The sequence below is a fragment of the Lepidochelys kempii genome, chromosome 11 (genome assembly GCF_965140285.1).
Source record: "Lepidochelys kempii isolate rLepKem1 chromosome 11, rLepKem1.hap1, whole genome shotgun sequence".
NCBI lineage: Eukaryota > Metazoa > Chordata > Testudines > Cheloniidae > Lepidochelys > Lepidochelys kempii.
Window position 1 is genome coordinate 1,214,309 of NC_136390.1, and position 70,287 is coordinate 1,284,595.

Genomic DNA, 70,287 nt, shown 5'->3' on the forward strand with positions numbered 1-70,287 from the left:
TTAAAAAAAAAGATCTGACAAGGGAAGGAAACTGTTTTTGTGCTTTTTTCATTTAAAATAAGATGGTTCAAAGCAGCATTTTTCTTCTGCACAGTGAAGTTTCAAAGCTGTATTAAGTCAGTGTTCTTGTGCACGTGCCCCCCATTTCCCTTCCCTGGGCACCCCTCCAAGAGAGCCAAACCAGAGCACCGAGCCACAGCAGTCAGGGGGCTGTAACCTCCTGACAGCACCTGGGAGAGCCAGGGGCTCTCTGGGCTCTTATACGCCCCCATCACCTTTGTGTGTGAGTAACGAGCAGGACCACGTCCTCCTGTCTATAGTGCCCACAACAGGTGTGTGGTATCAATATGCAGCTGAACCATGTGCCAATAGGGGCACCACCAGCAACACTGAGGTGGCCCTAAGGACCTAATGCCCAGGACACCACTGGGCCTCTGGAGGTCAGACAGCCCCTGGGAGCTCTGCTCCTGTCCCTGCCTAAGCAACTCCTCAGCATCTGACTTCTCAGTGAATGATAAAGACAGACAGAGAGCCCTGGTCCTGTCCTTTATTGAACAGCTGCTTGCCCACGGGCCAATGCCCCCTGGAAACCTCTTTCCCAGTGGGTCCCAGCCATTCACAGCATTCTCCCTTCCCTGGTGTGAAGCTGGTTTCGGGAACAGCTGGAATCAGAGGACGAAACTTCAGGACTGCTTCTGACTGGGAGCTGGCTCGTTCCACCCTGGGACTGACTGATTATATCTGGGAGCAGACTTATTTTGCAGGGCAGCTGATTCACCCCACCCTGGAGCTGACTGATTGTATCCAAGAGCTGGCTTGTTCCACAGGGCAACTTATTCATCCCGTCCCATATCCATCTCGTTCCACCCTGGAACCAGCTGCTTTTGCCCAAGAGTGGAGTTGTATGACACTGGAGCTGGCTTGCCCTGCATGGGGGTTGGCTTGGCCACCTAGGCAAATGTATGGTTCTACCCAGGAGTTGTCTCTTTCCATCTAGCAGATGATTTGTTCCTCTTGGGAGTATCCTTGTTACACTTGGCAGCTGACTCTCTCCCACCAGGAGCGTCATGCGTGTTAGACACGCTGTCCCAAAGTATTGCATCCTCTTCTCCGTCCCAGCTGGGATCTGACTTGTATCAGGCTGCCAATTCATTCCACGCAGTAGCAACCATCGTCCACTTTGTGGGAGACTCTTCCAATCACCAGGTAGTTCATTCCACCCAGGATCCAGCTCATCACACCCAGCAGCCGCTTCTAGCCACCTGACCTCTTCTCTTTGGCGTCTGTCATGCGACTGGTTCCTGCCAGCTGGAGACCGCTTGTGGCCAGCATATCTGGGATCTAATTTTTGTTTGGCGTGCAAGTCTTTCCTCCCAGCATGCAATTCTCTCCTTCCGGCATGCGACTCAGCTCCCAGATATGACTCAGACCTGCTCTCCCTGGCCTGCAGAGCGCTCTCCCCAGTCCCTGGTGTGCTCCTTTCAGCCTGTGTCTTGCTCTCCCTGGCCGGTGCTGCGGCCAGTAGTATGCTGCTTCCCTCCTGTAGTAAGCTTCGCCTGGCTTGTGGCCTGCTCTTCCCAGCCAGCAGCTTGTCGCCAGAAGCTGACTTGTATCTGGTGTGTGGCTTCTTTTGCCTCTGACGAGATGTGTGAGGCCCAGGGCGAGGGTCCGTAGGCCCAGCATGAGATTCATTCCCTACTGCTCTTTTGTATGTCTTGTCAACAGCCACCCCTGCAAGAATTGACCCTCATTAGCATTCATAGAAGAGAGAACTTGGGCGTCTCTTCTGCTGTAGAGCAGCAGCCATGATCCTGGGCTCAGCACCCCCAGCACCCCACGAGAAAAGTGTCTAGGACAGTAACCAGTAACGAGCTTGAAATGCCCCATCCCCAGTACTGCCAACCACAAGAGATCCAAATCATGAGCCAGGCCCCCAAAATAATGAGACTGGGCCCCAAAATCTTGTTTCATTTTTAAAAGACAATATTGTTTTTTGGTCTGTCCGTTGAACTCAATGTGTGGGCTGATGGTTACTATCACCCACTCTCCCAAATGTATGGCACCCATCACCCCCACAGCTGCCTGTCCCCGCCCCTGCAATTAATTCTGCCCCCAACATCCAAACAATTCTATCCCCCAGTCCCCGCATCAGTTCTGCTCCCATGTACGTTCTGTTTGTGCCCCTGCCCCCACCCTCCCCTCAGTTCACTATCCGTTCACACACATCCCCAGGTTCCTGTCAGTTCAGCCCTCCAGCCTCAACTCTGCTGCTCCTGTGGTTCTTCACCCCCGCCACCCCCAGGCCTGGAGACTGCCACAGGATAACCCAAGTTGGGGGGCAGTTCCAGGGTCTCTTCACCTCTTCCCAGGCCAGGTGTTGTAGGAAGGAGGGGAGGAGGGAGCAGAGGTGCATCCCGTCCCTGTTGCTCACAGGAGGGGAGGAGGAGTGGAGCTGCCCTGAGTTGCTGGACTCTTTCTGCGCCCCCCCTTCTCACCGCGAGAAAGCCCTTGGGTTACTGAAGGGAGAGGGCAGGAGGGAGAGAGAGCTCTGCCTGGAGCAGCTCTCATTGGCTGCTTTGCTCCAGGAGGCTGGCAAGTGGGGCAGGCAGCTAACCAGAGGGCTCAGATTTGCCAGAGGGCTGGCGTGTCTTGTGCCATCGCAAGACTGGGCTCCAGCCAAAACCCTGTCACTTGGCGGGCCGGGGGGAGGCGGTGCAAGAATTGCGAACCCTGGCACCAGTGCATCCTCCGCTGGGAAACCACCCAGCACAGTAACTGGTGAGGCCCAGACTCGCCCCACAGCTGGGCCTTCGCTCAGCAGCAGCGGGCAGAGGCTGGGTCCAAGAGACTCGGTGAACGGTGGCTGAAGGCATGTGCCCTTTGGCACTGGCAGCTGGGTTCAAGGGGTCAGCTCTAGGGATGACGGTATGCATCCGATGAAGTGAGCTGTAGCTCACGAAAGCTCATGCTCAAATAAATTGGTTAGTCTCTAAGGTGCCACAAGTACTCCTTTTCTTTTTGCAAAGGCGAGAGAGGGGCCTTAGAGAGAGAAAGGACAGCGGGGGCAGACACCAAAAGGAAAGGCGTCAGACCTGGCAGAGAGCTATTCCCCAGAGTGACCAAGAGGAGGCGCCACCTGTGGTGAGTGAGCACCCCTGAGACAGTGACAATTGAATTTTTAAAACTGCTATCACCTAGAAACAAATATTGCAAAGGAAGGCCCCCAACCTGCAGTCAGCGGGTACATAGCTTGGCTCACATGAAGAGCCACATTGCCTTCAGCGGGACTAGTCATGTACTTACAGCAGAGCACGTGCCGCAGCGTTTGCCGCATCAGGGCTAAGATTGTATTTTTACTTTTAAAAGATTCTCTTAGTGGCATAAAATCTTCAAAATAAAATTGCTTCTCTGTGAATGAAAAGCCCCCTCCCATACTACACAGTCTCATATGCCACATACAGGCATGTTCCTACGCACCCACCTCTCTCTATGTGCCATCCACTTGACCAGAGATCAGCCACTAATTGCCCTTCTTTAGCAAGGCAGCAATACCCCCATCTCCTGCCTTACACTTTGTAATACACCGGGTATTCTTGGCTTACCTCCTCAAAGTATCCAGGGTTTACTATGGTACCTGCCTGTGATAAAGAAATAGTGTGTCCTGGTTGACACATCTGCTTTACTCTGAGTAGAAGGTGGGAGGATGAGGACAGAGCCAAGGTTAATTCAGCATTTTAACTGCACTTCCACACTTTCTAATATTTGGGTTTTCTTAGTGTAACTAACTTTGAATTTCCTGCTGGAGTGTTTTTTATTTTTTGTTTTTGTTTTTTAAATATTTCCCCTACAATATGGAGCACTGCCTGTAACCTTTCCTCTTGCTTGAATCCTGTTTTACTTCTATATGATATTGATAGAGAAGATCTCAATGGTTGGGCTTTTGTGTTGTTAGGTTTTTTTCAGCGCTGTGGGGGTTGATTTTGTTTGTTTGCTTTTAACTTTAGAAGTATCAGGATTGTGAAACCAGGTCTTCTCTGTGTGTTCCTGATGACCTCCAGGAGGTCTTATTGTCATCTCTCACACTAAACAGCCCTACAAGCCTTGGCTGAGAGTTTCAAACGCGGCTAGTGATTTTTAGAAGCCTCAGTTCTTGGGTGCCCAACTTGAGACCCCTTAAAGGGTCGCTGATTTCCAGGGAATTCCAGGGGGTTCAGCACTCTTTTTGACAATCAGCTCCCTTTCAACTGTCTCAAGCTTGGCACCCAATAACTGAGGTTCCCAAATTCACCCATCACTTTTGAAAATCTTGGCCTTTGCTCCTTACCATTAACACGGACAGATTTCAGCTCCCCATCTCCTTCAACATCTGCCCGCTCCTGCCTATTCGCCACGGTCCTGGAAAACAGACAGTAGAGTTACCCAGGCAAAGGAGGGGCAGCACCCATTAGGACACACGTTTCCCCCACCCACACACCCACGATTGGCAGATGTTCTCTTCACAAAGCAAGTCAGGCCACATGGCTCCGTTCAGGAAACAGTCCTAATGCCGCACTGTGCGGAGAATTCTTGCCACTTGAGACCTGATCTTGCCCCCGCAAGTTTGTTCAAAATGCTGCTCCCGTGAACCTCCTCCTGTTCTGATGCTGCGTCCCCCCAGCTCGCTGCGCCCACTGGCCCCCCTTCTGCACCGCCCCAAACACAACCTGCTCGCAATTGCCTGGCCCATCCCACTGACCACTGCTGCCGCCGCCTCCTTTTCCAGGACTCATTTTCCTGCCACACCAATTTCAGGCTGTTTGGCCTTGCCTGAGGCCTTTCCTAGCTTCGACCTGCCCTCCCTGTCAACTCTTGCACATTACTGACACACTGACTCCCACCTCGCTCTCCCTACTAGTCCAGGGGGCTCTCAAGCTCCTCCAGGTCTTCTCCCCTTCTGCCCTTTTACGCATGCCCGCTTCCCATGAAGATCCATCAGGCCATTGCGTTGCACTTCGTCTTCAAATCCCCCCTTTAAACTCCCCTCCGCTGGGGGGCTTGCAAAAGGCTTAGGCAGTTGGTGTGCTCGACTGCTGCTCATTATATCAAACTGTTCTCTCTCCTCCTTCCTGTTTGTTCATCTTATCTGCTGTCTCTCCTCCTGCCCGTCCCTTGGGAGCTCTCTGGGGCGGGCCTGTCTTTTCCTGTCATGTGCACGCGGAGTCTAGCGCAGTGGGGCTATAATGTGTGTTGCCACAGTATAAATAATAAATAACAATAATAGCGGGAATTACGTGCTTAAGCGGTGACCATGAATGGAAGCTGATGGCCCCTCCTTACCTTTCGGTTGTGATGCATTTGCCATTGATGAACTTGGTAGAAGTGGAAGAGACGCAGAAGCCTTCTCCTGAGTTGAGGGATACAGCTGAAAAACAGGATGGTAAACTAACTGCAGGGAGCTTCCAGCCAGGGCCAGGCCCTGAATGACCCAACTGGATCCCAGGAGGTTCCCTTAGCCAGGAGCGTAAGGGGAAGGAACAGGGGATGAGCTACAAGGCAAGTGTGAAATGTGAAGAAAAATGTTCTTCCAGGATCCAGAGGGAGAATGTCCTTGTGAGACATCAGAGCTGATCCAGGCAGCGATGAGAGCAGGGCTGGGCTGGACTCGGGGTAGGAGTTGAAAGGGGACTGACTGTAGAGGAAAAGTGAGGAGAGCTGGGCCGAAGAGAGGAGAGAGGCTGGATGGACAGGAGAGGAGATCAAGTCTGGACAGAGAGCAGATTTAGCAAGGTAGGTGTGTCTGAGAGAAGATTGCAGATGCTCGGGTGAGGAGCAGGAGGGAAGGAGAGCAAACGGGCAGGAATGGTGCGCTGGAGGAGTGGAGCCGATTGACAAGGAGGGGTCAGGTGCTCGGTGGTGACTGGTATGATGAGATCAGGTAGGGCACATCCTTCGCTTTGGACAGAGAAGGAATAGTCTGCATTTGGGTGTGGCCAATCAATGGTTCAGTAATCCATCCCTCCTGCCTCATGCTCAGGCCAGCCACCAAACTAGCCACTCAACTAGACAGGCCCAGCCTACAGTGTCAGTCAGACGCTCTCTCCCCTTCCCTACTGTCCCTCACTTCGATGGCAGTGTTTCCAGCTGGCCTTATCTCTCTGCCCCTTATTGTTCCTCAGGCCTTGGCATCTCCTCCCCCACACCGATGCTAGCCATGTCATTAGCTTTTCAGTATGATTATTAGTGTGACCTGTCATACACCTAGGGCGCCAGTCCTGGGAGGGCTATCATTCCGGATGCTGCTAAAAGCCAGGGACAGTTCCTGCATTGAGCTCAGTAACTTCTTGTGGAATGTCAGCACATCGTTTCTAAAGCATCCAGTCCTGGGTTCAAGACCCGCCATGAGGGAATATTTCCCATGCCCCTTGGCAAGCTGCTCCAGTGACTAACTACCTTCACTGGCCAACATTTTGCCTCTTAAATCTGAATTTAGCTAACCGAACTCCAAGCCACTGGATTTTGTTATGCCTCTGCCTGCTTCAGGAACGAGCCCTGAAGTATCATGTATCATTCTCTTGTGGAGGTATTTCACGAGGAGTGTGGTGACGCACTGGAATGGGTTACCTAGGGAGGTGGTGGAGTCTCCATCCTTAGAGGTTTTTAAGGCTTGACAAAGCCCTGGCTGGGATGATTTAGTTGGGGATTGGTCCTGCTTTGAGCAAGGGGTGGGACTAGATACCTCCTGAGGTCCCTTCCAGCCCTGAGAGTCTGAGATTCTCTGATTCGATGCTATTTCTATACCGTGATCAGGTCATCTCTCAACCTCACGTTCAGTGAGCTGACTAGACTGAGCACCTTTAGTCTCACTGTATGGTGTGATTCCCAGACCACAGGTCACCCTTGCAGCACTCTTCTAAGCCCTTTCCTCATCCTCGTTTCAAGAAGTGGTTCTCACCCAGTGGTAGGTGTGTGCCTGGGGGTACGCAGAGGTCTTCTGGGGGTGCGTCAACTCATGTAGATGTTTGCCCTAGTTTTACAACAGACTATATACAAAGCACCAGCAAAGTCAGTACAAACTACCATTTCCTACAGACAATGACTGTTTATCCTGCTCTGCATGCCACACACGGAAATGGAAGGACAATATGTCTATTCCAATCGATTTCTTTTATAATTCTATGGTAAAAATGAGAAAGTCAGCATCTCTCAGTGCCAGTGTGCTGTGACACGTCTGTATTTTTCGGTCTGATTGTGTACGCCAGTCGTTCGTAAGCGAGGTGAAACTTGGGGGTCCACAAGGCAAGTCAGCCTCCGGGAAGGGGGAATTTTGTCATCTGGAATTTTGAGAGCCAGCATGGACACTAGCACTAGTTTTGCAGCTGGCGTTTCACACTGTTCTTCTCCAACGGCAAATACTGGACAGCCGATGGCCTCTGCCACTGGGGGCCTAAGGGGACGCTACAGTTACCTCTTGTCCTTGCCCACCAGGATTTCCTGGCCACAGGGCTACTTGTACCTTTACCGCTTTTCTGGTGTCCCCGAGTGAACCCTCACAATGGCTCAGCCTCATGCCCTTCCCTTTGCTGGGGTGAAGTCCATGATTCTCCCTCTCTTACACTGGGACCTGGGCTACAACACCCTGTGCGTCAACCATGCGAACCCCAACGGGCCTGGCTGGGCGGCGGTACCTGCAGTTCTGGCAGTGTGAATTTGTCTAGTTTCAGCTTCCAGCCACTGGATTGTTAGAGAGCTCTGTAATGTATTGTGCTAGTCAAATATACACACTAAATAATGTTAGAGAAATGAATGTTCTGGAGAGCATTATAAGAAAATATAAAGGGATCTTTGCTTTTGGTATTTGTCTCTGCTAATGCAGCATTTCAGAACTTAGCTGAAACAGCTTCAGGGTTATTGGTTATTGTGTGTTTATCTGTAAAATGCATGACCTATACAAATAGCAGGGTGAAGCAGAGTGTGGAGACGGAATTGTTAACTCCAGGGGTGTCCTTCTTCCTCTCCTCCCGCCCCCCGAAGCTAACAAGTAAAAACCCAAGGCCACAAAAATAGACCAGTAAGAAGAATTACAATTGCTATAAGATTTAAAAACAAAAAACTGGATGGAACCAGTAGGGATGAGAGAAGTAGATAGCTAAAAGTACATTTTAGCAGGATAAGCAAAAATGTCTTTGTTTGGGTTAGTTATTGTGACATACGCATGAGACTGTCTTAATGAGGAGTCTACACAAAGTTGTGGAACAGAGGATGAAAGATAGATGATTAACAACAAGAGAGTGGTGAAGACACAGGAATAAACATAGCAGAGACCAGAGATTTAAAGAATTTACCATCCTTGAGAACAGGCTTATGGAAAGCTTATGCTCAAATAAATTTGTTAGTCTCTAAGGTGCCACAAGTCCTCCTTTTCTTCTTGAGAACACGATGTGTGATCACTTACTTTTCTTACCTTATCTACTTTTGCATGTATATGTAATTCATAGGTAGGGCCCTACCAAATTCATGGCTGTGAAAAACACATCACGGACCATGCAATCTCGTCTCCCCCATGAAATCTGGTTCTTGTAGGGATGTCCTGATATGGCCACCCTTACTTCTGTGCTGCCTTCAGAGCTGGGAGGCCAGAAAGCTGTGACTTCTGGCCGAGCATCCAACTCTGAATGCAGTGCCGCTGCCAGCAGCGGCCCAGAAGTGCGGGTGGCCATACCATGAGCCCCCTACAATTACTTTGTGCCATCCCCCACGACCCCTCTCGGGTGAGGACCCCCTAGGGTCACCAGATGTCCCGATTCTATAGGGACAGTCCCGATTTTTGGGTCTTTTTCTTATGTAGGCTCCTATTACCCCCCACCCCCTGTCCTGATTTTTCACATTTGCTGTCTGGTCACCCTAGGACCCCCACAGTTACAACACTGTGAAATTTCAGATTTAAATATCTGAAACCATGAAACTTTTTAAAATCCTATGACTCTGAAATTTACCAAAATGGACCATGAATTTGGTAGGGCTCTATTCATAGATAAGTGTTGTCTTAACACATACAAATAAAAGCTAAAAGAAACTATTTAAGCCTAAGTCAAAGTGGATATTATTTTTCAGCCAACAGGATCTTGTTAGACCTTCGTCTGCTAGACTGAAGACCCCTCTATTATCTCACTCCGCATTGTAGGTACTTATAGACTGTGATGAAGTCACCCCTTAGCCTTCTCTTTGTTAATTTAAACAGATGGAGCTCCTCGAGTCTCAGGGTCAGGCATGCTTTCCAATCCCTTATCATTTCCATAACTCTTCTTTGAATCCACTCCTATTTACCAACATCCATCTTGCACTGTAGACACCAGAACGGGATGTAGTATTCCAGTAGCAGTCACTCTGTGCTAGATATAGAGGTAATATAACATCCCTACCGCTTAGATTCCCCTGTATATACATCCAAGGGTCACAGCCCATTTGCCCACCACATTGTGCTGGGAGCTCATGTTCAGCTGATTATCCACCATGGCCCTCAAGTCCTATTTAGAGTCACTGCTTCCCAGGATAGAGTCCCCCATCTGGTGAGTGCGGCCTACATTCACTTCCGAGAGGTATGACTTTATATTTGGCCAGGTTAAAACTCATATTGCTTTCACGCATCTTACTAGGCAATCCCGATTGCTCTCTGTCAGTAACCTGTCCTCTTTGTTATTTGCTGCTCCCCCAATCTTCCTTTTGCTGCAAACTTTATCAGTGAGGATTTTACCTTTTCTTCCAGGCCATTGAAAAAAATGTTAAATAGCACAGGGCCAAGAACTGATCCTTGTGGGTGGGACTCCATGAGAAACACGCACTCTTCATGAAGATTCCCCTTTTACAATTACATTTTGAAACCTATCTGTTAATCTGGTTCGACATGTGCCATGTTGATTTTGCATCATTCTGATTTCTTAATCAAAATGTCATCTGGTACCAAATCAAATGCCTTTCAGAAGTCTAAGTATATTACATCAACTGTGTTACCTCTATCAAACAAACTTGTATTCTCATAAAAAAATCAAGTTACTTTGACAGGATCTATTTTCCATAAACGCATGTCAATTGGCATTAATTATATCACCTTCCTTTAATTCTTCATTGAATCCCGTATGAGCCTTTCGATTATTTTGCTCAGGATCTATGTCAAGCTGACAGGCCTGTAATTACCCAGGCTGTCCTATTTACCTTTTTAAAAATATTGGCACATTAGCTTGCTTCCAGTCTTCTGGAACTTCCCCACAGTTCTAAGACTTATTGGAAATTAGCTTTAACAGTCCGGAGAGCTCCTCAGCCAGTTCTTGTAAAACTCTTGGGTGCAAGTTGTCCAGACGTGCTGATTTAAAAATGTTTATCTTCTGGTAGCTGCTATTTAACATCCTCCTGGGTTACTGTTGGAATGGAAAGTGTTTCATCACCATCTGATATGACTACATCACCTGGCTTTTCCGCAGCTACAGAACAGGAATATTTAATGAATACTTTTGCCTTTTCTGCACTATTAGTGACAGTTGCACCATTTCTATCTAGTGACGATCCAATACCATTTTTAGCACAAACAAGGCTTGTACCTTTGCTAGCACTTAGAAGTCGCATATTCACAGCTAATAGCTCAGGCTGCCTCTTAATGACCCCGACCTGTCTGCCGTGGCCAGTTGACTTATCTGGAGAACATTGTTCTGCCTTCCTGCTTTCCCCCTAACAGCCCTCCTAGTAAATCATTTTACAAACCAGCATGTGCGTACTGTAAACGCTGCACTACCCCGATATAGCTATGCAGTAGCTATTCTGATAAGCAGCTCAGGGACAATATTCATAAATATTCAACCCCACCCCCATCACAGCGGCTCCCTAGTCTTTCTGGGCTATTTATAAAGCTCCAGTCTCTGCAGGCTCAAGGCAATGTGGACACTCGGAAATATCCAAGTGTCAGGTCTCAGTGCTGATACTATTAATGTATCATATGCCTTCCATACTGCTGACTACCACGTGATGTTGTCTCACCTGTGAATGGTGGGAACCGTGAATGAGGCAGCTTTGGAGTGCCTTTGTTGTTTGCTGTCTGATCCCAGAGGATACTGTTGGTTTCTCTCCTCCCCTGAGGCCTCAGTAGGGCTCCATTCTCTTCTCCCTTTGGTTCACTGTGTATATGAGCTGTTGGGAAGGTTGCTAGGGGTGTGGTGCCTTTGCTCTATACCTCCATCTCCTCTGACTCCCATGGTGCAATTAAAGCCTTAGCCAGTGTCTGCAGGAAGAGGGTGAATTCAACCCCAATAAACCTATGTTGCAAGCTCTTCCCAATAGGGACCATCTTTTTGTTGTGTGTATGTCCAGCTCCTAGCACAATGGGGTCCTGATCCATGACTAGGGCTCCTAGGTGCTATCACAATACTACTAAACAATTATCCTCAAAATAGATACCACTGGGGTGGTGGTTGCAGGATGGGAGTGGCCATTCACTGTGGGATTCCTCCACCACACTCAGGTCTAGCATTGCTTGGATTGAGTCTTGATGGTGTCCCACATTGTCTTGGGTAGGGGCCGAGGGATCTCCCTCACCCTCTGTCCAGGGTTGGTCTCTATGCAATGATATGTCAGGTGGGTACACTCCGGAAGGGCAGAGAATACCTGAGGGAGTGCTTGTACCAGCTGATCCATCTGGGTCTTTTGTTCAGCCCCAAGCATCTCCCCTAATTTGACAGCATTATTAGTCTCTGTTGTTGGAAGCTCTGGTCTCAGTTTAGGCTGAGTGGTGAGTGGGGTGATAAAGAAGGCTTGCCTGTCACTCCAGGCCTTCAGTAGGTTGACATCGCAGATGTGGGTGTCTTTTCTTTTGTCTGGGCATAGCAGACCCAGTTCACTATGATGTACAAGTTGCAATACCTCTAAAGGTCCCTGCCATTGGACCTGTAGCTTGGACTCTGTGCTTGGCAACAGCAGAAAAACTTGGTCCCCCGGCTTGAACTCTCCTAACCAGCCTTCATGGTTGTATGTCATTGCCTGATGATGCTGAGCCTCCTGTAGGCTCTCATGGGCAAATGCCCCCAATCTTTCCAGCTGCTTCTGCAAGTGAACGATGTATTGGACTAGGTTTTTCCGCTCATGGTCCCTGACTTCCCCAGGACTCCGGTAATAAATTGAGGATGTCCCAGAGCTGTCTGCCATGTAACAAGCTGGAAGGGGGGAAACCCATGGATGCTTGGGAAACCTCCTGGATAACAAATAGTAACAGAGGCAACAGTGATCCCAGTGTTTGGGGTCTGTGACGACAAACTTTTTCAACATCCCCTTGAGGGTCTTGTTAAAATGTCCCACTAAGCCATCAGTCTGTGGCTGGTAGGATGATGTTTTTAACTTTTCTGTCTTCAGGAGACTACACATATCCTGCATCAGGTTGAATGTAAGGTTAGGTCCCTGGTCAGTCAAGATTTCCCATGGCAGGCCTACCCTGGCAAAGAGTTTTGTTAACTCACTTGCTATTGTGCTTGCGTTGATAGATCACAAGGGAATAGCTTCTGGATAATGTGTTGCATAAGCCACTATTACCAATGTATATTGATGGCCTACCGAGCTCTTTTCTAACCCTGTCCTCTCAAAGGGGGTTTCTACTAGGGTCAATGAGACAAGGGGTGCCAATTTGACCCCCTTAACCTCTGAGAGTTGGCAGTCTGGGCAAGGCGCTCAGTAGTCTGCAACATCCTGGACACTCCAGGCTAGTAAAAGCCAGCCACGAGGCAGTCAAAGGTTTTCTTTTTCTCTAGGTGTCCTGCACAGGGCACCTTGTGGGCCAAATGGCCCAAACTCATGGTGATCGGGGGAGGTCCCAAAAGACTGGAAAAAGGCTAATGTAGTGCCCATCTTTTAAAAAGGGAAGGAGGAGGATCCGGGGAACTACAGGCCAGTCAGCCTCACCTCAGTCCCTGGAAAAATGGAGCAGGTCATCAAGGAATCAATTCTGAAGCACTTAGAGAAGAGGAAAGTGATCAGGAACAGTCAGCATGGATTCACCAAGGGCAAGTCATGCTTGGCTAACCTAATTGCCTTTGATGACAAGATATGTCTCTGTGGATGAGGGGAAAGCAGTGGATTTGTTATTCCTTGACTTTAGAAAAGCTTTTGATACGGTCTCCCACAGTATTCTTGCCAGCAAGTTAAAGTATGGGCTGGATGAATGGACTATAAGGTGGATAGAAAGCTGGGTAGATCATCGGGCTCAACGGGTAATGATCAATGGCTCTATGTCTAGTTGGCAGCCGGTATCAAGCAGAGTGCCCCAAGGGTTGGTCCTGGGGCTGGTTTTGTTCAATATCTTCATTAATGATCTGGAGGATGGTGTGGATTGCACTCTCAGCAAATTTGCAGATGACACTAAACTGGGAGGAGAGGTAGATACGCTGGAGGGTAGGGATAGGATACAGAGGGACCTAGACAAATTAGAGGATTGGGCCAAAAGAAATCTGATGAGGTTCAATAAGGACAAGTGTAGAGTCCTGCACTTAGGACGGAAGAATCCCATGCATCGCTACAAACTAGGGACCGAATGGCTCGGCAGCAGTTCTGCAGAAAAGGATCTAGGGGTTACAGTGGATGAGAAGCTGGATATGAGTCAACAGTGTGCCCTTGTTGCCAAGAAGGCTAACGGCATTTTGAGCTGTATAAGTAGGGACATTGCCAGCAGATCGAGGGACGTGATCGTTCCCCTCTATTCGACATTGGTGAGGACTCATCTGGTGTACTTTGTCCAGTTTTGGGCCCCACACTACAAGAAGGATGTGGAAAAATTGGAAAGAGTCCAACAGAGGGCAACAAAAATTATTAGGGAGCTGGAGCACATGACTTGTGAGGAGAGGCTGAGGGAACTGGGATTGTTTAGTCTGCAGAAGAGAAGAATGAGGGGGGATTTGATAGCTGCTTTCAACTACCTGAAAGGGGGCTCCAAAGAGGATGGCTCTAGACTGTTCTCAGCGGTAGAAGATGACAGAACGAGGAGTAATGGTCTCAAGTTGCAGTGGGGGAGGTTTAGGTTGGATATTAGGAAAAAACTTTTTCACTAGGAGGATGCTGACGCACTGGAATGTGATACCTAGGGAGGTGGTGGAATCTCCTTCCTTAGAGGTTTTCAAGGTCAGGCTTGCCAAAGCCCTGGCTGGGATGATTTAGTTGGGGTTGGTCCTGCTTTGAGCAGAGGGTGGGACTAGATGACCTCCTGAGGTCCCTTCCAACCCTGATATTCTATGATTCTTTGATTCTAAGTGGAGTATCTCCTGCCTATGCACTTTTGGGGACTAGCAGTTGGACCCTAGCTTCCTAGTCTGTTTTGCTCACACTACGTGATAAAGCCATTCTCCGTATAATTGGGCATGCATGTATGCAGGGTCTCCCAGGCCAGTGCACTGCCCACAAAACAACCCTTCCTCCCAGTCCTCCCATGCCACCTTGTTATACCATGAGCCATGGCAGATGACAACTGACAAGGGTCATCTTCCACTGAGTCTGGCAGATGGCAGCTCAGAGACAAGTTTCTGCCCTGGCTCTGGTGGCCATGGAGAAGGCTTCCTTCCTTCCCCACCATCATGCCCACGAAGGCTTGAGCCACCAAGCCGTTCCTGCTGTCAGCTGAACCCCAGCTGCTTCCACTTCAACCGATTCAGAATTCCTCTACTCCACAGACAAGCCTGACTGGGCCTGGGCTGGACTGGCCACTTCCCTGGCAGCAGGGCTGGGCTAGGGCAGGACAGATGTCACCTCTCTGGGTGAGATCTGAGCAGCCTCTCTCGCTGCGGTTCTCAGACGTGCCGGGGAGCTTTAGCCCACAAGCCAGACCCATCCCTGTCCTGGCAGGGAGACCTGCTGGGGTCAGGAGGGTGTTGAGCTCACCGTTGGCTGAGGTTTATGGCCCTTCCCAGGGCAGACCACGGGGCCAGGCTCCTAGGCCGTGGGTATTAGGCCCATGCCCAGGAGACCAGCCCTTGTCTGACCCTCATGCTTTTTCCTACATCCCCTTTCCACTCTCTGCTCTGCACCAATTGCGTCAGCCACTGTCTGAGCACTGCCTAGCTCAGCGTCCGCCCTTCTCCATCCCACGGGGCTCTTCGTTGAGCTCCCCAGGAGCTCAGCCCCACGAATACAGCTCAGCCATACCTCCCTGTGTCGGAAGAGGCTGTGCTGGCTGCATCATGGTCACGCTCCACCTCTCTCTGGTTTCATGTCCCCCTGCAGAGCCCAGCCCCTGCCTGGCCGGCGCTGCCTGGAGACCAGGGGAGGCTGATTGTGATGTCAGGACTTTGCACTTGGCATTTGAGGTCTTCGGTTGGTTACAAAAATCAACCACAGGCAACAAGTGGAAAAGATGGTTTAGCCCCTTATTTGCCAGTCCTTCCTGTTACCCAGGGTGCTGCTCTCACCATTAACTCTTTCCCTGTCTGTGTTTGTTTGTTAGTAGTGGTACCTTGCCTGAGCTGTGCATAACCGTCTGCACTGCACACATGCCTTAGGGCCACCCAGGGCACTGACTGCTCTAGGAATGAATAGATTGTATAGCCATGCAGGTGGAAATCACTGTGCTGAGCTGGAATCTTTCATTCCACTAGAGGTATTTCTAGAGCATCTTTCATCATCAGGTCACAGTGCTAAAACACTGCCGGTGAGTCCTTGTGTGCTGACATGGCTCTGCTCTCCTCTGAACTCCCTCTAGCTTTACAGCATCCTGTGTGAAGTGCGGGACACGGGGTCCAGAGGAGGCTGCACCACTGAGTTATATGAAGGCCTCATAATATTTTCTGTACTATTCTGTCCCTTTTCTGTTTTTTGTATTCAAATATCCTTTTTTGACCACATCTGCACACTGAGCCGAGGTCTCCACTGAACTCTGTATTACTATGTCCCAGTTCCTTTCTTGGGTTGATACAGTTAATGTAGACTCCTGCAAGGTAGAGTAGTTTAATTTTTTTCCCTCCACTGTGTATTACTTTCCATTTGTCAACATTAAATGTCATCTGCCATCGTGTGTCCCATTCCCCTAACTTGTTCAGGTCTCTGAAGTTCCTCACAGCCCTCTCTGATCTTGACTAACCTAAATAACTTTGTCATCTGCAAATTTTGCTACCTCGCTACTCACCCCCTCTCCAGATCATTAATAAATATATGAAACAACAAGGGATGAAACCTTGCAGCCCTGCTGTTAACCTTCTGCCATGATGAAAATTGACCATTTAATCTTACTCTTTGGTTTCTGTCTCCTAGCCAGATTTTGATCCACAACAGTACTTTGCCTCTCACCCCATGGAAGACACAACTCTCCCTTGCTGTTCCATGCTGGTTAGACCCTATTAAATCATGATTTTCCAGATTTTATTCTATTATTAATTATCAGTTCAACTAATTTGGCAGATATAGATGTAAGGCTTTTACAGGTCAATAATTTCCTGGATCACCACAGAGCCTTTTAACATATGGATACGTCATTTGCTACCTTCCAGTCTTCTGTCTGTAGTTAGTGTAAGAGGGTATACTGGCCCTTTAAGGCGAGACGACTCAGCGCTTCCCCACTCCAGGAGTTCTGGAGCAGACGAGGGCCTAGGGAATAGCAGATGCAGTTGCTGGGAGGGAAGAAGTGGTCCTGGGGTAAGAGTTAGTGTCTGTGGGAGAGAACCCAGGCTACTGGCAGGACCATCTGGGCCTGGTGACTTGTTGCTTTTTAAATTAGAAATTTGCTCCACCCCCTCTTCTTCCATCATCATCCCTACCCTCTGTTTGCCAGAAGCTGGGAATGGGCGACAGGGGACGGATCACTTGATGATTTCCTGTTCTGTTCATTCCCTCTGGGGCACCTGGTACTGGCCACTGTTGAAAGACAGGAGACTGGGCTAGATGGACCTTTGATCTGACCCAGTCATAGAATCATAGAATCATAGAATATCAGGGTTGGAAGGGACCCCAGAAGGTCATCTAGTCCAACCCCCTGCTCAAAGCAGGACCAATTCCCAGTTAAATCATCCCAGCCAGGGCTTTGTCAAGCCTGACTTTAAAAACCTCTAAGGAAGGAGATTCTACCACCTCCCTAGGTAACGCATTCCAGTGTTTCACCACCCTCCCAGTGAAAAAGTTTTTCCTAATATCCAATCTAAACCTCCCCCACTGCAACTTGAGACCATTACTCCTCGTTCTGTCATCTGCTACCATTGAGAACAGTCTAGAGCCATCCTCTTTGGAACCCCCTTTCAGGTAGTTGAAAGCAGCTATCAAATCCCCCCTCATTCTTCTCTTCTGCAGGCTAAACAATCCCAGCTCCCTCAGCCTCTCCTCATAACTCATGTGTTCCAGTCCCCTAATCATTTTTGTTGCCCTTCGCTGGACTCTCTCCAATTTATCCACATCCTTCTTGAAGTGTGGGGCCCAAAACTGGACACAGTACTCCAGATGAGGCCTCACCAATGTAGAATAGAGGGGAACGATCACGTCCCTCGATCTGCTCGCTATGCCCCTACTTATACATCCCAAAATGCCATTGGCCTTCTTGGCAACAAGGGCACACTGCTGACTCATATCCAGCTTCTCGTCCACTGTCACCCCTAGGTCCTTTTCCGCAGAACTGCTGCCTAGCCATTCGGTCCCTAGTCTGTAGCTGTGCATTGGGTTCTTCCGTCCTAAGTGCAGGACCCTGCACTTATTCTTATTGAACCTCATCAGATTTCTTTTGGCCCAATCCTCCAATTTGTCTAGGTCCTTCTGTATCCTATCCCTCCCCTCCAGCGTATCTACCACTCCTCCCAGTTTAGTATCATCCGCAAATTTGCTGAGAGTGCAATCCACACCATCCTCCAGATCATTTATGAAGATATTGAACAAAACTGGCCCCAGGACCGACCCTTGGGGTACTCCACTTGATACCGGCTGCCAACTAGATATGGAGCCATTGATCACTACCCGTTGAGCCCGACAATCTAGCCAGCTTTCTACCCACCTTGTAGTGCATTCATCCAGCCCATACTTCCTTAACTTGCTGACAAGAATACTGTGGGAGACCGTGTCAAAAGCTTTGTCTGGCCGCTCTGATATTCTTATGTTCTTATCTGTCTCTAAAAGCGCCTTGCCTTTGTTACCAAGAAAGAGCAGGCCCAGGGCAGGAGTTTCCCCCCCACCCTTGGTGGTGAAGACTGCTGAGAAGCTAGAGGATTGCTTTGCATCAACGTCCTTATCTCTTTTTCGTTAGTGCCTTAGCCCTTGGTGCGCCCGTGGACCTACTGATTCATCTGCAGGATTCCTGCTTCTAATGTACTGAAAGAATCGGTTCAGTTTTTATACCTTTAGCCATTTGCTCTTAAAACCCCATTTTTGCTCTTAAAACTCCATTCTGGCCTTTCTTTTCCTCTTATTATTGCCTGCTGCAATTTATGCTTCTTGTGGTTGGCTTCACTAGGGTCAGATTTTCACATATTGAAGGATTTCTGTTTGGGTCAAATAGCATCTTGGTTGTCTTTTAGCCAAAATGGTTTATGCTTTGCCTTCCTGGTTCACTTTGTGCTCAGCGCTCTGCGTGCCTGCTGAGACTCCAGAAGTATTTTTGTAAGGAACATTCAAGCCACCTCTATGAATGTTACTTCCTTTACTTTTAGCTTTAGGGCCTTTTTGATTAACCTTCTGAATGTATTTGTCTCCCTTTCTAGAGCAGTGTCGCTGGGGGGTACTTACCTCCCTCTAGGATTTGCACCTCCTCATACCAGGGTCACTAGTACTCAATGGCTCACCTTCCTGTTGCTTCTGAATTAGCTCCTGTGTGTTACAACTGTCAAGAACAGCCTCTCCTCTTGTGTGCTCTAGAACTACCTGCTCCAAGAAGCAAATCACTTAAATGTTGAAACATTATTTCTCTAAGCTCTGTCCCATTGTGCCATTTGACCAGTGTATATGTGGTAGTTAAAGTGTCCCATTGTCGTTTTGTTGGATTTTGCTGCATCTTTGATCTCTTTCAATATTGGGCACTCAATTTTTTCCCTTGATCTGGAGACCAGTGGTATAAATCCACTAGTATATCCCTACAGCTTTGAATTTGTAACCACATAGATTCAATTGCTTGGTCTTTTCCACTCCAAATTTATCTCTTGCTAAATTGTATAGAATCCCTTATGCATGAATGTACTCTCCTTCCTGTACAGTTTATAACCAGATATTACTATATCCCACCGGTCTGGGTCATTCCCCCATGTGTCTGTAATGCCTATTATTATAGCAGGGTCCTCGTCCATTGCCAAGCATTCCCGCTCACTTATTTTTTGCTTTTCAATTTCTTGCATTTATATATAGATACATAAGTAGTTTTTATGATGGACCAGGTGCCTGTTCTGATTAAACTGTTTGATCTGACATCCTACTGATTTTGCAGAATTGGCCTCTACACTTTTATAATGTCCCTGCTCTAGTTAAGTTGTAATTTGCACCCTGTCCTTTACTGGGTCCATAGATACCACTATGTTACAGACATCTTTAACAGCTGTCGTTCCAATTTCATAGAATCATAAGACTGGAAGGGACCTCGAGAGGTCGTCTAGTCCAGTCCTCTGCACCTAAGGCAGGACTAATTTCTAGACCAGTGCTTCTCAAGCTATCTGATGTGGAGCCTGACAATTTTTTTCCCCAATGTGCGCGCAGACCGGCAGCCGATGGCTCGCGGACTGGCACCGGTCCACGGATCACCACTTTGAGTAGCACTGCCCTAGACCATCCCTGACAGGTGTTTGTCTAACCTGCTCTTAAAAACCTCCAGTGATAGAGATCCCACAACCTCCCTAGGCAATGTATTCCAGTGCTTAACCGTCCTGACAGGAATTTTTTCCTAATTTCCAACCTAAACCTCCCTTACTGCAATTTAAGCCCATTGCTGCTTATCCTGTCCTCAGAGGTTAAGGAACAATTTTTCTCCCTCCTCCTTGTAACAACCTTTTATGTACTTGAAACTGTTATCATGCCCCCCCCCCCCCAGTCTTCTCATCTCCAGACTAAACAAACTCAATGTTTTCAATCTTCCCTCATAGGTCATGTTTTCTAGACCTTTCATCATTTTTGTTGCTCTTCTCTGGACTTTCACCAATTTGTCCACATCCGTCCTGAAATGTGGTGCCCAGAACTGGACACAATACTCCACTTGAGGCCTAATCAGCACAGAGTAGAGCGGAAGAATTACTTCTTGGGTCTTGCTTACAACACTCCTTCTAAAACAGCCCAGAATGATATTTGCTTTTTTTACAACAGCATTGCACTGTTGACTCATATTTAGCTTGTGATCCACTATCACCCCCAGATTCCTTTCCGCAGTGCTCCTTTCTAGGCAGTCACTTCCCATTTTGTATGTATGCAACTGATTGTTCCTTCCTAAGTGGAGTACTTTGCATTTGTCCTTGTTGAATTTCATCCTATTTATTTCAGACCATTTCTCCAGTTTGTCCAGATCATTTTGAATTTTAATCCTATCCTCCAAAGCACTTGCAAACCCTCCCAGCTTGGTATTGTCCGCAAACTTTATCAGTGTACTCTGTATGCCATTATCTACATAATTGATGAAGATAGGGAACAGAACTGGACCCAGAACTGATCCCTGTGGGACCTCACTCGATATGCCCTTTAAGCTTGACTGTGAACCACTGATAACTACTCTGTGGGAACGGTTTTCCAACCAGTTTTGCACCCACCTTATAGTACCTCTATCTAGGTTGCATTTCCCTAGTTTGTTTATGAGAAGGTCATAGGAGACAGTGTCAAAAACCTTACTAAAGTCAAGATAGACCATGTCTACCATTTCCGCCCATCCACAAGGCTGGTTACCCTGCCAAAGCAAGATATCAGGTTGATTTGACACAATATGTTTTTGACAAATCCATGCTGACTGTTACTTATCACCTGATTATCTTCTAGAGGTTTGCAAATTGTTTGCTTAATGATTTGCTCCATTAACTTTCCCGGTTCAGAAGTTAAGCTGACTGGTCTGTAATTTCCTGGTTTGTCCTTATTTTCCTTTTTATAGATGGGCATTAGATTTGCCCTTTCCCAGTCCTCTGGAATCTCTCCCACTGTTTCCAGCAGAGCAACTCAGAGATTGTCCCCACACCAATGCTCACACCAGCCAACTTGGCATTCAGGGGTCATAGCTGCCTTTGGCACAAGGTGTGTGCCCTCTTTAGCCCCAAAGCCTGCCAGGCCAGAAGCCACCTGCCTGTGGCTACTTAAAGCCATTCTGTGGGGAGCAGGGGAGGGTGTTACCACACTCTATACAGGGCCTCAGGGCTGAGCTGCCTAACACTAGTTCTCACACAATTGTACTTTTCCCAAAATAACCCCCGCTGCCTTGTGAATGCGCCCCCCTTTCCCTTCCCTGGGCACCCCTCAAAGAGAGCCAAACCAAGAGCACCGAGCCGCAGCAGCCAGGGGGCTGTAACCTCCTGACAGCACGGGGGGAGCCAGCGCTCTCTCTGGGCTCTTATAGGCCCCCCATCACCTTTGTGTGTGAGTAGCTAGCAGGACCCATGTCCTCCTGTATGCGATGGGAGTAGCAGCAATGGAAGATCCTTGAGCTGCAAACAGCCCCCACCATACTGGACCTCTAGAGGCCAGACCAGTCCTCGGCCGTGAGACAGCTCTGCTCCTGTCCTTGTCGAAGCAGCTGCTCACTGGCTGACTCTTCAGAGAATGACGGAGACAGAGACTGAGAGCTCTGGTCCCATCTGTATTGAACAGCTCCTCGCCTGCTGGCCAGTGCCATCTGGAAAACTTCACAACAGATCCCACTGTTCCTAGCGTTCTCCCCAGCCTGGGGGAAAGAGATTCTGGAAGTAGCTGGGATTAAGGGACAAGACCCGGAGATTGCTTCTGCCTGAGAACCTGCTTGTGTCGTCCTGGGGCCAACTGGTGGCATCAGGGAGCCGACTTGTTCCACTGGACACCTGACTCCATTCTTAGTTCCACACGGGTACTGACTTGTATCCAGAAGCAGTTGCATCCCACCCGTAGCAGTCCTGTTCTCCACAGCTAGCTCATTCCAGCCAGGAGCCAGCTCCTACCTGGAAGCTGATTCCTTCCACTCTGCAGCTGCTTCATTGTGTCTTGCTCCTGCAGGCATGCCTCCTTCCCCCAGCCTGGGCCTCTCTTCTCCTAGCATACAACTAATTCCTCCCGGCCTGCGGCTCGGAGCTGAGCTTCAACTCGGTCCTAGCATGGGACTCTTTCTTTTCCATGTGGGACTCTTGGCTCCCCACTGGTAACTCAGATCCAGGAGCTGACTTGTATCTGGCATGCATCTTATTACGTCCAGAGTGCACCTTGGTAGGCCCAGCATGAGATTCGTTCCCTGCTGCTGCTCTGCTGCTTGTCTCGTCAACAGCCATATCTGCAAGAAATTACCCTCATCAGCATTCGTAGAAGAAAACTTGTGCACCTCTCCAGCTACAGAGCAGCAGCCATGAGCCTGGGCTCAGCCCCTCCCACCGCCCTCCCATAAAAAGAGTCCTTGGGCCAATAACTGGACGCCCAGCTTTAAACTCCCATCCCCCACTGGGACATCACCTAGGACAGTAACAGAGGTCCAGCCTCACCCAGCAGCAGGGCCTTCACTCAGCACTAAAGACCTTGGTTGACCTTAAGGCCCTTATTCCACTCACGGGCTAGCTGTAGAGGATGGTACAAGGGGTGTTGTTCAAGAGCAGACAGGTCCAGAGGGACTTAGCTAGTGGCAGCTGGATTTGGGGGATTTGTTCAGTGGTGGGAGCAGCCAAGGGGACTTGGTCAAGGGCTGCTGGGTCCCGGTAAGCTCAGAGAGAGCCACTGCCTGCCCCAAGAAACTAGCTTTGCTCCTTCCCTGCTCTCAGTCTCTTGTGCCATCCATGGCCCAGGAAGACTCTGCTTCTCACCATTAATGTGGACAGATTTCAGCTCCCCATCCTCTTCAATTTCCACCTGCTCCTGCCCGTTCTCCACAGTCCTGGGAAGTAGACAAGAGCCAAAGAAGGGGAAGCATCTGTTTAGGAGTAACCTAAACACCTCACCCCCCTATATATCACTTCCAGACCCTCAACATCATCCCCCAAATCCCCAGCTATTCTCTTCTGAACCCCTTAGGGTGCTGTTCCAGACACATGGCCCAATCTGATAACTGCCCCATGCAGCAGGAGTCGAACATGGTTCTTCTGACCCGCTGAATCCACTGGGCCATGCTGCTCACCTAAACAATGGCCTGTTGTTCCTACTGGCCCAATGGGCTGCCCCCCTGTGCTGATGTAAGACAGGCTGGCTTAGCCAAACTTCCACCGGCTGGTGGCCCCTCCTTACCTTTTGGTTGTGATGCGTTTGCCATTGATGAACTTGGTCGAGGTAGAGAAGAAGCGGAAGTCTTTTCCTGCGTTGATGCTGGAGTTGAAGGGTCCAGAGGATCCTGAAAAACAGGGTGGTGAACACATTGTCAGGTGAGTTCAGCCAGTCCCAGGCTCCAAATGGCTCAGCGGGGATCGCTTAGCCTAGAGTGTGAGGGGAGGGGCAGTGGGGAACGAAATATATGGGAGGTGTGAAATTTAAAGGAAAATGTTCTTCTTGGATTCTGAGAGAGAATGTCCCTGTGAGTCAGAAGAGCTGGGGAGGGTGGGGGGTGACACAGGACGACAAGGAGCAAGGCCAACTACCAGGGGGTCTGCAGAGGAGAATGGCAGAAAGCCCATGGACAGGAATAGGGGGTGATTCTTACTCCCCATCTCCACTCCTTGGCTAAAGAGAAGCATGTCTGGCCATGCGAGAGGATCCCGTTGCTGACAGGCCAAGATACGATTGTGGGACTGTCTGGGGCATTGTGGACAATGACAATGAATTGTGGAGACTCCACAACCAGGCAGGACAGCCCCTCTGCTAGGCAGCCAGGGCTCCGGATGTTCTGTTGCCCTAGATTCAGAGAACATGCAGGGTCCATCGTACACAGCTGTACCGATGTGCGCCTCCCCTAATGGACCCTCCGGCTGATTGCCGTGGGAACTGTTCGGAGCTGAGCATGTGGAGACCCCACTGGGTTTCTGGAGAAAACCCTGCCATTCACCACTGGGAGAATTCAGGATAATTCCTCTTTCATTTCTCCCTTCAGCTGCTCTAGCCAAGTACCAAGGCCATGCTCTGTCCCAGCTGTGAGGACCTAAGCACCTGCTTGATCACGTCAGAACCTCCCTTCTGCTCCCTCAGGCCCCAGCTTCATTCCTGGGCCAGCTGGTCCCACAGAATCTTAGGCTCTCACTCACCATAGAAAGGCTCTTGTCCCGCAAAGAACTCTCTGAAGATGTCATGGGGGCTGCGAAAGTGGAACATAAATCTAGGGGCTCCATCTTCAGCCCTCGATCCCCCAGGCCCTGCAGAAAGGGAAAGGCAGAGACAGGAAATGGCAAATGCGGCACCCTGGTTGCCAGCCCTCGCAAGGGTCTTCAAAAGGAACGAGAACAGGAAGCAAACAGGACACCCTGCTTTGGGCTGCCAAGGCTGGGATCCTGTCTCTCCCCACTGCAGAGCTCTGGGGCCAGGAGGAAAGGCCCTGAGTGCGATGCTGATCTGGAACATGGCCCCTCCTCCCTTGGCCGATGGGCTCCCTAAGGATATTCGCAGGCGGACAGAAGCAAGCATTCTGTGCCCTGGGCTCCTGTTAGCCCTGCAGAGCCAGCCCAGCCCACGGAGAATGAGCCGGGGTCAATTCTGGTTCGTGCGTCACCAGCAGAATTGGGAGCAAAGTTCCAACCGCAGGAACAAATTCTGGCCTCATTGAAGCCAGAGGGTTGGGCAGGGTCAGCTGAGGGCAGGGTCAGGGTGGGTCACTCACCTGCCCCCGTGAGCCTGTTCTTGCTGTAGCGGTCGTAGAGATCGCGCTTGCTCTCTGGAAGGGAGAAGGAGCGAGAGGTCACCCAGCCCATCTTCTCGTTGCAGACACAGCGGCCCTTTCACCAGGCTGACCTCCCGCCCCAGTACTGAGCCAGAGGGGGCCTCGCTGTAGAGAAAGAACCTAGGAGGAACAGACATAACCTGCCACAGGGTCCCTGCCCAGCTATGGGAGATGTGTGGATACCGTGTCGCTAGATGCTACAGAGATCCCTAACATAGACACTGGGTGAACGGTGCCAGGGTAACTCCACATCACAGGGTGCAGGTGTGCCATGCTGCAGGATTCCAGTATGAGATGGGGCTCTGGCTTCTGTGCCAGGGGCCTACAGCATCGGACCTGGGTACCCCGCACCTAACCACAGGCAGGGGTCAAGGCCTGGCGAAAGGATGCCCTGTGGCTCAGCTGCAGGGTAACGTTCCTCCCTGGGGCCTGTGCTGGAGGGGAAGGGAGAACCTGGAATGATGGGGCCGGAGAGAGTAGCACCCCACCCGCTCCAAGAGGTGTCTCCAGGGAGCTGTGCAAAGCTGGTGCCCCAGGACAGACACAGACACAGAGCGTGTGCATCAGAAGCTGCTGCCCAAGCAGCCACAAGGAGCACAACACAAGTGCAGCGAGACGCGTGGGAGCATCGACCCGCAGTGCACTGAGCGAGGGCGGATGGCTGGGTTGGGGAGACGCTGTCCCCTTACTGTCCGACAGCACTTCGTAGGCCTCCGCGATCTCTTTGAACTTCTGCTCGGCGTGTTCCTTCTTCCCCGGGTTCTTATCCGGATGCCATTTCAGCGCCGCCTTCCTGTACCTGCACGGGTCCAGAGACAGTCAGTGACACCTGCCCATGCTGGCTTCAACAGGGCCCCTACACAACCCTTTACACCCCGCTGCAGGTGCCAGCCACTGTGCCACAACCCTCCAGTTGCACTGACCGGCAATAGGAGGAGCAACAGCCCCACTGACCAGAGGAGGGATCTCAACCAGGACCCCCACTTCTGTCTCAGTTAGGAGGAGGCCCTGGGGCTGGGAGAGTGCTGGCAGTCACGGACAGAGACAGGAGGAACCGTGCCCTCGAGATGTGTGGGGAAGGGGATGCTCCAAGGAAGGACTTACGCCTTTTTGATGTCCTCGTCCGAGGCATCACAGGGAATGCGCAGCACGTCGTAGTACTCCCCCATGGTGACCGTCAATCCTGGGCAGAGGCCAGCCAGCCAGCGGAGCAGCAGAACCAGCCAGGAGCGGGGGGGGCGTCTCTGGAGATGCAGCACAAGATGGTTGGGCTTGAGCCGTGGTCCGTGGAGATCATGGCCTTTCGTCTAGCTGGGCATTCTCATGCAGAGTGGCAACAGGTGCGTCCTGTGAAGAGCTGGCCCTGTGGAGCGCAGAACAGACCAATCAGCCTAGAGGTCCCAGGGAGGGGGCAGTTCGCCCCCCGCTGTCAGAAATATCCGGCTGCGGCCTGAATCGAGCACCGAGCCTGCACTCTCAACCCAAGCTCTCACCCTCTCTCCCCATGCTCCCGCTGGGTTCGGTCTGTCCTGAGCCCCTGTTTATTGGCATGTGTCAGTCTGTCCAACCCACTCCCCCTTTCCTGTGTCTACTAACGGTTCAGAAATCCATCTTTCCTTCTCTCCTGCTCAGTCTGGCCACCAAACTTTCTCCCTCAACTACCCTGTCCCAACCCACCTTGTCCATCTGTCCTGCCCTGGAGTCAGTCAGTTCTTCACTGAGGTTTCCATTGTCCCTGCAGGGCCCTCATTCAGATGTGTTAATTCCAGTCAGTCCTTGATAATGTAACCAGTCCCAATCCAGACAGGCACACCTGACATCCACCTGTGTCTCATGCCCCAAGCCTTCTTGCTCAATGGGCAGCAGTACAAAGTGAGTGGGTATAATGAGACACACATATTGTTCATAAAAATATGAGACAAATTCCCACATTCTCCGCCGCCGCAGTTCATTTCAAGGTGGTGTCCCTTCTATAGGCTAGCGATGGGGAGTGAGACATTAACTAATTCCCCGCAGATCAAAGCAGACCAGATAGAGAGGGTTGATTGGATTACAGGTCTGCACCACCTGCTGGGAGTGGCTGATCATTTTGATGTTGAGTGGGTGGCGCTTGAGATGTGGGTGGGGCATGGGAGAGTTTCCACCACTTGCTTTTTCTCCTTTGATCTCTCATTTCACCATTCTCGTGGGCTGAGCCTCTTACCCACTAGTTTGAAGTCAGGGCTCCCCTTCGCTCCCCCAGTGCAGGGGACATTGGGCCTTTGTCATTGGCATGTCCGTAAAGACAGATGGACCCGATAGATTAGGATTCGTACGTCTTTAAGGGAGAATACGGTATAACCGATGGCCTGTACTATTGATGGCCTCCTAGGACATAATGATTACCTCTTGTCATAGGCGCCAACTTCATGGGTGCTCCAGGGCTGGAGCACCATGGAAAACAATGAGTGGGTGCTTAGCAGTCAAGCTTCCCCCTCCCCGATTCCCCCCAGGGCCTCTCACCCACTGGCGGCCACGTTGATCAACTGCTCCCCCCCCCAGCACCCTTCACCCGCCGCGATCAGCTGTTCCGTGGTGTGCAGGAGGCGCTGGGAGGGAGCGGGAAGGGGTCTTGGGCGGAGGGGGGGTTGAGCAGCCCCCTCAAGTAGAGAAGAAGTCGGTGCCTCTGCCTCATGTCCTTAGCCATCGGTGCTATCTAGTCTGTCTGTGGTATTTATAGAACGCCAGTTAGACAAAGTGGGGGATTTTCTTAGCGTTTTGCACGAACACTGTGTGTGCCTTAGTTTCCCTGTGTGCTGTGTGTGTAACGAGGGGTGGGGGGAATTGTTGTTGCAGAGGATTAGGTGTGATCTCACCTAGCAGCCTGCACCCCGGACACTGGCCTGGACATTGTGGAACTTAGTAACCAGTGACCCGGAGGCCCAGCCCAGCTTGGGAGCCTGCCGGTTCTGGCCAGTGGGAGGACAAAGGGCTGAGGCGAGAGGGCCCCGGTGACCTGCCCAGCCAGGGGGAACAAAGGACGGGAGAGAGGAGGCCAGGGGGCCTGTCTGCCTGGGACCAATGACACAGGATAGATGAGGGGCTGTTGGGGGAGGCGATATGGGATGGTCAGCTGGAGGGAGGGGGCTGCTGGACTGGGACAAAGAGCAGCTTGAGCCCATGGGGCGGGGACAGACCCTGATGGACGTTGATGAGACTGGCCAGGCCCCAGGCCCTGAGACGTGCCTCTGCTGGGTTTAGATATACGATAAACCCCCCTGTTTTACAACAGTGGCTGAGATCAGGGGGCATTGCTCCCTCTGGGTGTGGAGGCCCTGGGTGTCCAGTGCAAGCCGTCTCACTGCAGGGGCTCAAAGAGAGAGAGGCTGCTGAAGGCTCCGAGGTTCAGTACCAGGAGGTGGCGGGGCCAGAGGTCCTAACCTCGGAGGGTCAGTGCAGCCCTCCCGGAGGGCTGACACACTGAAGGGGGTTCCTCCCAGGGGCCGTATGGAGCCGAGAGAGCACAGCGCCTGTGAGTCCGAGACAACCAGTCGCTGTAGTATCAAGGCATGGTGGCTCCTAAGTATTAGGGCTCGCTGCTGATACTGTTTGGTCATTAGGCTTTGATACCATTGCTCAGCAGGTGGTGGTGTCTCACTTTTGGGTGTTGGCGAGAGGGGCGAGGCTGATCTGGAGTGGCTTTGTTGTTCCCTCTCTGATGGATCTTAGCGGGTTCTGCTGGTCGATTGGTCTTCAGCCCTGAGGGCTCTTACGTGGGCTCCAGTCTGTCCTTCCTCTTGTTCGTGGTGTGTATGGGCCGTTGGAGGGTCACTAAAGAGACTGTATAGAACTGTGGTGCTTTTAGTGTGTTCCCCACAGCCAGCTCCGCGCCTCCATCTCCTCTGGCTCCGATGGTGCCATTTACACCCTGCCAGGGGCGGCGCAGACTGGGGATGGAAGAGGGGAGCTGGCTGAGGCTCAACTCCCATAAACCTGGGGTGCTGTTTGCGGGATGGGGAAGGCCCGGGCAGAGTTGGGGAGGGTCGTATCTGCCCCTCTGACTGGATGGGGCATCCACCACATGTCACTGGAGCTCGCAGGTTGGGGGGGTCTGGTTGGTTACTTTCTCGGCAACTGCCTGGGGGCCAGGTGTTGGCAGCACCTGGACTGCCTGTCTCCTCTGCCTCTGGCCAGGAGGTTGTGACCGTTTCTTTCAGAGGCAGCCTGGCTACCCTGACCTATGCCTCTCTCCCGTCTGAATGGGACTCCTGCAGCCCGCCAGGCCTGGGGCTATGCTATAAATCCATTCTGAAACTGAAGCTGGTGTGGACAGGAACAGGTCACTTGCTAAGCAGGTTTTCTCATCGTTGAGCACATGGGCCTTCTCTGAGCCCTTCACTGCAGGATCAGAACCTCCCAGGAATTTGGGATTTGCCCTCGCATCATGCTGCGAGGTAGGGAGACTACTATTATCCCCATTTTACAGCTGGCAAATCGAAAGGACTCGCCCAGGTCTGTAGCAGAGCAGGGAAGAGAACCCCAATCTGTGGAGTCCCAGGCCAGTGCAGTAACTGCAGCGTGGCGCCACCATGGGGTGAGATTTATAATGGCAGCCAAAGGGAGAGTGAGATGCTGGGAAGGAGCCGGTGGCCGTGGCACATGGAGGTACCAATGACATAGGGAAGGATAGAAGAGAGGTCCTGGAGGTCAAATTGAGGTTGCTAGGTAAGAGATTGAAGTCCAGGACCTCCATGGGAGCATTCTCTGAAATGCTCCCAGTTCCACACGCAGGGCCAGTTAGACAGAACTGCAGAGTCTCAATGCGTGGTTGAAACAATGGTGTAGGGAGGAGGGGTTTAGATTTATTAGGAACTGGGGAAATTTTGGGAAAGGAGGAGCCTATACAGGAAGGATGGGCTCCACCTAAACCAGAATGGAACCGGATTGCTGGCACTTAACATTAAAAAGGTCATTGAGCAGTTTTTAAACTCAGGGCTGGGGGAGAGCCGACAGGTGTGGAGGAGCACATGGTTCGGACAGAGACATCCCTTAGAGGAGGATCTAGTAATGGAGATTCTCTATGTCCTAGTAAGGAGGAGAGGATGGAAGATAAAATACAGGTAGGATCTGATGAGACACAGTCAAATGAAAAAATAGTGATTATAGCTGGACCACTTGGTAATAGTGACCATAATATAATTAAATTTAACATCCCTGTGGTGGGGAAAACACCCCAGTGGCCCAACCCTGTAGCATTTAATTTCAGAAAGGGGAACTACACAAAAATGACTAAATTAAACAGAAATTAAAAGGTACAGCACTGAAAGTAAAATCCCTGCAAGCGGCATGAAAACTTTTTAAAGACGCCATAATAGAGGCTTAACTTAAATGTATACCCCAAATTTAAAAATATAGTAAGAAAACCGAAAACTAAACAACAAACGTGGCTAAACAACAAAGTAAAAGAAGCAGGGAGAGGAAAAAAGGCATCCTTTAAAAAGTGGAAGTTAAATCCTAATGAGGAAAATAGAAAGGAGCACAAACTCTGGCAAATGAAGTGTAAAAATATAATTAGGAAGGCCAAAAAAGAATTTGAAATACAGCTAGCCAAAGACTCAAAAGTAATAGCAAAAAAACATTAAGTACATCAGAAGCAGGAAGCCTGTTAAACAGCCAGTAGGGCCACTGGACGATCGAGGTGCTAAAGGAGCACTCAAGGACAATAAGACCATTGCGGAGAAACTAAATGAATTCTTTGCATCGATCTTCATGGCTGAGGATGTGAGGGAGATTCCCAAACCTGAGCCATTCTTTTTAGGTGGTAAATCTGAGGAACTGTCCCAGATTGAGGTGTCATTAGAGGAGGTTTTGGAACAAATTGATAAACTAAACAGCAATAAAAGTCACCAGGACCAGATGGTGTACACCCAAGAGTTCTGAAGAAACTCAAATGTGAAATTACAGAACTACTAACTATAGTTTGTAACCTATCATTTAAATCAGCTTCTGTACCAAATGACTGGAGGATAGGTAATGCAACGCCAATTTTTAAAAAGGGCTCCAGAGGTGATCCCGGTAATTACAGGCCAGTAAGCCTGATTCAGCATCGAGCAAACTGGTTGAAACTATAGTAAAGAACAAAACTGTCAGACACATAGATGAACATAATTTGTTGGGGGAAATTAAAATGGTTTTTGTAAAGGGAAATCATGCCTCACAAACCTACTAGAATTATTTTAGGGGGTTAACAAGCATGTGGACAAGGGGGATTCAGTGGATATAGTGTACTTAGATTTTCAGAAAGTCTTTGACAAGGTCCCTCACCAAAGGCTCTTAAGCAAAGTAAGCTGTCATGGGGTAAGAGGGAAGGTTCTCTCATGGATTGGTAACTGGTTAAAAGATAGGAAACAAAGGGTAGGGATAAATGGCCAGTTTTCAGAATGGAGAGAGGTTAATAGTGTGTCCCCCAGAGGTCTGTACTGGGACCAGTCCTATTCACCATATTCATAATTGATCTGGAAAAAGGGGTAAGCAGTGAGGTGGCAAAATTTGCAGATGATATAAAACTACTCAAGATAGTTAAGTCCCAGGCAGACTGCAAAGAGCTACAAAGGGATCTCTCAAAACTGGATGACTGGGCAACAAAATGGCAGATGAAATTCAATGTTGATAAATGCAAAGTAATGCACTTTGGAAAACATAATCCCAACTATACATATAAAATGATGGGGTCTAAATTAGCTGTTACCACTCAAGAAAGAGATCTTGGAGTCATTGTGGATAGTTCTCTGAAAACATCCACTCAATGTGCAGCTGCAGTCAAAAAAGCAAACAGAATGTTGGGAATCATTAAGAAAGGGAGAGAGAATAAGACAGAAAATATCCTATTGCCTCTATATAAATCCATGGTATGCCCACATCTTGAATACTGCGTGCAGATGTGGTCACCCCATCTTAAAAAAGATATATTGGAACTGGAAAAGGTTCAGAAAAGGGCAACAAAATGATTAGGGGTATGGAACGGCTGCCTTATGAGGAGAGATTAATAAGACTGGTACTTTTCAGCTTGGAAAAGAGATAGCTATGGGGGGATATCATAAAGGTCTATAAAATCATGACTGGTGTGGAGAGAATGAATAAGGACGTGTTATTTGTGCCTTCTCATAACAGACACACTAGAGGCCGCCAAATGAAATGAATAGGCAGCAGGTTTAAAACAAACAAAAGGAAATATTTCTTCACACAACACACAGTCAACCTGTGGAACTCCTTCCCAGAGGAGGTTGTGAAGGCCAAGACTATAACAGGGCTCAAAAAAGAACTAGATAAATTCATGGAGGATAGGTCCATGCGAATACAGACTAACACGGCTGCTACTCTGAAAGGTCCATCAATGGCTATTAGCCAGGATGAGCAGGAATGGTATCCGTAGCCTCTGTTTGCCAGAAGCTGGGAATGGGTGACAGGGGATGGATCACTTGGTGATTACCTGTTCTGTTCATTCCCTATGGGACACCTGGCATTGGCCACTGTTGGAAGACAGGATACAGGGCAAGATGGATTTTTGATCTGACCCAGTATGGCCGTTCTTATGTCCTTATGATTTGTCAAGAACAAATTGTGTCAAACCAACCTAATATCTTGCCTTGGCAGGGTAACAAGCCCTATGGATGGGGGGAAGTGGAATATGTGGTATATCTTGACTTTAGTAAGACTTTTGATACTGTCTCGCATGACTTTCTCATAAACAAACTTTGGAAATGCAGCCTAGATGGAGCTACTATAAGGTGGGTGCATAACTCGTTGGAAAATCGTTCCCATAGAAAGAACAGGAGGACTTGTGGCACCTTAGAGACTAACCAATTTATTTGAGCATGAGCTTTCGTGAGCTACAGCTCACTTCATCGGATGCATTCAGTGGAAAATACAGTGGGGAGATTTTATATACACAGAGAACATGAAACAATGGGTGTTACCATACACACTGTAACAAGAGTGATCAGGAAAGGTGAGCTATTACCAGCAGGAGAGTGGGGGAGGAGGGGGGAACCTTTTGTAGTGATAATCAAGGTGGGCCATTTCCAGCAGTTTACAAGAACAGTAGGAGGGGAAATAAACAAGGGGAAATAGTTTTCCTTTGGGTAATGACACATCCACTCCCAGTCTTTATTCAAGCCTAAATTAATTGTATCCAGTTTGCAAATTAATTCCAATTCAGCAGTCTCTCGTTGGAGTCTGTTTTTGAAGTTTTTTTGTTGAAGAATTGCCACTTTTAGGTCTGTAATCAAGTGACCAAAGAGACTGAAGTGTTCTCCGACTGGTTTTTGAATGTTATAATTCTTGACGTCTGATTTGTGTCCATTTATTCTTTTACGTAGAGACTGTCCATTTTGGCCAATGTACATGGCAGAGGGGCATTCCCATAGAATGGTTCACAGTGGTTCACAGTCAAGCTTAAAGGGCATCTCGAGTGAGGTCCCGCTGGGATCAGTTCTGGGTCCAGTTCTGTTCTCTATCTTCATCAATTATGTAGATAATGGCATACAGAGTACACTGATAAAGTTTGCAGAGGATACCAAGCTGGGAGGGTTTGCAAGTGCTTTGAAGGATAGGATTAAAATTCAAATGATCTAGACAAACTGGAGAAATGTCGGAAGTAAACAGAATTAAATTCAATAAAGACAAATGCAAAGTCCTCAATTTAGGAAAGAGCAATCAGTTGCACACATACAAAATGGGAAATGACTGCCTAGGAAGGAGTACTGTGGAAAGAGATTAGGGGTTGTCATAAATATAAAGGGAAAGGTAAACACCTTTAAAATCCCTCCTGGCCAGAGGAAAAACCCTCTCACCTGTAAAGGGTTAAGAAGCGAGGATAACCTCGCTAGCACCTGACCAAAATGACCAATGAGGAGACAAGATACTTTCAAAAGCTGGAGGGAGGGAGAAACAAAAACTCTCTCCCTTCTGTGTGTGTTATGCATTTGCCGGGAACAGAAAGGAATGGAGTCTTAGAATTTAGTAAGTAATCTAGCTAGATCTGCATTAAATTCTGATTTCTTTAAATGGCTGATAAAATAAGCTGTGCTGAATGGAATGTATATTCCTGTTTGTGTCTTTTTGTAACTTAGGGTTTTGCCTAGAGGGATTCCCTATGTTTTGAATCTGATTAACCTGTAAGATATTTACCATCCTGATTTTACAGAGGTGATTCTTTTACTTTTTTTCTTCAATTAAAATTCTTCTTTTAAGAACCTGATTGCTTTTTCATTGTTCTTAAGATCCAAGGGTTTGGGTCTGTGTTCACCTATGCAGATTGGTGAGGAGTTTTATCAAGCCTTCCCCAGGAAAGGGGATGTAGGGTTTGGGGGGGAAGATGTTTCCAGGCGGGCTCTTTCCCTGTTATATATTTGTTAGACGTTTGGTGGTGGCAGCAATAAAGTCCAAGGGCAAAAGGTAAAATAGTTTGTACCTTGGAATTTTTAACCTAAGCTGGTAAAAATAAGCTTAGGGGGTTTTCATGCAGGTCCTCACATCTGTACCCTAGAGTTCAGAGTGGGGAAGGAACTTTGACAGGGGGTCAGAGTGGACCACAAGCTAGATATGAGTCAACAGTGTAACACTGCTACAAAAAAAAAAGCCAACATCATTCTGGGCTGTATTAGCAGGAGTGTTGTAAGCAAGACATGAGAAGTAATTCTACCGCTCTACTCCACTCTGATTAGGCCTCAACTGGAGTATTACGTCCAGTTCTGGGTGCCACATTTCAAGAAGGATGTGAACAAATTGGAGAAAGTCCAGAGAAGAGCAACAAAAATGATGAAAGGTCTAGAAAACATGACCTATGAGGGAAGATTGAAAAAACAGGTTTGTTTCGTCTGGAGAAGAGAAGACTGGGAGGGGGGGACATGATAACAGTTTCAAGTACATAAAAGGTTGTTACAAGGAGGAGGGAGAAAAATTGTTCTTCTTAACCTCTGAGGACAGGACAAAAAGCAATGGGCTTAAATTGCAGTAAGGGAGGTTTAGGTTGGAAATTAGGAAAAAATTCCTGTCAGGATGGTTAAGCACGGGAATAAATTGCCTAGGGAGGTTGTGGAATCTCCATCATTGGAGATTGTTAAGAGCAGGTTAGACAAACACCTGTCAGGGACAGTCTAGATTGCCACTTGTCCCAGACGACGGGAAAAAGGCTAATGTAGTGCCCATCTTTAAAAAAGGAAAGGAGGAGGATCCTGGGAACTGCAGGCCAGTCAGCCTCACCTCAGTCCCTGGAAAAATCATGGAGCAGGTCCTCAAGGAATCAATCCTGAAGCACTTACACAAGAGGAAAGTGATCAGGAACAGTCAGCATGGATTCACCAAGGGAAGGTCATGCCTGACTAATCTAATCGCCTTCTATGATGAGATTACTGGTTCTATGGATGAAGGGAAAGAGTGGATGTATTGTTTCTTGACTTTAGCAAAGCTTTTGACACGGTCTCCCACAGTATTCTTGTCAGCAAGTTAAAGAAGTATGGGCTGGATGAATGCACTATAAGGTGGGTAAAAAGTTGGCTAGATTGTTGGGCTCAACAGGTAGTGATCAATGGCTCCATGTCTAGATGGCAGCCAGTATCAAGTGGAGTGCCCCAAGGGTCGGTCCTGGGGCCGGTTTTGTTCAATATCTTCATAAATGATTTGGAGGATGGTGTGGATTGCACTCTTAGCAAATTTGCGGATGAGTGGTAGATACGGTGGCAGGTAGGGATAGGATATAGAGGGACCTAGACAAATTGGAGGATTGGGCCAAAAGAAATCTGATGAGGTTCAACAAGGATAAGTGCAGGGTCCTGCACTTAGGACAGAAGAATCCAATGCACCACTACAGACTAGGGACCGAATGGCTAGGCAGCAGTTCTGCGGAAAAGGACCTAGGGGTGACAGTGGACGAGAAGCTGGATATGGGTCAACAATGTGCCCTTGTTGCCAAGAAGGCCAATGGCATTTTGGGATGTATAAGCAGGGGCATAGCGAGCAGATCGAGGGACGTGATTGTTCCCCTCTATTCGACATTGGTGAGGCCTCATCTGGAGTACTGTGTCCAGTTTTGGGCCCCACACTACAAGAAGGATGTGGAAAAATTGGAGAGAGTCCAGCAAAGGGCAACAAAGATGATTAGGGGTCTGGAACACATGACTTATAAGGAGAGGCTGAGGGAACTGGGATTGTTTAGTCTGCAGAAGAGAAGAATGAGGGGGGATTTGATAGCTGCTTTCAACTACCTGAGAGGTGGTTCCAGAGAGGATGGTTCTAGACTATTCTCAGTGGTAGAAGATGACAGAACAAGGAGTAGTGGTCTCAAGTTACAGTGGGGGAGGTTTAGGTTGGATATTAGGAAAAACTTTTTCACTGGGAGGGTGGTGAAACACTGGAATGCGTTACATAGGGAGGTGGTAGAATCTCCTTCCTTAGAAGTTTTTAAGGTCAGGCTTGACAAAGCCCTGGCTGGAATGATTTAATTGGGGATTGGCCCTGCTTTGAGCAGGGGGTTAGACTAGATGACCTCCTGAGGTCCCTTCCAACCCTGATATTCTATGATTCTATGATAGATAATACTTAGTCCTGCCATGAGGCAGGGGACTGGACTAGACGACCTTTCGAGATCCCTTCCAGTCCTATGATTCTCTAATAGGCAGGGTGGGGACTGGCCATGAAAGGCAGTGAAAGCAAAGACAGGTAGTTCCACAGTATGCATCCGATGAAGTGAGCTGTAGCTCACGAAAGCTCATGCTCAAATAAATTGGTTAGTCTCTAAGGTGCCACAAGTCCTCCTTTTCTTTTTGCGAATACAGACTAACACGGCTGTTACTTTGAAACAGGTAGGTTATGTTTCATGCAGTAGAGAAGGAGGAGCCAGTGAATGGAGGCAAAGAGGGGGTGACATGGCAAAGCCATGGGCTAGGACATTGGTTCTCAAACTTTTCTTTTCACAGACCACTTGAAAATTGCTGAGGGTCTCAGGGGACCACTTAATGATCTTTCCAAATGTCATTTGTACCATTAGCTAACTATTGTAAAACTATATAAAAAAACCTTAATAATAAACGTTTTTTTGTACTACAAATAAAAGCGTGCTCATATTTTAATATCAGTAGTCTTACCTTTCTAATGTGATGGATGTGCCATCTCTCCCCCTACCACAGCAGCCCCCGAGCTGGGGCTCGGAAGGAGGGGGGTCTCTCCCTCTCTCCCCCTACCACAGCAGCCCCTGAGCTGGGCCTGGGAAGGAGGGGGGTCTCTCCCCTGCCGCAGCAGCCACAGAGCTGGGGCAGGAAAGGAGGGGGGTCTCTTCCTGACAGCTGCAGCCCTAGAGCTGGAGAAAGTCGCCTCTTTCTCTGGTCGCCGCAGCCCTGCACATCCCAAATTCCCCCGCCCCCTCTTCTCACCCCACGGCCCCCCTCCCACCTACCCCCTATTCCCCCCAAGGCCACCACCTCGCCTTACACATGCATCTTCTCCAGGATCCAGGCACCTAATTAGTGGAGCCACGCCTGCGCGGCTCCACTAATTAGGTGGGTGGCCCTTCATTCTCTTGTGTGCAGCCGCCCAGGCGTGCACCTTAGAGGGAACTATCCACGGACCCCTGAATGGAGCTCGCAGACCACTGGTAGTCCGCAGACCACAGTCTGAGAACCTCTGGGCTTGGAGAATGATCTTTATTAGGTTATTAGGCCCACACTCAGGAGACTCTCGCTTGACACTCTGGCTTCTTCCTTCTCCATTTTTTTCTGTCTGCAGCTCTGGTCCAGTTGGTCCAGTTCTCCTTCCTTAGAAGTTTTTAAGGTCAGGCTTGACAAAGCCCTGGCTGGGATGATTTAGTTGGGGATTGGTCCTGCTTTGAGCAGGGGGTTGGACTAGATGACCTCCTGAGGTCCCTTCCAGCCCTGATATTCTATGATTCTATGAGTTGCATCGTGGGCTCTCCAGTCGCCACCTCTGCTCCTTCACAATCCCCCCCTTCTTTTTGCTTCCCCATCCTTGGCACCTCTACCCAGCTCACCCCACTGCCCAGAGCCTCTCCCCTGCTTAGCAGCTCCTTTGGGGCTTTACCGCTTGAACACAGCTCCGGCCATACCTTACTGCTGCAGGAGAGAAGATCCCAGCTGCATCCTGGTCTCAAGAGTCCCGCCTCTCTCGGATTTCACTGCACACCTGGGGCTGCTCTGGGGAGGTGGGGCAGGGCAGGAGCCCACTAGCAGCCCCTCATATTCCTCCACTGCTGATTAACAACTGCTGCAGCCAATGGAAAGCTCGGTCTGATTGTGATGTCAGGGCTTTGCACTTTCATTCAGGAGGTTACAATAATCCACCACAGGCAACAAGTGGGCAAGATGCTGTGACGGTTTAACCCTTTGTTTGACAGTCCTTCCTGTCACCTGCAGTGCACCCCCCCACTATTAACTCTTTCACTGCTGATACGTATTAGCATTTTTAGGAGTCATGCCTTGTTGCAGAGCAGCCCACACTCTTCTCTCTCCCCCTTAGGGTGACACAGGATCCCCAGGACTGAGTCACCTCGTTCTGTGGCCTGATAGATACAGAACATCCTCTACTGCTCTGTTAACATTCGCCCCATCCACACACAGGGTGTTCTGTGAATTAACAGAGCTTCTGCCTGTGTGTGCCTGCCACTGGAGATCGCTGCACTGAGCACATATGCCCTCGCACTTCAGGTGTTTCCCGGGCCCCAACTGCATTGGGTCCCGAGCTCTGTGTAGCTCACATGGCTGGAATCCCAGCCAGCTGTCTGTGCTGATGCTCGCACTACCGGAGTCCCAGCTGAGCATCGCCAGACACCCGCACACATGGCACTGATAGGGCTTTGGGACGTAGAAGTTCCTCCTCTATGGCTCCTAAAACAGGACGGGCTAGTTTGTGTAAACTCTCAGTGGGTTTTTTTTGAAAAGCTGCTTGGATTCCAGCCACCGTTCCTCCCAAGATCATGGTGGTTTGGAGCCAGGGCCCATTTTGGGACAGGCTCCCTTTGAGTTAGTCCCACTAGCTGAGTGACACAGAGTGAGACAGACAGCGAGAAATGGAAGAGAAGGGATGGAGTGAAAGCAGCGAGCAGATGATCCAGCAGGTGGGTGGTGGGTGGGTGGCTGCAAGGGGTGGGGTGTAGAAAAGAACCTGGGGGAAATGAGGGAAGAAGAGGTTAGAGGGAGGAGGAGACAGTGGTCTGGAGTGAAACAGATGCTGAAAAAGAGAGGTGGGGGCAGGGGGAAGCAACCAGGATTCCAGAACAGGGAAGAGAGGAGCAGAATGTGTGTGTATGAGAAAGAAAGAGGCACCAACGACTTTGTGAGACGGAGGTGTCAGAGCAGAGATGCTGAAGTGAACTGGCCATTTACAGTGTAATTAGTCATGAGGCCACCCGGTCCAGCCAGGAATTCTGAAGGAGCTTAAGTACGAAGTGGCTGGGCTCCTAGCAAAAATATGACACCTCTCCTTCTATGCTGTCACTGTTGTAGATGGTAGCAAATATTGGGCCTATATTTAACAAACTCTGTAAGGGCGATCTGGAGAATTCTAGACCTGTAAGACATATCTGTTCCTGGCACAGTTTCTGCAAAGGAAAGTCATGTCTCACTAGTCCCTTAGAATTCTTTAAACATACCAATGAAGTAACAGCTAAAGGAGACCAGTTGCCATCATTTATTTGTATTTCAAAGGGCCTTTGACAACACCCCACACAAGAGGCTGCTAAAAGGCAAAGTTGTCATGGGGTGAGAGGCAAAGTACAGTTACGGCTCAAAAACTGGCTAGGAGACCGAAAACAAAGAGTAGGGTTCAATGGTCAATTTTTCATCATGGCCAAAGGTTAACAGCAGGGCCATAAGGCTCTGTACTTGGTCCCATGTTGTTTCATTTATGTATTAATGACCTGGAAAGTGGGAGAGTAGTGAAGTAGAAAAATGCCCAGTTGACACAAAATTGTTTCAGTTCGCTAGGACCACAGAGAACTGTGGGGAACTTGAGAGAGATCTGAACAGGTTTGGTGAATGGGAGAGATGACTGCAGATGAAATTCAATGTTTAGAAATGCAAAGTAATCCACATTATGGGGGGAAATGTAAACAACTCACACCTCTTACAGGGGTCTGAATTAACTGGACCAGCCCAAGAAAAGGACCTGGGTGTCATTGCAGAAGCTCAGTGTAAACCTCTGCTCAATGTGCAGCTGTGGTCAAAAAAGCAAACAGGATGTTAGAGTGCATAAGGGATGGGGTTCGTAGAGTCTGAGGCCTGAAGGGCCACTGTGATCATCTTGTCTGACCTGCTGTAGAATACAGGCCCCACCGTCAGTCCCGGAATAGAGCTTTTAGAAACCCATCCAATCTTGATTTAAAACTTGTCCGTGATGGAGAATTCAGCACAACCCTTGGTAAGTACACAACAAAACCTCAGCTAAGTTCTAAGCCTAAACAAGGAAAGTGTGTTTTCCATCCACCCCAAATTGAGTTTTTGGGACAGACAATAAACAAAGACGGACTCGGTCCTAGTACAAAGAGCACAAACACATCAGGCTGATCCACAGAAAAAGCTTCATCTCCTTGGTCATTTCGGTCTTCAGTTCTTGCCCTCCTTGGATTTAGAAGCCAGTCTGGGCATGAGGAGGAGAGGAGAAACCCTCAGCCCTCCCATCCCATCCAGCGCTCTCCAGTCCAACGGTCTCCTGCAGAGTATCCCAGAGACTGTCATCAGACAGACGCTCACACAACCTAACTTGGCATTCAGGTCATAGCTGCCTTTGGCATGGGGTTTGTGCCCACTCTTCTCCCCCCGCAGCCCAGCGAGGCCAAATTTCCCTCCCTCATTCCCCTGCTGCATTGTGGCAGAAGCTCCTTCTTTCCCTGGGCATCTCCATGCCCTGGGCACACCCTCAAAGAGAGACAAAGCAAGAGCACCGAGCCACAGCAGTCAGGGGCTGTAACCTTCTGACGGCACCGGGGAGAGCCAGGCACTCTCTGGGCTCTTATAGGGCCCCGTCACCTTAGTGTGTGAGCAACAAGCAGGACTCAATGCAACAGCAGCAATGTTGAGATCCGGAGCTCCCTGCAGCCCCAGGACACAATTGGCTGCAAGGCCCCGGGCCCTCAAAGCAGTGCTCCCATCCCTGACTAAGCAGGTCCTGTTTAGCTGGCTTCTCAGTGAATAATAAAGACACTGATGCTGAGAGTTCTGGTCCCAGTCTTTACTGAACAGCCCCTTGCCTGCTCTGCCAGCGGCCTCTGGAAACCTCCCTCCCAATGGATCCTGGTGTTCACAGCATTCTCCCCAGCCTGGTGATAAAGGAGTCATGGGAACAGCTGGAATTAGAGGATTGGACACCAAGGTGGCTTCTGACTGGGAATCTGCTCGTTCTGCCTAGGAGATGACTGGTTATGTCTGGGAGCCGACTTATTCCCCCCTGGGGCCGACTGATTACATTTGGGCACCGACTTGTTCCATGTAGCAGGCTGCTTCTTGCACTCAGAAGTGGATTGACTGTATCTGTGAGTGGACTCATTTTATCCTGCAGTTGACCACTGACATCTGGGAGCAGACTGGTTGCATGCAATACCTGACTTGTTCTTCCTCGTAACTGATTCATTTCAGCCTGCGGCCAGCGGGTTATATCCGGGAGCAGCCGACTAGCTCCTTTAGAGAACAGCTGTGATTCTCCTGGTGGGACTGGACTTGTTCCTCCTTGGAGCTCGCTCCGTCTGCACAAGAGCTTCTTGGTTCCATCCAGGAGCTTCTTCATTCCACCCAGGAGCTTGTCCATTCCATCTGACTGCCTCTTCTTTGTTCCACCCAGGAGTAGCCTCCTTCCACCTGGGAGCAACCTCATTTCAGTTGGTGGTAGACTCTTCTCATCTGCAATTGGCTTGTTCCTCCACTCAGCAGCCAGCTCATTGCTCCTGTCAGCCACCTTGGTGCAGCTGGCCGCTGACCTGTTCCACTCATAAGGTGATGTGTATCTGGGAGCTGGGGCATAGCCAGCAGCCGACTCTTTCCATCCAGCAGCTGCTTCGTTGCATCCAGCTTGCAACTTGTTCCATCCAGCATGCAGCTCGTACACAGGAGCTGAGTCAGGTCTCTCTTGGGTCCTGCTCCATCCATCATACAACGCACACTCCTCATGTGACCTGTATCCAGGAGCTGCCTCAGGTCTGTCTTGTCCCCTGCTCCATCCAGCATGCAGCTCATATACCACAGCTGACTCATCTCTGTCTTGTGGCCTGCTCCATCCACCGTACGACGCAGACGCCTCATGCATCTCGTATCCAGGAGTCGTCTCCTGTCTGTCTGGTGTATCGTTCCATCCACCGTACGACGCAGACGCCTCATGCATCTCGTATCCAGGAGTCGTCTCCTGTCTGTCTGGTGTATCGTTCCACCCATCGTATGACGCAGACGCCTCATGCATCTCGTATCCAGGAGTCATCTCCTGTCTGTCTGGTGTATCGTTCCACCCATCATACAACACATACTCCTCATGCAACTTGCATCCAGGAGCAGACTCAAACTCATAATGTGACTCATTCCATGTGCCATGCGGCTCATATCCCTCATGTAACTTGTTCCACCCATCATAAAACTCATATCCTCCATTCAACTCATTGCATGCTTCCTGCGACTCGTATCCAGGGTGTGATTCACTCCTTGCTGCTTCTCTGTTGCTCCTCTCAGCACCCGTCACACCTGCAAGAAATCAGACTTGTTACGCCCAGAATGCACCTCGCTAGGCCCAGCATGAGAGTTGTTCCCTGTTGCTGCTCTGCTGTTTGTCTCCTCAACCGTCAAGAATTGACCCTTGTCAGCATTTGTGGACCCTCCCAGCGCTGCCTTGAGAAGAGTCTTTGGGCCAGTAACTGGAGGCCCAGCTTTAAACTCCAATCCCGCACTGGGACATCACCTAGGACGGTAACTGAGGCCCAGGCCCACCCGGCAGCAGGGCCTTCACTCAGCACTAAAGACCTTGATTGACCTAAAGGCCCTTATTCCATTCACAGGCTAGCTGTAGAGGATGGTACAAGGGATGTTGGTCAAGAGCAGACCTCGGGGGAAGAGGCAAAGTGGGGACAGGGCCTCGGGGGCGGGGCCATAGTCCTGGCGCCCGTGGGCCCCCCCACACTTCTAGGGAGCTTCCAACACTTGTGTGTAAGCCTCCCCTAACAGAAGACTCATGCACTGCCTATGGATTAGGCCCTTCTTCCCCCGAGGCCCCACGCTCGCTCTGCCTCTTCCCGCCCCCTCTCCTGAGTCTCCCTACCCCATCTGGTCTGTTCCCCCCCCGGACGCCCCCGATCCGTCGCTCGCTCCTCTCCGCCTCTTCCCCTCAGGGACCACCACACAGTACTCGTTCTGCTCTGCGCTGGGCGGATGGCGTCTGGGGGGAGAGGCGGAGCAGTGACAGGGCCTCAGAGTGGTGGGTAGGTGGGGCCACAGTCTGGGTGCTGGTTCCCTCCCCACAGTTCTAGAGAGATTCACTCCAAAGGCGGCAGGCCAGCAGGCCTCCAAAGGGAGGTGACCCCCGCCGCATCCTTGGCGTTTGCCCTCCTGCATGACCAGCGTTTTGGGCAGAGGCTTAGCTTCCCCCAGCCTCTTACATGGGCCGCCCATGCGTTCACTGAAAACGATAGAATAGGTTGTTATTAAGGGGCTGGGCCCTGACCTGAGACTGCAGAGGCCTGGTTCAAGTCTCCGCATTTCCTCAGACTCCCTGGGGCAAGTCACTCCCCTGCGCAAGGCGGAGAACAGCAGTGCTGCTGCACAGCGGTTGTGAGGATAAATACGGGGAAGAGTGGGAGGTGCTCCAGGACTGCAGTGACAGGAATCGGGTAACAGGCAGACGGTGTGAACAATGAAAGTACAAAGGCAGGGAACAGTTCCCCAACTAAGCAAAGCATCAGGATTTTAACAGGAGAATCAGCCAAGATCAAAGCACACTAAAGCCACTGTCCAGTGCAGCCAGGTATAGAACAGTACAGAGGAAGGGTGGTGTCAGCATCCCTGCTTCACTGCTGAGGACATTGCAGCATAGAGCTGGGAAGCGGCTGGCCCAAGGGTACAGCGAGGCAGGAATAAAATTCAGGTCACCTGAGCAGCAGGCCTTTCCTGCATCCATTGGGCCAGGCTGCCCACCTCAAATGTGGCTCCTGGTTCCCTCACAGGCTGCTCCTCTGTGTTGCTGTGAGATGGGATGATTTAACCGAGGTCAGGGCTACACTAAAAAGCTTTGGCCTCATATGCTGGTTGGAGTTTGAAAAAACCACACCCCCCATCTGACATAGCTCTGCTGCCAAAAACCCAGAGTAGACGCAGCTCTGTCAACAGCAGAGGGCTTCTGTTGGCATCGCCAGCCATGTTGTTACTGTAGTGACAGAAAAACCTCTTCTGTCGGCATAAACCGTGTCTACACTGTCTGCCAGTATGGCGATACCGGGATAGCTGTATCAGCAGGACCCGTGTAGTGTAGACTACCCCCGAGCTTTAAAATGAGTGATGGCCCCTCTTAGCAAGGTCACACATCCAGGAACAAAGACCGTAGGTCACACTTACTAGATGGGGGGCTGTCTCCTGGAATGCAGTGACTGAAAAGGCTTTAAGGTCCTGGGGGATAACAAATTGGACAGGAACTCCCAGGGTGATACTGTAGCTACGAGGGGTAATGCGATCCTTGGATGTATAAGCAGAGGAATATCTAACCGAGGTAGGGAAGACGTATTACTTCTGTATACAGCATTGGTAAGACTGTTACTGTAGGACTGGGTCTGTGTCCATTGCTAGTGGCCACACTTCAAAGATGATGTTAAAAATTTTAAAGGGTTCAGAAGACAGAAAAATGATTAGTGGTCTGGAAAACCTGACTTCTAGTGAGAGACGAAAGCCGCTCACGGTGCTTTGTTTGGTAAAGAGAAGGTTAAGAGGTGGTTTGATCCCAGACTGTAAGAATCTCGCTGGGGAGGAGATTTCTGACACGAGCTGGCTCTTTAGGGAAGCAGAAAAAGGCATAAGGAGATTCAGGGGCTGGAACCTGAAGCACGGCAAATTCAGACGAGACAGTGAGGGTAATTAACCATTTGCAGAACTTGCCTGGGGCTGGGGTGGATTTTCCATCACTTGCCATTTTTAAGTCATCACTGGATATTTTGTAAATGAGACGCGATGGCTCCAGCGGGAGTTACGGGCTTGATAGAGAAAGTACTGGGTGAGATTTTCTGGCATGTGCTATGCAGGAGGTCAAACTAGACCGTCGCAATGGTCCCTTCTGGCCTGAAACTCTTATAGAGGGGTGAATTTTTTGGTTTCTTTATAAAATTTTCATGATTTTTTTTATTTTTTGTCGTCCCCTTTCCTCTTCCCCCCTCCCCACTCAGTCTTCCCCATGTTACCTTTTTGCCATGAGGTCACTAAAATGAATCCAGCCCAGGGCTTTCTTGGCAATTTTATCTTCTTTTTTCTTTTTCTTTTACCTCTCTGTAACTTTTCACAACTTTTCCAACATTGGAAGTGTCACTGTGGCAGACTTCCAGCATCTCATTCTTTTACCACTTTGTCACTTTTTAAAACTTTCTCAACTTTCAAAAAGTTAGAGTGCAAAAAGAAAAAAGTGGGGGAAAACCCTCATCATCATTCCTTCCCTTTCATTCAGTGGGGAACAGGAAAGAAACAAAACCCAGAAATTTAGAAATATTTTGGTTTATGTGAAACAAAGGAAAAATTTCAATTCCAAACAAAATGGAATGAAAATATTTATTTCATCTTGAAATTTTCCCTTGAATAATTTAATAGAAAATTAAATTTCTGACCAAAAATTTCATTTTCGACAAAATCTCATTTTTCATCAGGAAAACTTTTCCATCCAAAAATTACCCTCAGCTCTACCCGAGAGACTTGAGTGGGGTTAAAACTCACCATAGAAAGGATCTCGTCCCGCAAAGAACTCTCTGAGGATGTCACGGATGACGGCAAAGTTGAAAGTAAATCCAGGGGCTCCATCTTCAGCCTTCGATCCCCCAGGCTCTTCTGGGGAAAGGCAGAGACAGGAAATGGCAAACACGGCGCCCAGGCCCTGAAGCCGGCTCTCACAAGGGTCCTCAAAAGGAACGAGAACAGGAAGCAAACAGGACACCCTGCTTGCAGCTGCCAAGCCTGGGATCCCGTCTCTCCCCACTGCAGAGCTCTGGGGCCAAGAGGAAAGGCCCTGAGTGCGATGCTGATCTGGAACGTGGCTGTGGAAACGTGGCCCCTCCTCCCTCGGCCGATGGGCCCCCTGTGGATATTCACAGGCAGACAGAAGCAAGCATTCTGTGCCCTGGGCTCCTGTTAGCCCTGCAGAGCCAGCCCAGCCCGGGGAGAATGAGCCAGGGTCAATTCTGGTTCGTGCGTCACCAGCAGAATTGGGAGCAAAGTTCCAACCGCAGGGACAAATTCTGGCCTCAGTGAAGCCAGAGGGTTGGGCAGATGTAGCTGAGGGCAGGGTCAGGGTGGGTCACTTACCTGTCCCCGTGAGCCCGTCCTTGCCATAGCGGTCATAGAGATCGCGCTTGCTCTCTGGAAAGGAGAAGGAGCGAGAGGTCACCCAGCCCATCTTCAGCCGAGTCCAGCTCTCGTTGCAGACACAGCGGCCCTTTCACCAGGCTGAGCCCCCGACCCGAGAACTGAGCCAGAGGGAGCCTGCCCGCAAATGGGGAGGGACAGACATGGGACTGTCACAGGCTGGCCTGGGCCAGCGCCTACGCCGATGCTCCCTGCCCACCTCTGGGAGGCACTTTGCTACCGCTGCGCTAGACGCCATGGAAATATCTAACGTAAACGGCCACTGGGTGAATGGTGCCAGGGCTGTGCCATGTGCAGAGGTGCTACCATGCAGGATTCCAGTATGAGACGGGTCTCTGGCTTCTGTGCCGGAGGCAACGGCATCAGACAGGCAGGGATTGGGCCTGGCAGAAGGATGTCCCATAGCACAACTGCAGGGTAACGTTCATCTCTGGGGTTGTATGGGGAAGGGAGAGCCTGGAATGATGGGCCCAGAGATGGTAGCACCCCACCCGCTCCAAGAAGTGTCCCCAGGGACCTGTGTGGAGCACTGGGGTGCCCCAGAGGAGGCAGAGAGACAAGGTGGGTGAGATAATATCATATTGGGCCAACTTCTGTTGGTGAAAGAGACAGGGACTGGAAGAAGAGCTCTGTGGAGCTCGAAAGCTTCTCTCTCACCGACAGAAGTTGGTCCAGTAACAGATATTACCTCCCCCACCTTGTCTCTCTAATACCCTGGGACCAGCATGGCTACAGCAACATAAGAATGGCCATACTGGGTCAGACCAAAGGTCCATCCAGCCCAATATCCTGTCTGCCAACAGCGGCCAATGCCAGGTGCCCCAGTGGGAGTGAACCTAACAGGTAATGATCAAGTGATCTCTCTCCTGCTGTCCATCTCCACCCTCTGACAAACAGAGGCTAGGGACACCATTCCTTACCCATCCTGGCTAATAGCCATGAATGGACTTAACCTCCATGAATTTATCCAGTTCTCTTTTAAACCCTCCTATAGTCCTAGCCTTCACAACCTCCTCAGGCAAGGAGTTCCACAGGTTGACTGTGCACTGAGTGAAGAAGAACTTCCTTTTATTTGTTTTAAACCTGCTACCCATTAATTTCATTTGGTGGCCCCTAGTTCTTATATTATGGGAACAAGTAAATAACTTTTCCTTATTAACTTTCTCCACACCACTCATGAGTTTATAGACCTCTATCACATCCCCCCTTAGTCTCCTCTTTTCCAAGCTGAAAAGTCCTGGCCTCTTTAATCTCTCCTCCTATGGGACCCATTCCAAACCCCTCATCATTTTAGTTGCCCTTCTCTGAACCTTTTCTAATGCTAGCATAGCTTTTCTGAGATGAGGGGACCACATCTGTACGCAGTATTCATGGATTTATATAAGGGCAAGAAGATATTCTCCGTCTTATTCTCTGTCCCTTTTTTAATGATTTCTAACATCCCGTTTGCTGTTTTGACTGCCGCTGCACACTGCGTGGACGTCTTCAGAGAACTATCCACGATGACGCCAAGATCTTTCTCCTGATTAGTTGTAGCTAAATTAGCCCCCATCATGTTGTATGTATCGTTGGGGTTATTTTTTCCAATGTGCATTACTTGACATTTATCCACATTACATTTCATTTGCCATTTTGTTGCCCAATCACTTAGTTTTGTGAGATCTTTTTGAAGTTCTTCACAGTCTGCTTTGGTCTTAACTATCTTGAGCAGTTTAGTATTGTCTGCAAACTTTGCTACCTCACTGTTTACCCCTTTCTCCAGATCATTTATGAATAGGTTGAATAGGATTGGTCCTAGGACTGACCCTTGGGGAACACCACTAGTTACCCCCCTCCATTCTGAACATTTACCATTTATTCCTACCCTTTGTTCCCTGTAACCAATTCTCAACTCATGAAAGGATCTTCCCTCTTATCGCATGACAACATAATTTACATAAGAGCCTGCAACCAGAGGAGGGAGACAGACACCGAGCGTGTGCGGCAGAAGTCACTGCCTCAGCATCCACAAGGAGCGCAACACAAGTGCAGTGAGGAGAGTGGGAACATCAAGGACCCGAAATGAGCCGAGCGAGGGTGGATGGCTGGAGAAGGGGACGGGCGGGCCCCTTACTGTCTGACAGCACTTCATACGCCTCTGTTATTTCTTTGAACTTCCGCTCAGCGTACTGCTCGGTTTCTGGGTTTTTATCCGGGTGCCATCTCATTGCTGCCTTCCTGAACCTGCACAGAGCCCAGAGAGACAGTCAGTCACACCTGGCCATGCCCAGTTTGTTAGGTGCTGTGCATCCGCCTATGCAGGGCAGCCCCTCAGAGCCCCGCCATAGGTACCGACTCCTGCTGCAGGAAGCCCAGCAAGTAGAAGAATTCCCTTTAGCTGCCCTTGTCTCCCAGCACCTTTGGGATTCTTACCACCTCCTGCTACCCTGGATTTTGCAAGGCCAGCTCTGGCACCCCAGCTGACCTCTGCCCTTCTCCACCCCTGTGACCCACACCCATCTCAGTAAGGAATGCTCACCTTTCAGAACTGACTCCTTTAAACACATCTCAATGCCCCTGTCCCAGGGATGTTCAAATGGTCACTAGCTGGACTCACACCCCATTTACCAATGGAGCTGTCCTACCCCAGGAACCCCTCTCCGGTGTCTGTCACAGCTGAGAGCCCATGAGGTGCTCTCAGAGCAGAGCGATCAGGAGAGACCTCCAGTTCTCCAGGGCTGGCCAGCAGCCCCAGGCAGAGAATACTGGCAATCGCAGAGGGAGGCAGCAGGAACCATGCCATCGGGGTGCATGGGGAAAGGGAAGCGCCAAGGAAGGGGGACTTACGCCTTTTTGATGTCCTCGTCAGAGGCGTCCTGGGGAAGTTCCAGCAGTTTGTAGTACTCCCCCATGGTGACCGTCCGTCCTGTACAGGGGCCAGCCAGGCAGCTGGGGAGGAGAAGCGGCCAGGAATTGGGGCGTGTCTCTGGAGATGCAGCCAAAGTCTGCAGGCCTGTGGTTAGTAGTGGTCATGGCCATTCCTGTGGCTGGCCAGCTCCATGCAGAATGGCAGCAGATGCATGCTGTAGATACCTGGCCCTAAGGAGCATGGGACACAGAACAGTTAAGGAGACATATCAGCCAGCCTGCAAGCCCCAGAGAGAACAGACTCTGGTAGCCTAGATCCTCTCCAGCTGTAAGCTGTCGTACCCCCCCTTGATTTCAGTAGGGCTCTGCTGATTTACTCACTCCATCATTAGCCCTTCTGTAGCACAGAGCCCTTAGCCCAATCTCCCTTCCTCTCCCTGCATTCTGATAGCACTGTTAAGATCTCTCTGTTTTGAATCCCTGTTTGTCCGGGTCTGTCTGTCTGTCCAACTCTCTCACACACTTATTTGTCCACTGAATGGTTCAGAAATCCCTATCTTGTTCTGTCCCCCACTCAGTCCAACCAGCAGTGTCTGTGTCACACTCCAATACACAGACCCACCCACCCTGGCCATCTGTCTTGATGCCCCAGCATCAGGCATCTCCCTTTGATTCATGTTAAGGCCAGGCTGATCTCCAGGATGACCTAGGACAGAGAATTTCACAGCCCAGTACCTTGTGGCAGAGCTAGAACATTTGCTGTTAGAAAACAGCGTCTTGATTTCAAGGCTCCACATGATGGAGCATACGCCCCACCCCTCGGCGACCTGCTCAGGCTGCTTGAGACTTGCCATTTCCATTCCCTGGGAAATGGGTGTGACGAAGTGGGACTGTTCTTAATGTTTCCTCTGAATAGTGTGGGGGTGCCTCAGTTTCCCCTAGGCAGTTCTTAAGTATCTAGGGGGTGGGGTAAGGGTGTATGATCATTGCAGAGCCCTAGAGGGCAGGTGTGGGCAGGGGTCTGGACACAGAGAATGGGCAACACCCTGTTTCCTGGCAACTGATGGCCTGGGCCCTTCCCCCCTGCAAGGTGAGAGCTAAAGGGTTGGAGAACAAAGGAATCAGGTGACCTCCTGGCCCGGGAAAGGGACAAAGCCCAGAGGAGGGGGGCTGGAGAGAGTTTCAGTTTGGGGCTGGCTGGAGACATGGAGTGAAGGGCAGACGTGGTTGTCTGGCTCACTGCCCCCCAAAATGGACCCGGCTGAGGGGTCCTGTTCTCTGCACCTACAAGCTCTGTGTTAGACCATGTTCCTGTCGGCTAATAAACCTTCTGTTTTACTGGCTGGCTGAGAGTCCCGTCTGACTGTGGAGTTGGGGGGCAGGACCCTCTGGGCCCCCCAGGACCCCGCCTGGGCAGACTGGCTGTGGGAAGCGCACGGAGGGGTAGAGGATGCTGAATGCTCCAAGGTCAGACCCAGGAAGGTGGAAGCTGTGTGAGCTGTGTGTCCTGCAGACAGGAGGCTCACAGGAAGGCGACTGGCCCAGAGTCCTGACTGGCTTCATGGGGAGCAGTTCCAGAGCATCGCCCAGAGACTCCGTGACAATGGGAACGAAAACAAACCACACTTCATGAAGCAAAATTTTCAACAACAAGAATTGTTTCAGGTCACATAAAGCGCTCGGTTTGGATAAACCTGAAACATTTCCCTCCAGTTTTTTTACTTTTTTAAATTAAATAAATGTTGGGATTAAAAGTCACTTTGAAACAAAAAAAACAGAATGTTCTGGTCTTACCAGAACACTTTTTTCAATATTTTTCTAAACAAAATTTTGTCAAAATCCCTGTGTTCCTGTGAAAAGTTTGGAGTTTGATGAAATGGTGGTTTCTGATGGACTTTTCAGCCAACTCCATTAATTCCCCTCACTGGTACAAATTTGCATGTTACTTCTCATCTGAATTTTCCTGACTTCAACTTCTAGCCAGTGGATTTTGTTCTGCCTTTGTCTGGTAGATTAAAGAGCCTTCTGAAGCCAGGAATCCCCTCATGTAGATACTTACAGGGCATGATCAAGTCATCATGTGACCGTCTCTTTGATAAACCACAAAGATTGAGTAACCTCAGTGTAAGGCTTCCCAGACCTCAGATTCATTCTTGTAGATATTGTCTGAAATGTCTCCAGTACTCAACACCGGAACGGTATGCAGTACGTCAGAGTGGGCTTGCCAGTGGGAGGTGCTGCTGAAAGGGGCTACTGGCTGTCAGCACAGCTGTCTTGGATCCAAAGAGCATCACAGGTCTCGTTATAGCCAGCGGCTGTGCCATGCACCCTCTTTCAGGCTCAGCAGAAGGTTCCACTAAGCCCCTTTATTTAGTAAAAACAGTCCAGGTCCATGGGCTCCCTCTGCTAGGCTGGGTGCGCGTGCGTGGCAGGTCAGAGCTAACCCTCGTGTGCTGAGGGCTTTCTCTGGTGGCAAATGCAGGGGTTGGGGTGCTGGTGCAGGCTGTGGGTGTTGGAGGCAGAAAGGCAGGAGAAGGAGCTGCGAGTGTGACCCTCAGAGGGACAGGGCTTCTTTGGCAGTGTTCCCTGGAGTGGCGCATGGGGGTTTCTGGGCTCTTTGGTTCTGCTCTATTCCAGAGGGAGAGGACTTTGTGGGTATTCTTTGTGAATGAACAGGATTATGCCAAGAAGAGGCCTCACTCGGTTCACTGATTGCCCCTCCTAACACAACCAAGCCTGCTGGGCCCCAGATTTTGGCTAACTGCTTGAGCCAAAGAGGCAACAGTCCTCTCAGGAGGAGGTATTATAACACCCTGCCTTCTGCTCAGTGCTCACCCAGTTTATATGTCCCAGGATAATATGAGCCTTTTTGCCAGAGCGTCGCACTTGGAGCTCATAGAATCATAGAAATGTGGGGCTGGAAGGGCCCTCGAGAGGTCGTCTTGTCCAGCGCCCAGCGCTGAGTCAGGGCCAGGTAACCCTAGACCAGCCCTGACAGGGGTTTGTCCAACCTGTTCTTAAACACCTCCACTCATGGTGTAACATGCTGCAGCAGCTACCCAGAGCTGTGAGCCCCTGCGTTACCTCTCTGCCTCAGTGAGCGCGAGCTTTGCTGGTGGTTAGACAGTGTCAGCTCCCTGGCACGCCAGCCTGTCCCCCTCCCCAGCAAACTCCTGTAGACTCCCCCGCCCCAGACCTTGCCAGGCAGGTAACAAGCATGAGGCAAGCGCAGAAGATACTAAGTTCATTAAGGAGTCAGCACGTTCCAGTTTATTACTTTAACTGGGGTGAAGGCATCCGCCCCTTCAACTCCAGCCCTGAGCTGGATTCTAGGGAAAGTAAAACAGGTTAATTAACAAAGTAGCCTGGATTAAGCCTCTGTCTACACTTCAGGTTTCAGAGTAACAGCCATGTTAGTCTGTATTCGCAAAAGGAAAAGGAGTACTTGTGGCACCTAAGAGACTAACCAATTTATTTGAGCATAAGCTTTCGTGAGCTACAGCTCACTTCATCAGATGCATACTGTGGAAACTGCAGAAGACATTATATACACAGAGACCATGAAACAATACCTCCTCCCACCCCACTCTCCTGCTGGAAATAGCTTATCCAAAGTGACCACTCTCCTTACAATGTGTATAAAAATCAAGGTGGGCAGCTCTCCTACACCACTTTCTACAAGCCATTACCCTATGATCCCACTGAGAGTTACCAAAAGCAACTACAGCATTTGCTCAAGAAACTTCCTGAAAAAGCACAAGATCAAATCCGCACAGACACACCCCTGGAACCCCGACCTGGGATATTCTATCTACTACCCAAGATCCATAAACCTGGAAATCCTGGGCGCCCCATCATCTCAGGCATTGGCACCCTGACAGCAGGATTGTCTGGCTATGTAGACTCCCTCCTCAGGCCCTACGCTACCAGCACTCCCAGCTACTTTCAAGACACCACTGACTTCCTGAGGAAACTACAATCCATCGGTGATCTTCCTGATAACACCATCCTGGCCACTATGGATGTAGAAGCCCTCTACACCAACATTCCACACAAAGATGGACTACAAGCCGTCAAGAACACTATCCCCGATAATGTCACGGCAAACCTGGTGGCTGAACTTTGTGACTTTGTCCTTACCCATAACTATTTTACATCTGGGGACAATGTATACCTTCAGATCAGCGGCACTGCTATGGGTACCCGCATGGCCCCACAGGATGCCAACATTTTTATGCCTGACTTAGAACAACGCTTCCTCAGCTCTCGTCCCCAATGCCCCTACTCTACTTGCGCTATATTGTTGACATCTTCATCATCTGGACCCATGGAAAAGAAGCCCTTGAGGAATTCCACCATGATTTCAACAATTTCCATCCCACCATCAACCTCAGCCTGGTCCAGTCCACACAAGAGATCCACTTCCTGGACACTACAGTGCTAATAAACAATGGTCACATAAACACCACCCTATACTGGAAACCTACTGACCGCTATTCCTACCTACATGCCTCCAGCTTTCACCCTGACCACAGCACACAATCCATCGTCTACAGCCAAGCTCTGCAATACAACCGCATTTGCTCCAACCCCTCAGACAGAGACAAACACCTACAAGATCTCTGTCAAGCTTTCTTACAACTACAATACCCACCTGCAGAAGTGAAGAAACAGATTGATAGCACCGGAAGAGTTCCCAGAAGTCACCTACTATAGGACAGGCCTAACAAAGAAAATAACAGAACACCACTAGCCGTCACCTTCAGCCCCCAACTAAAACCCCTCCAACGCATTATTAAGGATCTACAATCTATCCTGAAGGATGACCCAACACTCTCACAAATCTTGGGAGACAGGCCAGTCCTTGCCTACAGACAGCCCCCCAACCTGAAGCAAATACTCACCAACAACCACATACCACACAACAGAACCACTAACCCAGGAACCTTTCCTTGCAACAAAACCCGTTGCCAACTGTGCCCACATATCTATTCAGGGGACACCATCACAGGGCCTAATAACATCAGCCACACTATCAGAGGCTCGTTCACCTGCACATCCATCAATGTGATATATGCCATCATGTGCCAGCAATGCCCCTCTGCCATGTACATTGGTCAAACTGGACAGTCTCTACGTAAAAGAATAAATGGTCACAAATCAGATGTCAAGAATTATAACATTCATAAACCAGTCGGAGAACACTTCAATCTCTCTGGTCACGCAATTACAGACATGAAGGTCGCTATCTTAAAACAAAAAAACTTCAAATCCAGACTCCAGCGAGAAACTGCTGAATTGGAATTCATTTGCAAATTGGATACTATTAACTTAGGCTTGAATAGAGACTGGGAGTGGCTAAGTCATTATGCAAGGTAGCCTATTTCCCCTTGTTTTTTCCTACCCCCCCCCCCGACGTTCTGGTTAAACTTGGATTTATGCTGGAAATGGCCCACCTTGATTATCATACACATTGTAAGGAGAGTGGTCAGTTTGGATGAGCTATTACCAGCAGGAGAGTGAGTTTGTGTGTGGGGGGGGGGGTGAGAAAACCTGGATTTGTGCTGGAAATGGCCCACCTTGATTATCATACACATTGTAAAGAGAGTGGTCACTTTGGATGGGCTATTACCAGCAGGAGAGTGGGTTTGTGTGGGGGGGGGGCGGAGGGTGAGAAAACCTGGATTTGTGCTGGAAATGGCCCACCTTGATTATCATACACATTGTAAGGAGAGTGATCACTTTAGATAAGCTATTACCAGCAGGAGAGTGGGGTGGGAGGAGGTATTGTTTCATGGTCTCTGTGTATATAATGTCTTCTGCAGTTTCCACTGTATGCCTCCGATGAAGTGAGCTGTAGCTCACGAAAGCTCATGCTCAAATAAATTGGTTCGTCTCTAAGGTGCCACAAGTCCTCCTTTTCTTTTTGTCTACACTTCAGAGGCTGTAGCTGGAGCTGCACTGCTCTAGCGCCTTAGTGTGGACACTTCCCAGAGTGGTGGGAGGGGTTCTTCCATCACTGTAGTAAATCCACCTCCCCGAGAGCTGATCGCTAGGTTGATGGAAGAATTCACAGAGACTTGCTGAGATAAATCTCATGACTGAAATATTGGTATTGAGGAGTACGGCTTGTTCAGGGAGGGCAGGCACAGGAAAAGGGAGGAGGAGTTACATTCTACATCAAGAATATATGCACTTGTTCTGAGAGCCAGACGGAGGTGGGAGGCAGAGCAGTTGAAAGTCTCTGGTAAAGATAAAAGGGGAGAAAATGGGGGTGGCATCATGGTAGGAGTCCACCATAGCCCAGCAAATCAGGAAGAAGAGGTGGAGGAGAGATTTCTAGAACAAATAACAGAAATATCCAAAACACAAGACCTGATAGTAATGAGGGATTTGAACTATACAGACTCTGTTGCAAAAGTAATATAGCAAACCACAAACTGTCCAGTCAATATTTGGCATGCCCTGAAGACAACATTTTGTTTTAGAAAGCGGAGGAGGTAACCGGGGGAACAGCATTTTTCACTTGATTCTTTCCAACAGGGAGGAGTTGGTAGTGAATCTGAAGGTGGAGGCAGTTTGGGTGACAGTGACAGAAATGACAGATTTCATGATTCTGAGGAAAGGAGTGAGAGAAGGACGATGGACTTTAACCAACTCAGAGAACTGGGAGATGAGGTCCCATGGGAAGAAAATCTAAGGGGAAAAGGAGTTCAGGAGAGCTGGCAGTTTCTCAAGGAGACAGTACTAAAGGCACAGCTGCAAACTACCCCGTGTCACGGAGTCCCCGGGCGATGCTCTGGAACTGCTCCATATGAAGCCGGGCAGGACTCTGAGGGAGCCTCCTCTCTGGGAGCAGACTGTCTTCAGAGCAAGAAGCCTCCACAGCTCCCACCTTCCTGGGTCTGACCTCGGAGCATTCAGCATCCCCTGCCCCACCGCGTGCTTCCCACAGCAAGTCCGCACAGGCGGGGTCCTGGGGAAGCCAGTGGGTCCTGCCCCCCAACTCCACAGTCAGATAGGACTCTCAGCCAGCCACTAAAACAGAAGATTTATTAGACGACAGGAACATGGTCTAAAACAGAGAACAGGACCCCTCAGTCAGGTCCATCTTGGGAGGCAGGGAGGCCAGAGCCCCATCCATTTCCCCAGCCAGCTCCCAACTGAAAGTCTCCCGCCCCTCCTCTGGCCTTTGTCCCTTTCCCAGGCCAGGAGGCCACCTGATCTCTTTGTTCTCCAACCCCTTCAGTTGGCACCTTGCGGGGGGGCCCAGGCCATCAGTGGCCAGAGACAGGGTGTCAGCCATTCTCTGTGCAGACACCATCACGCTGGGCCCCTAGGGCTCTGCCACAATCACGCCCCCTTATCTCACCACCTGGATACTTAAGAACTACACTGGGGAAACTGAGGCCCCCACACAGTATTCAGAGAAAACATTAAGAACGTTCCCACTTCCTCACACCCCGACACAAAACAAAGATAGGAAGAATAATAAGAGAGCACTATGGCTCCATCAGGAGCTCTTTAATGACCTGAAACTCAAAAAGGAATACTACAGAAAGTGGAAAGATGGCCAAATTGCTAAGGAGGAGTACAAAGGAATAGTACAAGCTGGTAGGGACAAATCAGAAAGGCCAAGGCACAAAATGAGTTACACCTAGCAAGAGACATAAAAGGCAATAAGAAGAGGTTCTTTAAATACATTAGGAGCAAGAGAAAGATCTTGGAAGGTGTTGGTCCTCTACTTAGCGGAGAAGGAAAGAAAATCACATCAAAAAGGCTGAGGGCCTAAGGCCTGTTTTGCTTCAGTCTTCACTAAAAGGTTACAGTGACCAAACACTCAACACACTTACCACTAATAACAGTGGAGAAGGAATGTGACGATGTGACTCAGCAGGGAGGGGGGAGTGTTGACCTGGGAATGTGCCCTGGGGATGGGAGACCTGAGAGCCTGTCACCTGAGCCAGGAGGGGGAGGGGGAGGTGACACCTCCGCCCAGGAATGTGAACAGAGGCTGCAGCAGGGAACCTGCTGGGTGGGTTTAGTTTCAGTTTGGGGGCTGGGGAGAGGAACACAGGGAACCCCAGGGCTGGGGTCTAAGCTCCCTGCTCCCCCAGAAGGACTTGACTGAGGGGTCCTGGTTGTACCCACAAGCTCTGTTTGGGACTGTTCCTGTTGTCCAATAAACCTTCTGTTTTACTGGCTGGCTGAGAGTCTCAGTGGATCCCAGGAAGAGGGGTGCAGGGCCTGGACTCCCCCACACTCCGTGACAACTGGTGGCAGCGGTGGGATGTACTGCACCCCGTGAACGGCGCTTCCTGCAGTAAGTGACTGGGGAGCAGTAAAACGAAGGGGAATTGACGGGGACCAGGCGTGCTGAAGATTCAGAGAGAGACGGTTTCGGGGGGCGGTTAACCCCTGGGAATGTGTGACCAGAGAGAAAGACTTTTGCAGTAACAGGGTCCCCCAGGGGATTGCAGCGAGCGGTCCCAGGGGCGGAGGAGTCTGCAGCTCGACCCTGGCAAAGAGTCGGTGACCTCAAGAAGGACGGGCACACGAGGGGCTTTTCCTGGAAACCGTGGGAAGCTGCCCGGCCTGCGAGTGGCCAGCAGGGAGATGTACGCTAAACGCCTGAAGAGCGACCTGGTGGAGCTGTGCAGGCAGAGGGGGCTGCGCATCGGGAGGTCCACCAAGGAACAGCTGATTGCCCAGCTGGAGGAGAGGGATCGCTTGGATGACCCGATCCCTGTCCCTGAGGGAAGCTGCCCGGGGGACGCAGCGTGGGCCCTGGGGCCTGACCGGGCTGGGAGGGGTCAGACTGCTGCTGAGGACATCCCGAGACCCTTCCTACCTATGTCCGGGGGAGGGGTTGGGGGAAGCCCAGCGAATACCGAGGGCACCCTGACCCCGGCACCCAGCAGGGGATCCTCCCGGCGGAGCTCCCCATCCCTGGAGCGGAGGCGGCTGGAATGGGAGAGGGAGATGAAAATGAGGGAGCTGGAGGATCATGAAAAACAACGTCAACATGAGCAGGAGGAGAAGGAGAAACAACGTCAACATGAGCGTCAGGAGAAGGAGAAACAACGTCAACATGAGCAGGAGGAGAAGGAGAGGGAGCGTCAGGAGAAGGAGAGGGAGCGTCAGGAGAAGGAGAAACAAAGACAGCATGAACTGGAGCTGGCCAGGCTGAGGAGCAGTGGGGCCCCGGCTGCGGCTGCGGTGAGTGTGGGGGGACCCAAGACGGCAAGGAACTTTGATAAGTGCTTCCTGGCCCAGCGGAAGGAGGGGGAGGACATGGATAGCTTCCTGACGGCCTTTGAGAATGCCTGTGAGCTGCACAGGGTTGACCCTGCAGACAGGCTCCAGTTTCTCACCCCCTTACTGGACCCCAAAGCCGTGGAGGTGTACAGCCGGATGACAGGGCCGGAGGCAGGGGACTATGAACTGTTCAAGCAGGCCCTGCTCCGTGAGTTTGGGCTGACCCCCGAGATGTACCGGAGAAGGTTCCGGAGTCAGCGTAAAACGCCTGAGGTCACCTACCTACAACTGGCCAACCGGATGCAGGGGTATGCCCGCAAGTGGACAGCTGGGGCCCGAGCTAAAGAGGACCTGCTGGACCTAATCGTACTGGAGCAGCTGTATGAACAGTGCCCTTCCGACCTGAGGCTGTGGTTGGTGGACAAAAAGCTCGAGAACCCCCAGCACGCAGGGCAGCTGGCCGACGAGTTTGTGAACAGTCGGTCAGGGGGTAGCCGGGAGGAGCCCCAAAAGAACAGGCCCCCCCCGATGCAGAGAGAGAGTCACCAGGGGGCCTCCCAGCGGGGAAATAGGGAGAACCCCCTCCCAAGGGGAACGCCTGGCGTCGGGCCCCTCCGACCTGCTCGAGGGGACCAACGTGACCTGAGCTGCTATCACTGTGGCCAGAGAGGCCACGTACGGTCCCAGTGCCCCGGGCTCAGGGACAGACTGAGCAGACCCAACCTACCCAGGGTTAACTGGGTAGGGACCCAGCTGGACGAGGGGCAGACGACCCAGGAAAGGGGGCCTACCAGTTTACCACCTGCCCCGGAGGGAAGAGTACCCCAGGCCAGCTCCACCAGAGGGCTGGAGGCTCTGGACTCAGGGTGCTCAGTTTACAGGGTGGGCGCGGGGCTGTCCCTCCGGAGAGAGTGCCTTGTTCCCCTGGAGGTGGATGGGAGGAAGGTCAATGGATACTGGGATACGGGCGCGGAGGTGACGCTGGCCCGGCCCGAGGTGGTGGCCCCAGATCGGGTGGTGCCCAACACCTATCTGACCCTGACAGGGGTGGGCGGGACCCCATTTAAGGTGCCCGTGGCAAGGGTACACCTGAAATGGGGGGCCAAGGAGGGCCCCAAGGATGTGGGGGTACACCACCATTTGCCCACTGAAGTTTTGATGGGGGGAGACCTAGAGGACTGGCCAAGCAAGCCCCAGGCCGCCCTGGTTGTGACGCGTAGCCAGAGCCGGCGAGGGGCACTGCGCCCTGACCTCGGGGAGGGTATCACACCGGAGGCGCAGGACCCTACCCTGGTGGGGAGGGAGGGCCGAGGGGCACGGCTTAGAGAGGCGGAGGCCTCAGACCTGGCCAGCGAGAGGGAACCGGGCCCCGTCCCTGCCCCAGCTGCTGAGTTCCAGGCCGAGTTGAGGAAAGACCCCTCCTTGCGGAAGCTCAGGGACCTGGCCGACCTCAGGGTGGTACGGACCATGAGGAGAGGCTGCCAGGAGAGGTTCCTGTGGGAGAAGGGGTTCCTGTACCGAGAATGGGCTCCCACAAGGGAAGTAGAGTCCTGTGGGATCAGGAGGCAGCTGGTGGTCCCCCAGAAGTATCGCCGCAAGCTCCTGCACCTGGCCCATGACATCCCCCTCGCAGGGCACCAGGGAATCCGGCGCACCCGGCAGAGGTTGCTACAGAACTTTTACTGGCCCGGGGTCTTTACCACGGTCCGGCAGTATTGCCGATCCTGTGACCCCTGTCAGAGGGTGGGGAAGGCCCGGGACAAGGGGAAAGCGGCTTTGAGACCTTTGCCCATCATAGAGGAGCCTTTCCAGAAGGTGGCCATGGACATCGTGGGGCCTCTCAGCAAGACGACCCGGTCGGGGAAGAAATACATTCTGGTGGTGGTAGATTTTGCCACCCGCTACCCCGAGGCAGTGCCCTTAGCTTCCATTGAAGCAGACACCGTGGCCGATGCGCTCCTGACCATTTTCAGCCGAGTGGGGTTCCCCAAGGAAGTCTTGACAGACCAAGGCTCCAACTTCATGTCGGCCCTGCTCCGGTGCTTGTGGGAGAAATGTGGGGTCCGGCACGACTGGGCCTCAGCGTATCACCCCCAGTCCAATGGGCTGGTGGAGAGGTTTAACGGGACGCTAAAGATGATGCTGAAAACCTTTATGAACCAGCACCCGCAGGATTGGGACAAGTACTTACCTCACCTGCTGTTCGCGTACAGGGAGGTGCCCCAGGAGTCTACCGGATTTTCGCCTTTCGAACTGTTATATGGCAGGAGGGTGAGGGGCCCCCTGGACCTGATGAGAGACGAATGGGAGGGGAAGGCCACTCCCGATGGAGAGTCAGTGGTGGAGTATGTCCTGATCTTCCGAGAGAGACTGGCTGAACTCATGGGCCTGGCCAGGGAGAATCTGGCCAGAGCCCAGAGGAAGCAGAAGGTCTGGTATGACCGCACGGCACGGGCCCGTGCCTACGCCACCGGGGATCAGGTGATGGTTCTCATCCCAGTGAGAAAGAACAAACTACAGGCCGCCTGGGAGGGCCCTTTCAAGGTCGTCAAGCAGCTCAATGAGGTAAACTATGTGGTGGAGCTGTCAAACCGGGCGCACCACCGCCGGGTGTACCATGTGAATATGATGAAGCCATATTATGCCAGGGGGAATGTGGTGTTGGCCGTGTGTGGACAGTGGGAAGAGCAGGGAGATGACCCTTTAGTAGATCTATTCCCTGGGACCAGAGCTGGTTTCCCCCTGGAAACAATTCCCCTCTCGGATCAGCTAACCCCTGCCCAGCAAGCTGAGGTCAGGGAGGTGCTGCATCCGTACCGACAGCTGTTTTCCAACCAGCCTGGACGCACTAATCTGACTGTCCACCGGGTGCAGACAGGGTCACACCCGCCGATAAGATGCTCCCCCTTCCGAGTCACAGGGAAAACTGCTCAGGACCTGGAAAGAGAGGTCCGGGACATGCTGGCTTTGGGGGTGATCCAGCCATCTGCCAGCCCTTGGGCCTCGCCGGTGGTGCTGGTCCCCAAAAAATGACGGGTCGGTCCGGTTCTGTGTGGACTATCGGAAGCTCAATGCCATCACTGTATCTGATGCCTACCCCATGCCCAGGCCGGACGAGCTCCTAGACAAGCTGGGAGGAGCTCGGTACCTCACCACCATGGACCTTACAAAGGGCTACTGGCAAGTGCCGCTGGATGCAGATGCCCGACTGAAATCGGCCTTTATCACCCCTCTGGGGCTCTATGAGTTCCTGACCCTGCCTTTCGGCCTCAAGGGAGCGCCGGCCACCTTCCAGCGCCTAGTGGACCAGCTCCTGAGGGGGATGGAGAGTTTTGCCGTGGCGTATATTGATGACATCTGTGTCTTTAGCCAGACCTGGGAGGACCACGTGTCCCAGGTTAGACAAGTGCTGGACCGACTCCAGGGGGCTGGGCTGACTGTAAAAGCGGAGAAGTGCAAGGTGGGGATGGCGGAAGTATCTTACCTGGGCCATCGGGTGGGGAGCGGCCGCCTAAAGCCGGAACCAGCCAAGGTGGAGGTGATCAGAGACTGGCCCGCTCCCCACACCAAAAAGCAGGTCCAAGCCTTTATTGGGATGGCAGGATACTACCGAAGATTTGTGCCCCACTTTAGCGCCATCGCCACCCCCATCACGGAGCTATGCAAGAAGGGGAAGCCAGACAAGGTGGTCTGGACCGAGCAGTGCCAGGAGGCTTTCCGGGCGCTGAAGGAGGCTCTGGTCAGTGGCCCAGTTCTGGCAAACCCAGACTTTGACAAGCCCTTTGTGGTGTTCACCGACGCCTCAGACACGGGACTGGGGGCGGTGTTAATGCAGGAGGATGAAAAGGGGGAGAGACACCCCATCGTGTACCTGAGCAAGAAGTTGCTACCCCGGGAGCAACACTACGCGGCCATCGAGAAGGAGTGCCTGGCCATGGTGTGGGCCCTCAAGAAACTAGAGCCCTATCTCTTCGGGCGACACTTCACTGTCTACACCGACCACTCTCCCCTGACCTGGCTGCACCAGATGAAAGGAGCCAACGCCAAACTCCTGAGATGGAGCCTGCTCCTGCAGGATTACGACATGGACGTGGTCCACGTGAAGGGAAGTGCCAACCTGATAGCGGATGCGCTGTCCCGGAGAGGGGGCCCCGAACTTCCCCAGGTCACTGGTCAGCGTGACCCCGCTCAGTTCAGTCTCGAAGGGGGGAGAGATGTGACGATGTGACTCAGCAGGGAGGGGGGAGTGTTGACCTGGGAATGTGCCCTGGGGATGGGAGACCTGAGAGCCTGTCACCTGAGCCAGGAGGGGGAGGGGGAGGTGACACCTCCGCCCAGGAATGTGAACAGAGGCTGCAGCAGGGAACCTGCTGGGTGGGTTTAGTTTCAGTTTGGGGGCTGGGGAGAGGAACACAGGGAACCCCAGGGCTGGGGTCTAAGCTCCCTGCTCCCCCAGAAGGACTTGACTGAGGGGTCCTGGTTGTACCCACAAGCTCTGTTTGGGACTGTTCCTGTTGTCCAATAAACCTTCTGTTTTACTGGCTGGCTGAGAGTCTCAGTGGATCCCAGGAAGAGGGGTGCAGGGCCTGGACTCCCCCACACTCCGTGACAAGGAACAAGCCAAAATAGGGGACAAACAGGTTAAAGTCTATTTAGAGGAGTTACATGTATTCAGGTTGGCAGGGCCTGATGAAATTCATCCCAGGCTACTTAAGGCTCTAGTTGAAGCAATCTTGGAGCTGTTAGCAACAATCTTCGGGCACTTGGGGAGGACAGGTGCAGTCCCAGAGGACTGGAGAAGAGCAGACATAGCCCGTTTCTTTAAAAAGGAGAGCAAAGAGGACCCAGGGAATTATAAACCAGTCAGCCTAACTTTGATACCTGGTTTCAGAGGAGCAGCCGAGTTAGTCTGTATCCGCAGAAAGAAAGGGAGTACTTGTGGCACCTTAGAGACGAACAAATTTATTTGAGCATAAGCTTTGATGCTGGAACAAATTATTGAACAATCAGTTTGAAAGAACCTGGAGAATAATAGGGTTCTAAGTAAAAACCAACATGGATTTGTCAAGAAAATCACGGCAAACCGACCGAACTTCCTCCTTTGACAGGGTCACTGGCCCAATGGCTGGGGGAAGCAGTGGACGGGATATATCTGGATGTCAGTAAGGCTTTTGGCACAGTCCCACGTGACATTCTCCTAAACAAACTAGGGCAATGTGGTCTGGATGAAATTACTATCCGGGGGGTGCACAACTGGCTGAAAGGCCATACCCTAAGAGTAGTTATCCAGGGTTCATTGTCAAACTGGGAGTGTGGATCTGGTGGGGTTCTGCAGGGGTCAGTCCTGGGTCTGGCACTATTCAATATTTTCAGTCATGACCTGGATAATGGAGTGGAGAGGATGCTTATGAAATGTGCAGAGGACACCAAGCTGGGAGAGGTCACAAGCACTTTGGAGGCAGGATTAGAATCCAAAGCGACCTTGACATTGGAGAACTGGTCTGAAATCAACAAGACAAATTCAATAGAGACAAGTGCAAAGTACCACGCGTAGGGAGGAAAACTCTCCTAGGGAGTAGGGGAACTGACTGTCTCGGTGACAGTGCTGCTGAAAAGGACCTGGGGGTTGAATATTGAATACGAGTCAACAATGTCATGCAGTTGAGAAAAAGGCTATTCTCATTCTGAGTGTCTTAACAGGAGCGTCGTATGGAAGACATGGGAGGTCACTGTCCCGCTCTGCTCAGCACTGGCGAGGCCTCAGCTGGACTCCTGTGTCCCGTTCTGGGCGCCGCACTTTAGGAAAGATGCAGATAAATTGGAGAGAGTCCAGAGGAAAACAGGCCTGGGATCAATAGCTCTCCATGTCTACAGAGAGTAGGCCAAGGGGTCACTCTGCAGCCAGGGAGATTCAGGTTAGAGATTGGGGCGTTGGCTACACTACCAGTTTTGTTTCTAACACTTTTGTTGGTCGGGGTGTGAAAAAAACACGTCTGACAGACATAAGTGTCACCGACAGAAGCGCCGTGTGGACAACGCTATGTTGGCAGGAGAGGCTCTTCCAGCGACACAGCTACCGACGCTCCTTGGGGGTGGTTTAATTGTGCTGACAGGAGCGCCCTCTCCTGCTGGCAAAGAGCGGCTTCACAGCAGACTTTACAGTCTGGTACACTGTGCTGCAGTCAGGGCCATAGTGTAGACATAACCTAGGGAAAACTTTCTCTCTGCGTCATTAAATTCTAGAATAGGCTCCCAAGGGAGGTTGTGGAATCCCCATCGGTGACCCTCGGTAAACCCTGATTCACACCGTCAAACATTACTGGAATAATATCTGTACCAAATATGCCTCGCGAGCGATCACATGAAAGCTAATAACGCGCCGGTTGTTAGTATCAGTGTAAAAGGCAAGAGTTAATGTTCCATGTGAAGTTAGGGATTCCCTCTGTTTGATGTTACTTGACCATGTTTAAGACAAGACAGACCACCCTAGGTAAAGGTGATAAACAGGGCTGTCCTAGATAGAGGAATGTGGGTTTACCTCAATTTACATATTAGCAGTAAACAAAGCCATCGAGCTAACATAGCCGGGGTTATCCTGATCCTGAACTCGAGAGACAAAGAATTGTTAACACCACAAAGAGACACAGGAGACTGAATCCCCAGCAGGCCTGGGATGTAAACCAGGGTCAGAACCTTTGGGAATATAAGGAACAGAAAGCGACTCCATCTTTATCCTTCATTTAAGGAGACAAAGAATTCTTCTGTCAGCAGCCCTCTGATAAGGCTGCCTTTTTTATGCTTACCTGTGTGCTTTTGTCACCTTCCCCTTGAACCTAGCTTAGAGCACTCCTCGCTAGGTTTCTGAGTCTGTGTCCTCCATCTCCTCCCACTGACCTCCTGCCTGGAACAGCATCCCATGGTCACGGAAGCCAAAGCCCTCCTGTCAAGATTCCTTCCCCACTCTGAACTCTAGGGTACAGATGTGGGGACCTGCATGAAAGACCCCCTAAGCTTATTCTTACCAGCTTAGGTTAAACGCTGCCACCACCAAAGTGTTACACAAAGAACAGGGGAAGTGCCCACTTGGAAACGTCTCTCCCCCCAAAATATCCCCCCAAGCACTACACCCCCTTTCCTGGGGAAGGCTTGATAAAAATCCTCACCAATATGCATAGGTGAACACAGACCCAAACCCTTGGATCTTAAGAACAATGAAAAAGCAATCAGGTTCTTAAAAGAGAATTTTAATTAAAGAAAAAGTAAAAGAATCACCTCTGTAAAATCAGGATGGTAAATACCTTACAGGGTAATCAGATTCAAAACCTAGAGAATCCCTCTAGGCAAAACCTTAAGTTACAAAAAGACACAAAAACAGGAATCTACATTCCATCCAGCACAGCTTATTTTATCAGCCATTTAAACAAAACAGAATCTAACGCATCTCTAACTAGATTACTTACTGACTCTTCACAGGAGTTCTGACCTGCATTCCTGCTCTGGTCCCGGCAAAAGCATCACACAGACAGAGAGAACCTTTGTTTCTTCCCCCCAGCTTTGAAAGTATCTTGTCTCCTCATTGGTCATTTTGGTCAGGTGCCAGCGAGGTTATCCTAGCTTCTTAACCCTTTACAGGTGAAAGGGTTTTTCCTCTGGCCAGGAGGAATTTAAAGGTGTTTACCTTTCCCTTTATATTTATGACCTCCCATGGACACCATCTGCACAGCCATGAGTTCGTCTCCAGCACACTTGGGCTCCTGCCTGGCCCTGGCCCTCAACCAGGAGGATGGACAAGAACAACCTGTGCCCCTGACTCCCAGGCAGTTGGTATCTACAATCATCTCCAAATCAGTGTCACTTCCTTCCAGACTGTAATTCGCCATTACGTACGTATGACCTGCAGTCTTTGTCCCTAGATGTGTGACGTTGTGATTGGCCATATTAACCCGTGCTGTTGATTATGCCCAGCTGTCCAACCAATCCAGATTGCTCCATGTAGGGGTTTGGTCCTTGTCACTATTTACTGCCTCACCCCAAGCCTTACGTCATCTGGAAACTCTCTGAGCAATGATTGGTTTTCTTCCAAATCATTAATAAAAATATTAGATAGTGTTGGGCCAAAAACCAGTCCCCGGGGATTCCACTAGAAACACCCCCACTTGTTGGTTATTCCCCATTAACAGTTATATTTTGAGATCTATCAGTTGGCCAGTTTTTACTCCTTTTAATATGTGTTGCACTGATTTTATACAGTGCATGTAGTTTAATCAGAATATTGTGCAGTAATGAGTCAAGTGCCTCACAAAAATCCATGTATAGTAGGTCAACACCAATCCCTTTTTCAGACCCACTTGTAACCTTGTCAAAGAATGATCTCAAGTTTGTCTAACAAGACCTGCTTTCTAGGAAACTATATTGACTGGTATTAATTACATGGTCATATTGATAGTCTCATATCAGCTGTTCAATAATTTTCCCTGGGAGTGATGTCAGACTCACTGACGTATAGTGACCTGGGTTATCCTGTTTACCCTTTTAAAATAATTACACAACTTTAGCTTTCTTTCAGTCCTCTGAAACTTCTCCAATTTTCCAAGACTTACAAAAAATGAATACCATTGATTTGGAGAGCTCCTTGGCCAGCTCTTTTAAAACTCTAGGGTGCAAGTTATCTGGAATGGCTGATTTTAAAATGGTTAGCTTCAGCAGGTGCTGTTTAACATCTTCCTTTGTTACTGATGAAAAAGCAAGTAAGTGATCGTCGTGTATAATGTGGAGACATCATTCAGCTTGGTTTGAGATACAGACCGGAAATATTTATTGAACACTTCTGCCTTTTCTACATCATTATTGACATTTTTACTGCTCTGTCTCGAAATGGGCCCATACCATTGCTAACACTAGTATTTTTCTGATATATTGTATAAACTTCTTCCTATCTTTAAGCCAATTGGCCACAGATGTTTTGTTGATACTCTGGGTGAGATCTGAGCAGCTTCCCTCGCTGTGGTTCTCAGACGTGCCAAGGGAGCTTTAGCCCACAAGCCAGACCCATCCCTGTCCTGGCAGGGAGACCTGCTGGGGTCGGGAGGGTGTTGCGCTCACCGTTGGCTGAGGTTTATGGCCCTTCCCAGGGCAGAGCGTGGGGCCAGGCTCCTAGGCCGTGGGTATTAGGCCCATGCCCAGGAGACCAGCCCTTGTCTGACCCTCATGCTTTTTCCTACATCCCCTTTCCGCTCTCTGCTCTGCACCCATTGGGTCAGGCGCTCTCCAGTCACCACCTCTCCCCTTCACCATCCCCCGTCCCTCAGGTCTCCACCCAGCTCGTCCCTCTCCAGGGTATTTCAGTGCTTGCCGGGCTCCCCACCCTCTGATAAAGCCCAGGCCCTACCTTCCTGCATCAGGAGAGATCTGCACGGCAGGTGGCCTCGGTGGTACACAGGGGTGCAGGGCAGGAGCTCACCAGCAGCCCATCACATTCCTCCCTTGCTGACTGGCAGCTGCTGCAGCCAATGGAAAGCCCAGGCTGATTGTGATGTCAGGGCAGTGCACTGGGAGGTTACAAACTCTTGATGTGCCTCTCGTACAGTCATCGAGGTGAAGGCCAGGAGGGACCTTTAGTTCACAAAATCTGACCCCCTCTCTAGCCCAGGCCATTCCTGCCTGGAGCCCAGGGACTTGTCCGGCAAAAGCATCATCCAGGAAGGCACCAGGCCGGATGGGAAGCCAGCCAGTTGGCAGTGCCCATGGCTAATCACCCGCACTGTTAATTTGTGCCTCGTTTCTCATTAGAATTAGTCTGGCTTCAGCTTCCAGCCCTTGGCTCTGGTTCTGCCTGGCTCCACTAGACTAAAGAGCCCGTTAGCACCCACTGTGTTCTCCCTGAAGGTCCTGACACACTCCAGGCAAGTCACATCTCGAGCTTCATCTCGAAAAGCTAAACAGATGGAGCTCTGTAAGTCTCTCGTGGCAAGCCGTTAGCGCTGGCCCTCAGTCATTTCTGGGGCTCTTTTCTGTCCCATCTCCAATTTTTCTACATCCCTAGAGAGGATCCTCCTTTCAGGACATGCCTTTCAGTTCCTTGTGGGCGTCACCCTCGCTATTAACCCTTTCGCTGCTGACGTGTGTTACTGTTTTTATTTATTATCCAGACATTGCCCGACTTGTGCAGAACCCCTGACATAGACGTGCTCCATCGGGTCACACAGGACACCTAGTCCTGAGCCCCCAGAGACACTGAACATGCTCGAATGCCCTGCTGAAATTCACAGCACCCAAACCCAGGTTGTTGTATGAACTAATAGGTTCTGTGTTGGTCGGTTTGTGGAGCTGGAAATTATTGTTCTGAGCCTGGATCATCTGTCCTGTGTTTCTAGCGCACCTGTCTCCTTGGGGTGGAGCCGCGAGGTCAGCCACTGCTGGGCTGGGTTGGTGAGTGCCAACACGCAGCGCTCCAGGACGCTCCCAGAGTCCCCCCGGCACGGACAAGGTGCTGTTCCGAGGGCGCTGGCGCTGCCTACTGGAGTCCCAGGTGAGCTCGGATGGGCACTGCCAGACGCCCAGCACACACGGCGCTGATAGGGCGTGGGGAGGCTGACGTCCCTTGTGTGAGGCTCCTAGAATGAGCGGGGGAGGGAATCGCTTCTGTTGGACCCGTTTCTGTAGGTGAGAGGGACAGAGCTCTGCCTCAGGCCTGCTGAAGAGATCTGTGAAAGCTGCTCTCTCTCACCTACAGCCGTGGGTCCAATAAAAGCTATTCCCTCCCCCACCTTGTCTCTCTCACGTCCTGGGACCGACATGGCTACCCCCCTAGAACGGGCTGTTCCTCTTTGTAACCTCTCCATGAGTGGTTTCAAAGCTGTTTAGATTCCAGCAGCCGTTCCTCCCAAGAGCACAGTTGCTAGGAGCCAGGGGGCATTTTGGGACAGTCTCCCTTGGACGGGGTGACACAGAGCGAGTCAGCCCAGGGGACAGAGCAGAGAAGGGGTGGAGAGCACTTAGGTTAAAGGAAAAGAGAAACAGGAAAGGATGCTAGCAAGCAGCCATCGGTCCTGTGGGGGTCCGAGCTCTCAGGATCGGCCCCTGCAGCGCTCTCCCTCCCTCCCGGCTGACAATGTCATCGCTAACGGCTGTCCAGGAGATAGGGGAGCTCAGGCAGCCTCTCCCACCCAACCTGACTGCCTCATGGAAGGAATTACTATTGCCAGACGGGTGACCAGTGGATGGCCTATGGGTCTAAGGTCAGGGGAAGACCTCTCCCCTCCCCCTGTATTCTTAACCCCACATTGAAGGAGTGAAGCGGGTTCCAAGGTGCCAGGGTACTGGAACATGGAAATGGATGGATACAGTCAGTCCTCTCATCGCCAGTATCTGTGTTGTACGAGGTCCTGTGTGAAAGGTATCGGAGGTGACATGGGAGGCAAAGGGAAAAGCTAACCAGCAGAGATGGACGAGAAGACCTGGGAGAGCAATGAAGAGACCAGGGAGGGTTATTTCTTAGCAGCACCATGGAGGAGGGTTCCGTGTCCCCAGCCAACATATAGTGTTGGATTGGGCCCATGATCTGTGGGGCCCATGTGCTGGCCCCAGCATCCCGACCCCAGGGATCTACACAGCCCACCGGTTCCCCTCTTCCCCTCCATCTGATTCTCCCTGTCACTCATGACCCAGTCGGCATTGTCTAGGGTTAGGGTCTGTGCACCTCACCGGGAGCCCCTCGCCCAGAGC

General features: G+C 50.6%; 2 protein-coding genes across 2 annotated transcripts; both read right to left on the reverse strand.

Annotated features, from left to right (window-relative positions):
• Positions 1 to 21,773: 21,773 nt before the first annotated feature.
• Positions 21,774 to 24,920, reverse strand: LOC140895240 (dnaJ homolog subfamily B member 2). The gene is made up of 5 exons (XM_073304672.2): positions 24,830 to 24,920; positions 24,261 to 24,368; positions 23,314 to 23,416; positions 22,896 to 22,966; positions 21,774 to 22,375 (listed from the first exon to the last, which is right to left on the reverse strand). Exons 1-5 carry the CDS (start codon positions 24,918 to 24,920, stop codon positions 22,152 to 22,154), a joined length of 597 nt encoding a protein of 198 aa, XP_073160773.2. The 3' UTR covers positions 21,774 to 22,151.
• Positions 24,921 to 24,947: 27 nt separating this feature from the next.
• Positions 24,948 to 38,055, reverse strand: LOC144929124 (dnaJ homolog subfamily B member 3-like). The gene is made up of 4 exons (XM_078847980.1): positions 37,986 to 38,055; positions 25,994 to 26,252; positions 25,579 to 25,688; positions 24,948 to 25,009 (listed from the first exon to the last, which is right to left on the reverse strand). Exons 2-4 carry the CDS (start codon positions 26,056 to 26,058, stop codon positions 24,948 to 24,950), a joined length of 237 nt encoding a protein of 78 aa, XP_078704106.1. The 5' UTR covers positions 26,059 to 26,252; positions 37,986 to 38,055.
• Between the last annotated feature and the right edge of the window lie 32,232 nt (positions 38,056 to 70,287).

Coding starts and splice junctions, on each gene's coding strand:
- LOC140895240 (XM_073304672.2), bottom strand. CDS start 24,920: ATGGGCTGGGTGACCTCTCGCTCCTTCTCCCTTCCAGAGAGCAAGCGC. Junction 22,967..23,313: donor AAACGCATCACAACCAAAAG/GTAAGGAGGGGC, acceptor TCTACTTCCCAG/GACTGTGGAGAACGGGCAGG. Junction 22,376..22,895: donor GAAATCTGTCCACATTAATG/GTGAGAAGCAGA, acceptor AATTTCTTGCAG/ATATGGCTGTTGACGAGACA.
- LOC144929124 (XM_078847980.1), bottom strand. CDS start 26,058: ATGGGGGAGTACTACGACGTGCTGCGCATTCCCTGTGATGCCTCGGAC. Junction 25,689..25,993: donor GACGAGGACATCAAAAAGGC/GTAAGTCCTTCC, acceptor GGACCCGTGCAG/GTACAGGAAGGCGGCGCTGA. Junction 25,010..25,578: donor CTACGAAGTGCTGTCGGACA/GTAAGGGGACAG, acceptor TGTTCCTCCTAG/GTTCTTTCTCTACAGCGAGG.